Raw genomic sequence first — 72,089 nt, 5'->3', positions numbered from 1 at the left:
AAAAGGCACAGGCTAACATATTGGATATGAAAACAGAACCCATCATTCTTCTGCATACAAGAAACACATCTCAACCTTAAAGATAGACATTGTCTCCGAATAAAGGGTTGGAAAAAAATACCAATCAAATGGAGCCAAGCAACAAGCAGGTGTAACCATCCTAATATCTAACAAAATAGACTTGAAGCTAAAATCGGTCAAAAGAGACAAAGAAGGTCATTTCATATTAGTCACAGGAAAAATCCATCAAGACAAAATCTCAATACTGAACATCTATGCCTCATATACAGGGGCAACCTCATATGTAAAAGAAAAATTTCTAAAGCTTAAATCATACATTAATCCCCACACACTAATAGTGGAAGACTTCAATACTCCACTCTTACCACTGGAAAGCTCAGTCAGACAAAAAAAATGAACAGAAAAATAAGAGAACTAACAGATGTTGTGACTAAAATGGACTTAACAGACATTTACAGAATATTCCATCCAAACAGAAAAGAATATACCTTCTTCTCAGCACCTCATTGAACCATCTCAACAACTGAATAAATACTCAGTAACAAAACAAACCTCAACAAATACAAAAAAAAAGTGTAATAACCTTATCAGATCACCATGGTTTAAAACTAGAAGTCAACAGCAATACTAATTCCAGAAAGCCCACAAACACATGGAAATAAAACAATTATCACCTGAATCATCAATGGGTCAATGGAGAAATAAAGGGAGAAATTAAAGACTTCCTAAAATTCAATGACAATGACCACACAACATACCCAAATTTATGGGACACAATGAAAGCAGTGTTAAGAGGAAAGTTCATAGCACTAAAGGCCTACATAAAGAAGCTGAAAAAAATCCCACACTAGTAGATTAACAGAACATTTGAAAACTTTAGAGCAAAAAGAAACAAACTCACCTAAAAGAATTAGATGGCAAGAAACAATCAAATTGAGATCTGAAATCAACAAAATAGAAACAAATAAAACAATACAAAGAATCAATGAGATGAAGAGTTGGTTTTTTGAGAAAATCAACAACATAGACAAACTTTTATCCAAACTAACCAAAAGACAGGGAGAGAATATCCAAATTAACAAAATCAGAAATGAAAAGGGGGATGTATCAACAGACATGGAGGAAATCCAGAGAATCATCAGGTCATATTTCAAAAATCAGTACTCCACAAAATTGGAAATCTTAAAGGAAATGGACAACTTTCTGGATAAATATCTCTTACCAAAATAAAATCAAGACCAGATAAGCAAATTAAATACACCTCTAACTGCTAATGAAAGAGAAATGATCATCAAAAGTCTCCCAACCAAAAGACAAAAAATAAATAAAAAATAAAAAACAGCCCAGGACCAGATGGTTTCAACTCAGAATCCTATAAGATTTTCAAAGAAGAATTCATACAAATATTCCTAAAATTGTTCTATATAATAGAAACAGAATGAACATTGTCAAACACTTTTTATGAGGCTACATTTACCCTGATACCCAAACCACATAAAGACATTACTAAGAAAGAGAATTACAGAACAACCTCACTCATGAACATTGATGCAAAAATACTAAATAAAATACTGGCAAATCAAATTCAAGAGCACATCAGAACCATCATCCACCATGATCAAGTCGGCTTCATCCCAGAGATACAGAGATGGTTCTACATGTGAAAATCTTTCAAGATAATCCACCATATAAACAAACTGAAAAATAAAAACCACATGATCATCTCATTAGATGCCAAAAAACTTCTGACAAAATAAAACATCCCTTCATGATAAATGTCTTGAAGAGAGCAGGGATACAAGAAACATACCTAAACATAATAAAGGCAATATACAGCAAGCCAATAGCCAACATCTAAATGGAGATAAACTTACAGTTTCTCTGAAACTGAAATAAGGAACAAAACAAGGTTGTCTACTCTCTATGTATCTATTCAATATAGTTCTTGAGGTTCTAGCTAGAGCAATAAGATGTCAAGAGGAGATCAAGGAGACACAAATCAGAAAAGAAGTCAAACTCTTACTGTTGGCAATGATATCTATGACACTTTACATATGCTATCCCAAAAATTCTACTAAAAAACTTTTACAACTCATAAACACTTTCCGTAATGTAGCAAGATACAAGACTTTAATTAAAAAAATCAGTAGCCCTCCTTTACACAGATGATAAAAAGCCTGGGAAAGAAATCTGAGAAAAAACACCCTTCACAATAACCACAAATAATATCAAATATTATATTGTATAACTCTAACCAAACAAGTAGAAGACTTTTATGACAAGACCTTTAAATCTCTGAAGAAAGAAATTGAAGAAGTTACCAGAAAATGGAAAGTTCTCCCATGCTCTTGGGTAGGCAGAATTGACATTGTGAGGCAGGCGGATCTCTGTGAGTTCGAGGCCAGCCTGGTCTACAAGAGCTAGTTCCAGGACAGGCTCTAAAAAAAAAAAAAAAAGCTGCAGAGAAACCCTGTCTCAAAAAACCAAAAAAAAAAAAAAAAATGTCAATCTTATCGAAAGCAATCTACAAATTCAATGCAATTCCCAGCAAATTCTCAGCAAAATTCTTCAAAGGCTTTGAAAGAAAGGTACTCAACTTCATATGGCAAAACAAAAAATGCAAGATAGCCAAAATAATCCTGTACAATAAAGGAACTTCTGGAGGCATTACAATCCCTGACTTCAAACTCTACTACAGAGCTACAGTACTAAAATCAGTCTGATATTGGCATAAGAACAGACAGTTGGACCAATGGAACTAAATAGAAGACCCGATATACACTCAATATATAATAATATACACTCATTCGAACACCTGATTTTTTACAAAGAAGCAAAAAATATCAAATGGAAAAAGAAAAGCATATTTAACAAATGGTGCTGTCATAACTGGATATCAGCATGTAGAAGAATGAAAATAGACACATATCTATCATCATGCACAAAACTCAAGTTCAAATGGATCAAAGACCTCAACATAAAACCAGCCACACTGCACTTTATAAAAGAGAAAGTGGGAGGTACACTTGAACGCATTGGCACAGAAGACCACTTCCTAAATATAACTCCAGCAGTACAGACACTAAGAGAAACAATTAATAAATGGGACATTCTGAAACTGAAAAGCTTTCTGTAAAACAAAGGGCATGGTCAACAAGACAAAAAGGCAGTCTACAGAATGTAAAAAGATCTTCACCAACCACACATCAGACAGGTCTGATTTCCAAAATATACAAAGAACTCAAGAAATTGGTCATCAAACGAACAAATAATCCAATTTTTAAAAGATGGTACAGACCTAAACAGAGAAATCTCAACAAAAAAATCTAAAGTGGCTGAAAGACACTTATGGAAATACTCAAAACCCTTAGTCATCAGAGAAATGCAAATCAAAATAATTCTGAGATTCCATCTTACACCTGTAAGAATAGTCAAGATCAAAAACACTGATGACAACTTACGCTGGAGAGATTGTGGGGAAAAAGGAACACTTTTGCATTGCTGGTTGGAATGCAAACCTGTACAACCCCTTTAAATGTCAGTGTAGTGATTTCTCAAAAAATTAGGAAACAACCTCCCTCAAGACCCAGTAATACCACTTTTCAGTATACATCCAAAGAATGCTCAATTGTGCCAGAAGGAGATGTGCTCAACTATGTTCATAGCAGCATTGTTTGTCATAGCCAGAACCTGGAAATAACCTACATGCCTCTGACCAAAGAATAGATGAAAGAAAATGTGGTTCATTTACACAGTAGAGTACTACATAGCAGAAAAATAATAAAATCTTGAATTTTGCAGGAAAATGGATGTAGCTAGAAAACATTATTTTAAGTAAGGTAACTCAGACACAGAAAGACAGTTTTCACATGTACTCACTCATAGGTGGTTTTTAAACATATAGCTGAGAAAATCAGCCTAAAAACCACAATCCCAGAGATCTTAGACAACAATGATGACACTAAGAGAGACTTACATAGACATAATCTACATGGGAAGTAGAAAAAGACAAGATCTCCTCAATAAATTGGGAGCATGGGGATCTTGGGGAGGGCGTAAGGGTGAGGGGAGAGGCAGGGAGGGGAGCAGAGAAAAATGTAGAGCTCAATAAAAATCAATGAAAAAGAAAAACCAATATTTATAATTATATCAATAGATATAGATAGATAGATAGATAGATAGATAGATAGATAGATAGATAGATAGATATCTGGCAGCATGCATAATGGTTTGATCAGAATTTATCTGAAATAATAACAGTGATTGGTTCATACTTTGAAACTAAAATTAATTTTCTCTGTATTACATGGTCATTAAAGCTCCATGTGTAATCATTCAGCTAAGTAGCATAGAATTTTACATGTTCTTCAGGCTTTGTCTCTTACATTAACTAACATTAAGAATTTTGGTTTTTTAAAATAAATTAATGTTTTCTGTATTCTAAGATTTTGTGGCACTTGATTCCAGTATTTTGAGGTATTTTTCAAGAAATTAATTATACAAGAAATACACACTCATTTCCAAAAGAAAAACTGAGCCATCTTGAATTGAAATTTTTGTTTCATTTTGCCATTACTCACAAAACCTAATCTTTATATAGAATTTGCTAAAATCAATAAAAATTACTTCTGCTGATTATTTTTTGAGAACTTCCTTTCCTATTTGGCTTTTGTATTTTTTTAGTAAATTTTGGTTCTTAATAAATGCACTGTTTTATATTACAATTTAAAGAAACCCTTTTTTTATATTTTCTTGTGTCCCACACATAGTTCCCCCTCCCTCCTCTTCTTTCAGTCCCTCTACCCATCTCACTACTTTATCTCCCCTGACCCATCCACTCCTCCATTTCTATGCAGAAAAGGGCAGGATGGATACCATAGATGTCAACAAAACATGGCAAATCAAGTTGTAGTAAGACTAAGCACATCTCCATGTATTAAGGCTGGACTATGCAACATCATATAAGGAATAGTGTCCCAAAAATCAGCAAAAGAATCAAAGACAGCTGCCCAAGGAACTAACTGGGGGCGTCTCCCTGGAAACCTGGGAACCCCTCTAGGGTCAAGTCTCTTGACAACCCTCAGGTAGCTCCTTAAATTAAGATATATGCTTCCCTGCTCCCATATCCACCCTTCCTATATCCCAAGCACCCCATTCCTCCGAGCTCCCCCCGTTCTCCCCTTCACACTTTTCTCTCCCCATCTTCCCTTGGCCCAGTCTTGCCCAACCCTCAAGTTCCCAATTTTGCCTGGCGATCGTGTCTACTTCAGCTGAGGAGAGGGAGCCTGAAAAGGCCAGTTCCTATAGCCATACTGATGAATTTCTTGCATATCACCATAGAACCTCCACCTGACGATAGATGAAGAAAATGACTGAGCCCCACATTGGAGCACCGGACTGAGCTCCCAAGGTCCTGATGAGGAGCAGAAGGAGAGAGAACATGAGAAAGAAAGTCAGGACCGTGAGGGAACCTCCAGCTGGCGACAGATGGGGAAGGTGACTGAGCCCCACATTGGAGCACTGGACTGAGCTCCCAAGGTCCTGATGAGGAGCAGAAGGAGCGAGAACTTGAGGGAGAAAGTCAGGAACGAGAGGGGTGCGTTCACTCATGGAGACGGTGGGACAGAACTAATGGGAGATCACCAACTCCAGTTGGAATGGGACTGATGGATCATGCGACCAAACCCGTCTCTCTGAATGTGGCCAACAGCGGGGCTGACTGAGAAGCAAAGGACAATGGCTCTGGGCTCTGATTCTTCTGCATGGACGGGCTCTGTGGGAGCCTTCTCAGCTTGGTCGATCACCTTCCTGGACCTGGGGGGAGTTGGGAGGACATTGGTCTTAGCATAGAGTGGGGAACCCTGATGGCTCCTTGGCCTTGAGAGGGAGGGAGGGGAGGTATGGGTGGAGGGGAGGGGAGGGAAGGGGGAGAAGGAGGGGAGGGAAGGGGGAGGAGGAGGGGAGGGAGGGGGGAGGAGGAGGGAAGGAGATGGAAATTTTTAAATATAAAAAAAAATAAACCATGAAAAAAAAATAAAAAAATAAATGTATTATACCAGAAAAAAAAAAAAGAATCAAAGACAGCTCCTTCTCCCTCTACTAGGGGTCACACAAGAAGAATAAGCAACACAACTATACCATATAAGTCATGCAGGGTTCCTAGTTGTTGATTCAGTCTTTCTGGGCCTCTCTGTGCCCAGGTTCATTGATTCTGTGTGTTTTCATGTGGTGTTCTTGACACATCTGGCTCTCACAATCTATCCTCTCCCTCTTCTTCAAGATTCCCTTAGCTCTGCTTAATGGTAGACTGTAGGTCTCAGCATGTTTCCATCCATTGCTGAATGAACCTCTCTGATGACAATTGTGCTAGGCACCAATCCCAGCACATCCTGTATGCGGGACTGATTGTAGGTCAAAGGATATGTGACTGGGTTAGTTTCCCAGTCCTTCTACTGGAAGTCTTGCCTGGTCACAGGAGATGGCCAGCTCAGGCTCCATAACACGTATTGTTAGAAATCTTAGCTGTGGTTATCATTATAGATTCCTAGCAGTTTCCCTTGCACTGACTAGGTTCCTATCTAACCTTAAAATGCCCCCCTTTTTCTCAGTAACCTCTCCCTCCATCTGTTCCCATCTGATTCCTATCTCTACCAGTACACCAAGATTAACTAAAGCAAAATCAGTGGCTCTCCTATACACAAACACCAAATGGGCAGAGAAAGAAAGGATAAAAATACCCTTCACAATAGCTACAAATAATATAAAATATCTTGGGGTAACTCTGACCAGGCAAGTGAAAGACCTGTATTAAAAGAACTTCAGAGCCGGGCGGTGGTGGCGCACGCCTTTAATCCCAGCACTCAGAAGGCAGAGACAGGCGGATCTCTGTGAGTTCGAGGCCAGCCTGGTCTACAAGAGCTAGTTCCAGGACAGGCTCTAAAAAAAAAAAGCTGCAGAGAAACCCTGTCTCGAAAAACCAAAAAAAAAAAATAAAATAAAATAAAAAAGAAGAAAAAAAAGAACTTCAGGTCTTTGAAGAAAGAAATTGAAGAAATTATCAGAAAATGGAAAGATCTCCCATGCTCATGGATTGGTAGGATTAACATAGTAAAAAAATGACAATTTTACCAAAAGTAATCTACAGATTCAATGCAATCCCCATCAAAAGTCCAACATAATTCTTTACAGACCTTGAAGGAACAATACTCAACTTCTCATGGAGAAACAAAAATCCCAGGATAGTTAAAACATCCTGTACAATAAAATAACTTCTGTAGAGGCTGCTTTGTAGATCAATGTGGCAGTTCCTCCCAAAATTGGGAGTCAATCTACCTCAAGAACAAGCTATATGATTCTTGGTCATATACTCAAATGATCATCAGCTCATTCATGCCACAGGAACACTTGCTCAACTACATTCATAACAGCTTTATTTGTAATAGCCAGAAACTAGGAACAACCTGGATGATCTTCAATTAAAGAATGAATTTAAAAATGTACATTTGTATAATGGGGTATTACTCAACTGTTAAAAACAATGATATCAGGAAATTTGAAGGCAAATGGTTGAAACTAGAAAAAAATCATCCTCAATGAGGTAACCCAGACCCAGAAAGAAAACATGATATGTACTCACTCACAACTGGATATTAACTGTAAAGAATAACAGAAGTGGCATTTCATTTTAATTTTACTAAATAAAGCTTGCCTGAAGATCAGAAAAGTAAAACAGCCACACTGACCAGCCTAACAGGCCAGTCAACAATGGCACCCACCTTTAACCGTAGTAGCCACAATGATATACACCCTTAATCCCAGTAGCCACACTAGTTTGCAAGAAAAATCAGGTGGTAGTGGCTGTAATCCCAGAACTAGAGAGGATTATGATGGTGTAGGAGGTCCTTCTGTTTATGTGTTGCTTTAATTGGCTGAATAAAGAAACTGCCTTGGCCTAATTGATAGGACAGAACTTAGGTAGGCAAAGTAGATAGAATTGAATGCTGGGAAGAAGGGAAGAGTGGCAGATGCCATGGATCTCCTGCCTGAGATGCATGCTGGGTAGAATCTTGCCTGTAAGCCACGGTCATGTGGCTATACACAGATTAATAAAAATGGGTTAAATTTAGATGTAAAAATTAGTCAATAAGAAATTAGAAATAATGGACCAGGCTGTGTTTAAATGAATGCAGTTTCTGTGTGGTTATTTTGGGTGTAAGATAGCTGGGTGGTAGGGATGGAACAAAAGGGTCCATTCTCCATGCAACATTATAAAATGGATGGATACAGTTCTCAGTCTTGGTCTCATTCTGAGGTTTGTTGGAGACAGAATCACAATTTTCAGACTGAGGTTGAGATAAGAGCCAATGACTGGCTGCTTTGCTTTTCTGGTCTTCAGGTTGAACCCCAATATTTATCTCTGGGATTTTATCAATCATGCTTCAGATAAATATGATACAATCCACAGATCCAGAGTCTAGGTAAAAAGAAAGGCCCAAGTCGAGGGGGCGGGGGCTCATGGAACTCCCTGGGAAGGAGAAATAAAGAAAATCTACTACGTGGACAAGGGGCAGTTAGGCACGGGAGCTTGAGGGATCAGGTTGGGAGTGAGTAGATGGGGAAAGTGCTGAGAGAGATGCCAGTAAAGGGAGTCCTTTCAGGATCAGGTACAACACTGATGCAAAGGAAACTTTCAGGAGTCTACAAGGATGGCCCCATCTAAGACTTCTGGCAGTAGTGGATACAATGCCTGAAGTGACCATCCCCTGTAATTGGACTGGTCACTACCCTGGTTGTCATTAAAGAGCCTTCATCTACTGATTGATGGAGACAGATTCAGAGACTCGGGGCAAAACAATGGACAGAACTTGGGGATTACTGCTAAGGAGAAGGAGGAGGAATTGAAGGAACCAGGGGCATCAGGGGCATAGCAGGAAAACCCCACAAATGGCTAGCCTCTCTCATGGAAACTCACAGAGTGAATCCACAACTAAGGATGCTACATGGAATAAACCTAGGCCCTCTGAAGATAGGTGACAGTTGTGAAACTCCCGGAAAATGGAAGCAGGGTCTGTCCCTGGTGCTTTGGCTGGCTCATTTCTTCCTCAGGCTGGATTGCCTTCACAGCCTGAATAAAGGGAGAGGTGCTTGGTCTTGTAGCATGTTGATATACCATGCTTTCCTGATGCCCACAAAAGGGGTGGCTCCTTTTTGAGTGGATAGGAAGGAGTAGTGGTTTAGGGGATAGAGGGGAGGTTTGGGGAGGGAGTGGGAGGAGATGAGAAAGGGGAAGCTGGGATCAAGATGTAAAATAAATTAATTAAATAAAAATCCATGAAAAAGAAGAGGCAATGATATTAGACAATTTCTTCAAGTTTTATAATAATATTTCCTTTTGCTAATGAGTTTGTTTTGTAGAAGATGTAAATAAAATTCTGCTGAGACAATTCAGAAATCTTAGATTTCTAGTATGTCAGCCATGGCTGTGTTATACATATTGACTAATGTATCTTACCTGACAGTTTTGTCACCTCAGGAAATTACCTCTTCAGGTATGTAAGTATAATCTCTTTCTGTCTCTCTCTGTTTCTCTCTGTCTCTGTCTCTGTCTCTGTCTCTCTCTCTCTCTCACACACACACACATACATACATACACATGTATACACACATGTTCACACATGCATGAATACACACACATGCCCACATACACAAAGCAGCATTTGTGCATGCAAACACAAGCCTGCACACACGCATTCACATACTCCTATATAAATTGTACATACACACATGTACTTACCTATACACACATTCATGAATGAACCTATGTACAGACACATACTCATGATGAATGCATAAATATACACACATGTGCACATGCAACCATGCACAAACAATCATGCACACAATCATGATGCACATGCAATCATGCACAAACAAATGAAATAATACAAATACACACATGCATTCATGCATACACACAGATAAATGTGTATGTACATACACAGGCACAATGGAAACTGTGGTCTTACTATGCAGAATGCACTTTGCATTCATCTGCTCACAAACATATCAGGCTCTAAAGAATTTGCCTTGGAGTGAGTGGCTGCATGGCCAGATGGTCCCGGAGATCTGAGTTCAGGCCCCCTCCAATTCCCTAAATTGTTCTGGCCATCCAGTGGGGGCATGTTCCCGGCTACTGGCTTTCTTTACCCCATTCCATCTTGCCCCCAAGCACTCCTTTTCATGGGCAGGGTCCTTGAATCCCCCAACTGAGCCTACTTTGGGGATAGGAGTCTAGGGAGCCAGAGGAGAATGGTCCTGCTGCTGGGGCTTCTTTTTACTATACCAGCTTGCACCCCAAGCTACCTTTTTCTCTTTGAGGTCCTTGGAGCCCAGCAGAAGACCCTGCTCCCATGCTGAGGAGATCCAGAGTGGTAAGTGAGTGCCCTCAAAGCCACATGATCCTGGGAATTGAATCCAGATCCCTTCAAATTGCCTAAGATTTTCTGGCCATTTAGCGGGGTGTGTTCCCTGCTGTTGGATTTCTTTACCCCATTCCAACTTGCCCCAAAGCAACCCTCTTCATATGTAGGGTCCTTAGATCCCCTACCACAGCCTGCTTCCGGGCAGAGGGAATCTGAGAGCCCACTCAATTGCTGAGGGGACCAAGAAAAACTCCCAAGTACACAGATAGCCATGGAAAGATTGAACCAAAACACCAAGACTCTGCTGGCCTCAACTGAAGGAAGAGATGGGCAGGTGCCAATGCAAGAATTCCTCCAACAACCTGAAAATCAACATGATAACACAAGAATTCGGCAAACACTCAACAGGAAGACTTGAACACACTAACCCAAAAGAAGTAGAAGAAGTCGACTTTAAACATAACCTAATGAAAATGATAAAGACACTTAAATAGTAAGTGAAAAACTCCCTTAAAGAAATTGGAAAGGGAAGACAAACAAAAGTTAGAAGAAATTAATAATTCCCTCAAAGATACCCGAGAAAACCAAGAAAAAGCAATCACACAGGTAAAGGAAACATTTCAAGACTTGAAGACCAAAATGGAGGTAATAAAGAAAACAAACAGCAAGGGATGGCTGGATATAGAAAATCTGGGTAAACAAACAGGAAGTACAGAGACAAGTATAACCAATAGAATACAATAGATAGAAGAAAGAATGTCAGGTGCTGAAGATACTATAGAGGAAATAGACTCATTGATCAAAGAAAACATCAAATCCAACAATTTTTTAACACAAAACATCCAGAAAATCTGGGACACCATGAAAAGACCAAACCTGAGAATAATAGGGGTAGAAGAAGGGAGAAGAATTACAGCTCAAAGGCCCAGAAAATATATTCAACAAAATTATAGAAGAAAACTTTCCCAACCTAAAGAAGGATATTGCTATGAATGTACAAGAAGCATACAAAACACCAAATAGACTGGATAAAAAAAATCCCCTCACCATATAATAATCAAAACACAAAATATACAGACTAAAGAAAGAATATTAAGAGCTGCAACAGAAAATGGTCAAGTAACATATAAAGGTAAACCTATCAAAATTACACCTGACTTCTCTATGGAAACCACGAAAGTCAGAAAGTATTGGATAGCTGTGCTGCAGACACTAAGAGACCATGGATGCAAGCCCAGATGACTATATGCAGCAAAGCTTTCTTTCACCATCGATGGAGAAAACAAGATATTCTATGACAAAAACAAATTTAAACAATATGTATCCACAAACCCAGGCTTACAGAAAGTACTAGAAGGAAAACCTCAACCCAAGGAAGCGAACAACATCCACAACAGCACAGACATTTGACAACCCCCCACTAATACAACTCAATGAAGGAAAACACACAAAGTCTACCACCAAAACAATAACTGGAGATATCAGCCACTGGTCATTAATATCGCTTAATATCAGTGGACTCAATTCACCTACAAAAAGGAACAGGTTAAGAGAATGGATACAGAAACAGGATCCAACATTCTGCTGTTTATAAGAAATGTACCTCAACCTCAAAGACAGACACTACCTCAGAGTAAAGAGTTGGGAAAAGGTTTTTCAATCAAATGGACCTAAGAAACAAGTGGGTGTGGCTATCCTAATATCTAACAAAATTGATTTCAAACTAAAATCAATCAGAAGAGATGGAGAAGGACACTTTATACTCATAACAGGAACAATTCATCAAGATGAAGTCTCAATCCTGAATATCTATGTCCCTAATATAAAATCACCCACATATGTAAAAGTAATTTTACTAGAACACAAATCACACACCAAACCCCATACACTAATAGGAGGAGATTTTAACATTCCTCTATCACCAATGGACAGGTCAACCAGACAGAAACTTAAGAGAGCAATAAGAGAACTAACAGATGTAATGAATCAAATGGACTTAACAGACATCTATACAATGTTCCACCCAAACAGGAAAGAATATACTTTCTTCTCAGCATCTCATGGAACCTTCTCGAAAATTGATCATATAATCAGTAACAAAGCAAACATCCACAGATACAAAAAAATTGGAGTAACCACCTGTGTCTTATCAGATCACCATGGAGTAAAGTTAGGATTTAACAAAAATTCCACCACAGAAAGCCTACAAACTCATGGAAACTGAACAACCAACTACTAAACCACCCCTGGGTTAAGGAAGAAATAAAGAAAGAAATTAAAGTGTTCCTTGATTTCAATGAAAATGTGTAACATGAGGGTCCTGCTTATTGGGTTTTCTGTCCTGCCCAGTATCCCACAGCCAGAAAACCCCAAAGAAAATCACACAGAGGACTCCATAAGATTATAAACTGATTGGCCCATTAGCTCAGGCTTCTTATTAGCTCTTATCACTTATATTAACCTATTATTCTGATCTATGTTAGCCATGTGGCTCAGTAACTTTTTCAGCCGGGCAGATTACATACTGCTTTTTTAGTGGTCTAGCCAGGAGTTCAAAGGGAGTTTCCTGCTTCCCAGAATACTCCTGTTCTAATTGTCCCACATCTACTTCCTGTCTGGTTGACCCACCTATATTTCCAGCCTGGCCAATCAGCATTTATTTAAAACATGATTGACAGAATACAGACAATTCTCCTGTACCAAAAATGAAGACACAACATACTCAAACCTATGGGACACTATAAAAATGGTGCTAAGAGGAAAGTTCATAGCACTAAATACCCACATAAAAAAATGGAGAAAGCTAACATTAGAAACTTAACAGCACTACTGAAAGCTCTAGAAAAAGAAGAAGCAGACTCACCTAGGAGGAGTAGAAGACTGTACATAATCAAACTCAGGACTGAAATCAACAAAATAAAAACACAGAAAACAATCCAAAGAATCAATGAAACAAAGAGCTGCTTCTTGAGAAAATCAACAGGATTGACAAACCCCTATCCAAACTAATCAAAATACAGAGAGAGAACACTCAAATTAGCAAGATCAGAAATGGAAGGGGGACATAACAACAGACACAGAGAAAATTTAGAGAATCATTAGGTCTTACAACAAAAGCCTGTACTCTACAAAATTGGAAAAATGTAAAAGAAATGGACATTTTTAGATAAATACCACATACCAAAATTAAATCAAGACCAGGTAAACAGTTTAAATAGACCTACAAGTTCTAAGGAAATAGAAGTTGTCATCAAAAAGCTCCCAACAAAAAAAGTCCAGGGCCAGATGGTTTTAGTGCAGAATTCTACCAGAACTTCCAAGAAGAGCTAATACCTATACTCCTTAATGTGTTTCACTTAATAAAAACAGAAAAATAATTGCCAAACTCTTTTTATGAAGCTACAGTTATCCTGATACCAAAACCACACACAGACTCAACCAAGAAAGAGAATTACAGACCAATCTCACTCATGAACATCGATGCAAAAATTCTCAATAAAATGGTGGCAAACTGGATCCAAGAACACATCAAAAAAATCATCCATTATGATCAAGTAGGCTTCATCCCAGAGATGTAGGCCTAGTTCAACACATGAAAATCTATCAATGTAATCCATCATATAAATAAACTGAAAGAAAAAACCATATGATCATTTCATTAGATGCCAAAAAAGCATTTGACAAAAATTAACAGCCCTTTATGATAAAATTCTTGGAGAGAACTTTTAACTTTTGTCTTTTTGAGACAGGTTCTCTGTGTATCTTTGTCCTGGAACTCCATCTGTAAACCAGTCTGTCCTTGAACTCATAGAGATCCACTTGCCTCTGCCTCCCAAGTGCTGGGATTAAAGTTGTGTGCCATCACACCCAACTACTCTCTTTCTTTTTTACTTTAAGAACTTTTTTTTTAGTTTTTTCAAGACAGGGTTTCTCTGCAGCTTTAGAGCCTGTCCTGGAGCTAGGCTTTGTAGACCAGGCTGGTCTCGAACTCACAGAGATCCGCCTGCCTCTGCCTCCTGAGCGCTGGGATTAAAGGCGTGCGCCACCACCGCTCAGCTTACTTTAAGAACTTTAACCTTTTTCTTTTCTTTCCCAAACCAGTATAAATTTTAACACACTGTAAACCATTTAGAGGTTTTCTTCATCTTTGAATCTCTCTTTACTGTATATATCTCTTTTTCTGACTACAGGAGTACTTTAATTTACCAAGCAATATGGTTGGGATTAAAGCCGTAGCTTTGACGGCTGGATCCAGCCCATTTCTTAGCTTTATGAGATTTCAGCCTCATGGCTGAGGTACCAGCAGGAGGCACATTTATTGCCACAACTCTATGGCATTTTAATATCCTTGTAAGCAAGCAAGCTGTAGCAGTATGCTCACAAGTCACACTCAAATGCTTCGTAGTCGGATTGCCTGCATGAAAGAGTCAGAGTTTGCCCTGGCAGGATGGCCCAGAAAGCCAGCATTTTAAAATGGTGCAGCTTTTTTCCTGCTGCTGCTGAAAACTGAAAAGCATGTCATCAGCTTTTCATCAACACGATTTAAGTGTTTTGTGGCAGGACCGCTTAAAGAGCGGCAGGGTTTTGCAGCTAAAGCTGAGTGAGGAAGCCTCTCTTAAATGAGAGTGCTTTCTTGTCTCTAGCAAGCAGAGCAGACCCAAGAAATTGCTACTATCAAGAAACCATGCATAATGCTGTTATCTTGTTCTAGAATTACTTCCCAAGCTGTCTCAGGTTTTATGTGGATGCAATTGTCCACACATTGGTGCCATTCTGTAACACTAGACTATTTAGATGTATACATTTCTAAGCCTGGATGGAAGGGGGAGGGCCTTGGACTTCCCATAGGTCAGGGTATCCTGCCCTCTTTTAGGGCTGGAGAGGGATGGAGGTAGGGTGAGTGGGGGAGTTGGAGGGAAGTGGGAGGAGGGGAGGAAGTGGAAATTATGAATAGTATTATTTATTATTTTATAAAGTAATAAAAAATAAAGAATTTGCCTTTTCCATAATGAATTCTCTCCGCTATGCCTGTTAATTATGTCACCTGGACAGCCTCAGCCTCAACTACAAGCCTGTCTGCTACCTGTAGTAATAGTGAATCTACTGTTCTGTGAATAACAAAACCACCTCATCCTAGAGATCTTTACATGTAGATTAAAATCTTGAACTAGAATAAAGTGACTGCATTCAAAACTTGCTAGTTATGATCCCTCTGACAATCTCTCTTTGAGGTTTAGACTAGAAATGTCCAGTAGAAAAAAAAAACTTAACACTTAACATTTCAATACACAGAAGAAAATGCTAGGTGTTTAAATATTGTGTTGGAAATAAGGAAATAGTAATCAAATGGTTAGTTTATCAAAGGGGTCATGCAAAAATACTAGCCTGAAATAAATTAACTTTACCATTTAACTCCAGTTTATAACCAATATTTAATGTACATAGTTTGTGTTAATTTTACAGTGTTTTTGGAAATTTTTGAATCCCTTATGCAAGGAATATTATCTAAGAATATATTTATCAATACTGAAAAATCTTTCCACCATTATTTTATGTCAGAAGCATTTTAACATATGTTTCACTTACGTGTTCCTGACAGACCTCCAGGTATTTCCAGGAAAAAACTATTGATAGATGAGCAAAACAAAGATAGACATCAATTTTTATTTGCCACTAAAGTGAGTTCACAAGGGTGAGATAAAGTATGGAAGCAATTGAATGTCTCTGAATTAAGCTCTTTATTTTTTTCATTATGGTTGTTTTTATTGAGCTATATTTTTTTCTGTTTCCCTACTTTGCCTCCCCTACTCTTCTACACTCTCCCATTATCCCTATGCTCCCAATTTAACCAGGAGATCTTGTCTTTTTCTACTTCCCATGTAGATTAGATCCATGTATGTCCGTCCCTCTTAGGTTCCTCTTTGTTGTTCAGGTTCTCTGGGATTGTGAATTGGCAGGTTTTTCTTTGCTTTATGTTTAAGACCCACTTATGAGTGAGTACATGTGATAATTGTCTTTCTGGGTCTGGGGTACCTCACCCAATATGATGTTTTCTAGATGCATTCATTTGCCCGCAAATTTCAAGATGATATTTTTTTTAATATTGTGTTAATTTACCACATCTTCTTTAACCGTTATTCAGTTAAGGGGCTTTTAGATTGTTTCCAGGTTGTGGCTATGACAAATAGTGATGCTATAAACAGAGCTGAGCACATGTCCTTTTGGTGTGATTGAGCATCCTTTGGGTATATACCCAAAAGTGGTATTGCTGGGTCTTGAGGAAGGTTGTTTCCTAATATTCTGAGAAATTTCTATACTTATTTCCAAAGCACCTGTACAAGTTTTCACTCACATCAGCAATGAAGGAGTGTTCCCTTTATCCCACATCCTTTCCAGCACAAACGGTCATCAGTGTTTTTGATCTTGGCCATTCTTCCAGGTGTAAGATGGAATCTCCAAGTCATTTTGATTTGCATTTCTCTGATGGCTAAGGATGTTGAGCATTTCCTTAATGTCTTTGAGCCATTTTAGATTCTTATGTTCAGAGTTCTCTGTTTATGTCTGCACTGCATTTTTTATTTCATTATTTGTTCTGTTGATTACCAATTTCTTGAGTTCTTGATATAAATTGGAGTTCAGTCCTCTGTCCAATGTGGGGTTGGTGAAGATCTTTTCCCATTCTGTAAACTGGTGTTTTGTCTTATTGACCACGTCTCTTGCTTTACAAAATTCTCTCAGTTTCAGGATATCCCGTTTATTAATTGCTTCAGTGTGCTACTAGGGTTATATTTAGAAAGTGGTCTCCTATACCAATGCCTTCAAGTATACTTCCCACTTTCTCATCTATGAGGTTCAGTGTGATTGGTTTTATGCTGAGGTCTTTGATTCATTTGGATTTGAGTTTTGTGCATGGTGATAGATAAGGATTATTTTTAGTCTTCTACATGTTGATATTCAGTTATGCCATAACAATTGGTTGAATATGCTTTTTTCATTTTATATTTTTTGCTTTTTGTCATAAATAAGGTGCTTGTAGGTATATGGATTAATGATTCCATTTGTTCTCTTGTCTATTTTTATGCCAATACCAGGCTATTTTTAGTACTGTACCTCTATAGGAGAGTTTAAAGTCAGAGATTGGATTGTCTCCAGAAGTTCCTTTATTGTACAGAATTGTTTTGCCTATCCTGGATTTTTTGTTATTGTTTTTGTTTTTTCTTATGAAGTTGAATATTGTTCTTTCGAGGCCTGTGAAGAATTTTGATGGGATTTTGATGGGCATTGCATTGAGTCTGTAGATTGTTTTTGGTGAGATTGCATTTTTACTGTGTTATTTCTACCTACTCAAGAGCATGGAAGATCTTTCCTTTTTTTTTTTTTTTTTTTTTTTTTTTTTTTTTTTTTTTTTTTTTTTTTTTTTTTTTTTTTTTGGTGTCTTCCTCAGTTTCTTTCTTCAAAGATTTAAAGTTCTTGCCATACAGGTCTTCCACTTATTTAGTTAGAGTTACTCCGAGATTTTTTTTTCCAAGCCAAACCATATCCAGCTTTATTAAAGACACTTTCCATAAACAATCATGGTTTTCCAGGCAGAACATGGGCAGACAATCAGTAACAGTATACAAGAACTTCCAAACTCCCTTCTTGTATCGACTACCAAAATCAGAAAGCCACTATAAAACCCGGTGAGTCTTCATTGGATGCTCTCAAAAGGGGGAGGAGTTTAGAGTGAGGGCTGACATTTCACATTGAGGATGTTGTTTCACAACTTTTCACAAGCCAACCCTGACTTTCAGGAAATGAAATGAAAATGGCAGAATTATCAATCTGCAGATCCACAATCTTCTATAAAAGGAACCGCTGCGCTTTTGAGGACACTCAATGATATCACTGCAAAGTCCAGATTGCCCAACAGACTGGCAAAACAAATTTGGGGGTCAGGTTCCAACAGGGCTCTGGTCTTAAGGGAGTTAAGTCTATGTTGATGGTACAGGGGGAGGAGGATATAAAAATGAACATAGTTTTCCCACACAAGGCATGTGTGCCATAGTGGCCACGTATGTCAACATGTCCCCACAACGTCTCTCCTGGGAGCCAAGAGTAGACTTTCAAAATTATCAGGGAAAGATGTTTTCCATCATCAGCTTGGGAGACACTGCCAGTGACACATGTTCCCCCCTACCCTGACTGAAACAATGAAGGGTTCTGTGTGCTAACAACATAGCTTTAAAAAAAAAAGGTAAAACAAACTTCTCCATTTTTATAAAACTTGATAAAAAAAATAGTATTTCAAACTGTACAAGCACCTTCAGCTTTTTGTGCCTGGTCTGTTTTGGTGTCTCCATTCTCTGCAGGATTATTGGCATCCTTACCAGCATTGGCCTTGCCCTTCTTCCCCTTGGGTACCTTCTCTCCCTTCTTTGCAGGGACCTTTTTAGGGTTGGGCTCTGGCTTTGGAGGAGCAGGTTTAGCAGACAACCTTGCCGATCTTCTCTGTGGCTCATCCTTCACCTTGGCTTTATCTCCTTTAGTTTCCCCTTCAGCCTTTCTTTTGGGCATGGCAGTGGCGGGGGTGGGGGTGGGCGGGGAAAACATTGGCGCTGATCGCGGGGCTGCAGCGGTGCCCGGTTCATCCAGGGGTTGTTCTCGCTGTTTCTTCCTACTCCGAGATATTTTACATTATTTGTGGCTATCGTGAAAGGTGATATTTCTCTGATTTCTTTCACAGCCCATTTAGCATCTGTGTAAAGGAGGGCTACTGATTTTTTTTTTTTTTTTTTTTAGTTAATCTTGTTTTCTACTACATTATTGAAGGTGTTAATGAGTTGTTGAAGTTTCTTAGTAAATGTTTTGGGGTCATTATGTATACTATCTTATCATCAGCAAATAGTGAGAGTTTGACTTCTTCTTTTCTGATTTGTATCCCCTTGACCTCCTTTTGTTGTTTTATGGTTCTAGCTGGAACTTGAAGTACTATATTAAATAGATATGTAGAAATTGGACAACCTTATCTTATTCCTGATTTCAGTGGGATCACTTCGAGTTTCTCTCCATTTATTTTGGTGTTGGCTGTTCACTTGCTATATATTGCCTTTATTATGTTTAGGTATGTTCCTTGTATCCCTGCTCTATCTAACACCTTTATCATGAAGAAATATGGTATTTTGTCAAAGGCTTTTTCAGCATCTAATAAGATGTTCACTTTTTTTCAGTTTGTTTATACAGTGCATTTATACAGTACATTGCCAGATTTTCTTATGTAGAATCATCCCTGCGTTGCTGGGATGAAGCTAACTTGGTCATGGTGGATGATTTTTCTTATGTGTTCTTGGATTCAGTTTGCTGGTATTTTATTGAGTATTTTTGCATCGATGTTCATGAGTGAGATTGGTCTGAAACTCTCTTTTGTATTAATGTCTTTGTGGTTTGATAATTGTAGCCTCATAAAAAGAGTTTAGCAATGTTTCCTCTGTGTTTCTATTGTGTGGAGCAATTTGAGGAATAATGGTATTAGTTCTTTGATGTGGGATTCACCTCTTATGGTGTGATTACCATTGGTTAATAAAGAAGTGGTTTGGGGCATATTGCAGCACAGAATAGGGCAAGGTGGGCATTCCACACAGATAGAGGATGAAAGAGTAGGTAGAGTCAGGGAAACACCATGTAGCTGCTGGAGGAGACAGATTCTGGAACCTTACTGGTAGTCCAGAACTTTGTGGCCATGCTCAGATTAAAAGAGATGGGTTAATTTAAGATACGAGAGTTAGCTAGAAAAGACACCTAAGCTATTGATCAAGCAGTGATGTAATTAATATAGTTTCTGTGTAATTATTTTGGGTCTGAGTGGCCGGAAAACAAACAAGCAGCCTGCAACTACAATTCTTCTTGGAAAATCTTGTATAATTCTGTACTGAAACCATCTGGTCCTAGGCTTTATTGTTTTGGTTGGGAGACTTTTGATGACTGTTTCTATTTCTTTAGCAGTTATAGGTCTATTTAATTTGCTTATCTGGTCTTGATTTAATTTTGGTAAGTGATATTTGTCCAGAAAGTTGTCCATTTTCTTTAAGTTTTCCAATTTTGTAGAGTACTGATTTTTACATATGACCTGATGATTCTCTGGAATTCCTTGGTGTCTGTTGTTATGTTCCCCTTTTTGTTTCTGATTTTGTTAATTTGGACATTCTTTCTCTGCTTTTGGTTAATTTTGATAAAGGTTTGTCTGTTTAGTTGATTTTCTCAAAGAATGAAGTCTGTGTCTAATTGATTATTTGTATTGTTTTCTTTATTTCTATTTTGTAAATTTCAGCTCTCAACTTGATTATTTTCTGACATTTGGTTCTCCTGGGTGAGTTTGCTTCCTTTTGTTCTAGAGTTTTCAGGTATCTTATTTACTGACTAGTGTGGGATTTTTCCATCTTATTTATGTAGGCATTTAGTGCTATGAACTGTCCTCTAAGTACTGCTTTCATTGTGTCCCATGAATTTGGGTATGTTGTGTGGTCATTTTCATTGAATTTTAAGAAATCTTTTATTTATTTATTTATTTATTTATTTATTTATTATGTATACAATATTCTGTCTGTGTTATGCCTGAAGGCCAGAAGAGGACACCACACCCCATTACAGATGGTTGTGAGCCACCATGTGGTTGCTGGGAATTGAACTCAGGACCTTTGGAAGACCAGGCAATGCTCTTAACCTCTGAGCCATCTTTCCAGTCCCCAAGAAGTCTTTAATTTCTTTCTTTATTTCTTTTTTAACCCAATGGTGATTCAGGTGAACATTGTATAATCTCCATGTGTTTGTGGGCTTTCTGGAATTAGTGTTGCTGTTGAATTCTAATTTTAATCCATGGTGATCTGATAAGATACATGGGGTTATTACAATTCTTTGGATCCATTGAGGTTTGTTTTGTTACTGAGTATGTGGTCACTCTTTTTGAGAACCTTCCATGAGGTGCTAAGAAGAAGGTATATTCTTTCATGTTTGGATAGAACATTCTATAGATTTTTGTTAAGTCCATTTGAGTCAGAACATCTGTCAGTTCACTTATTCCTCTGTTAGGTTTCTGTATGGCAGACTTGTCCAGTGGTGAGAGTGGGGTGTTGAAGTCTCCCACTATTAGTGTTTGTGGTTTATAGTGTGATTTAAGCTTTAGAAATGTTTCTATAATATAAGAGGGTGCCCTAGTATTTGGGGCATAGATGTTCAGTATTGAGACTTCCTCTTGATGTGACTTCCTTTTTACTGTGACTAATATGAAATGTCCTTCTTTGTCTCTTGATTGATTTTAGCTTGAAGTCTATTTTGATAGATATTAGGATAGCTATACCAGCTTGTTTCTTAGAAACCTTTGATTAGAACATTTTTTCCCAATCCTTTACTCTGAGGTGATATCTGTCTTTGGTTGAAGTGTTTCTTCTATGCCACAGAAGGATGGATTCTGTCTTCATATTTAAACTGTTAGCTTGTGTCTTTTTATAGGTGAGTTGAGTCAATTTATATTAAGGGATATTTATGACCAATAATTGCTAGTTCCTGTTATTTTAGTTTACATTGTTGGTGATGTTATTGAGTGTGTTTTTCCCTTCTTTGAGATTTGCTGCTGTAAAATCATCTGTTGCCAGTGTTTTTGTGGATGTAGCTAGCTTCCTTGGTTTGGAGTTATCTTTTTAGTACTTTGTGTACGGCTAGGTTTTAGCTAAATCTGGTTCTGTCATGGAATATCTTATTTTGTCCATGTATCGTGATTGAAAGTTTTGCTGGGTACAGTAGTCTGGATTGGCATCTGTAGTCTCTTAATGTCTGCATAACACTTGACCAGAACCTTCTGGCTCTCATTTCTTCCATTGAGAAGTCAGGTATAATTCTGATAGGTCTGTCTTTATATGGTGCTTGACCTTTTCCCTTTGCAGCTCTTAATATTTTTTATTTATTTATGTATGTGTAATGTTTTAATTATTATGTGATGAGGGGACTTTTTTTAATCCAGTTTATTTGGTGGTCTGTAACCTTCTTGTATCTTCAGATGTATATCTTTCTTTAGGTTGGGAAAGTTTTCTTCTATGATTTTGTTTAATATATTTTCTGTGCTTTTAAATTGTACTTTTCTCCTTCTTCCATCCCTATTATTCTTGGTTTTGGTCTTTTCATAGTGTGCCATATTTTCTGTATATTTTTGGTTAAGCTTTTGTTAGATTTAACATTTTCTTTGACTAGTGAGGCTATTTCCTCTATTGTATCCTCAGTGCTTGAGATTCTTTCTTCTATCTCTTGTATTCTGCTATTTATGCTTACATTTGTGGTTCCTGATCATTTTTCCATGTTTTCCACTTCCAGAATTCCTTCATTTTGTGTTTTCTTTATTGTCTCTATTTTGGTTTTCAAGTCTTGAATCATCTTTTACCTGTTTGATTGCTTTTTCTTGAGGGATTTGTTGATTTATTACAATTTTTATTTGTCTTTTCCTCCATTTCTTTGAGGAAATTTTTCATTTCTTCTTTAAGGGCCTAAAACATCCTCCTCAAGTTATTTTTTTAGGTTATTTTCTTCTGCTTCATCTATATTGGAGTGTTCAAGTCTTTCCATTTTACAGTCAACAGTTTTTGTCGGTATTGTGTTGAACTTTGTGGTGTTGAGTATCTTCTTGCCTTGTCTATTGATCTGTTCCTCTGATTGGTGTAGTTGGAGGTGATGACTCTTCCAAGTACCAATGGATCCAAAGCTCAGATGGGTGCTCCTCGTGGTGGAGTTGGGACCACAGTCCATTCACCCTAGAGGTCACTCAGAAATTCCAGAGGCCATTGGCATTCCCACGGGTTGCTCTGCAATCCCAGAGATGGCTTGGGCCTGTTTCCAACAGAGGTGGCTTGCTTGGATGTGCTCTCATGGAGGTTGCTGCCTCAGTTCTGCTCCTGCAGAGGTTGCTGGCTCAGACCTGGTCCCACAGAGGTGGTTGGCTCAGCTTTGCTATCATGGAGATTGCTGGCTTGGGCCTGCTCTGGAGGAGGTTGCTCCCTCAGGTTTGCTCCAGGGGGGTCACTGGCTCTGAGGGAGTTTGCTGGCTTGGGTCTGGTCCTGCAGAGGTTGCTCTTTTGCTTAAGCACTATCTAAAATTGGTGATCCTGCCTCCAGGAAACCACAGAATGAGACTGAGCTAAGCTCTTACTTTCAAAGACTCTGCTGACAACAGAGTATCCCATAAACAAGAAGCAGACAAGAACTGATGCAGCCCAAAGAGTTGGCATGTGTTCTTTAATAACCCTCCATACAAAATAATTGTAGGTCTAATACTAAGCTCACTACAAAAGGGTACAGCAAACATATTTTTCTATCCTAACATGATGAATATGTTATTTTTAAATAACACATTGTGGAAGTTTCATCTGATCTTTACATAGAGATACTTTGGCTTCTACATTACCTCATTGTATCAGCTTTCAGAATTCATGGACAGTTTGGTTTCATGCATTTTTGTGGATCATCTGTATTTCTTTATTTCCTTCATCTCCCTTTTTTCTTTTCACAAATTTATCCTTGTATAATATAAGCCATACAGTGTTATAATATGAATATTTTGAGTTCTGATAGACATTATGACTTAACCATGTTATAAGCATATTTAAGATGAAGTGATTTAAGTGGATGATCTGATATTTCTTGTCAGTCACTTTAATAGTCATTTGAGTTTTCTTATTGAAATCTAAATTTACAGACTGACACATGGATATACAGATTTATTTTTTTCTCTATAGGACTACATATTAATTATTATGGGATTTTTGTACAGACTTTTATACTAGGTATACTTTTACAGTGGTTCTCAACCTTCCAAATGCTACAACCCTTTAATACAGCAATCCTTGTATTGTGATAGCCTCAACCATAAAAATATTTCCTTGTTACTTCATAACTATAAGTTTTCTACTGTTATGAATCATACTGCAAATATCTGATATGCTGGATACCTGATATACAACGAGGTCACAATCCACAGGTTGAGAACCATTGCTTAATAAGATATGACTCTACTCAATCTTTCACACTTTTCCTCCTAAAATAGTGCCCTTTCTAAACTAGTACCCATTTTGAAAATGTTGAATGATGGTATATTTAATTTGAATCACCTATTTATCACAAAATACATAATGAGTGCCTCATTTTTTCAGGCATCCATCTGAGTGACTCAGAGAAATGAGGATCAATTTTACATCACAATCTTAATGATCTCATAGTAGATTGACAAGTAAAATACAAAAATATTGTATAATACACTGTCCTGAATAAATAATAAATGTGGTCCTCATGATGACTTTAGAGAGCAACATTATGAGGTTCAGATTCCCTTGTTGGACTCTAGCGTCCAAACACTGAGGAGGAGTCACCCCCAGAGACCACCTCTCACACCACAGCCAATGCAAAAGCATGAGGATTTTATTAATTCTGTCATGACAGGGTCCCTCAGTATTCAGGAAGCTGAGAGACCTCGAATAGCTGGTACAGGCTACTTTTAAAGGAGAAGGCCATAGAAGCAAGGGGGGTTGTGATTGGCTTATTCGAAAGGACTATTACCAATAATTGCCTAGAGAGATGTTGCCAGATCAGATTAGGTAAGAGGTCATTTTGACCCCATTCCCAAGGGGACTGAATCAAAACATACATATATGGGTAATTGTTCAAGAACTGAGTACATGCATTGTAACACCTGATTCTGTGTTACCCCCTCAGTACAGTTCGCGTGCCACTGTACCATACGCAAGTCGGGCAAGGGCCTGGAGATTGAAAAAACACACAAAGAGACCTGGGTCATTCGAAAGGAGATCAGCCGAATGCTGTTTATTTAACTTTGGGGAAATCCTTATATACCTCGCTGCTGCACAAGGATTTCCGTCCAGGCAGGTGGGAAATTACCATACCAACGATGGAGTCAACAGCTAATCACCAGGTGGGGCAGAGCGAGCACAGGAACAAGATGCTTAGTTAGCTGACCAGAAACTGTCCTCAAGATGAACCCAAGGAACAAGGGTAGACCCGGGCCCTACAGCGCAAGTGTAGCTGTTAGGTTCTTGGTTCCCAGGGGAGGAGGGGAAGCACTAAGGCATGGAGGCTGAGAGGGTTTAGAATTGGCAGAAATGGCTTCAGAATTGTCTTAAAGTCTTACACCCTAAGTGGCTAAGGTATAAACTTGAACAATGATGTTTAAATTTCTTGATAGGACCCTTCTTTATCTGTCTTCTCAGTTTCTACTTGTCATACCAATGATTAAAACTCCCACAATAGTTTTTGACTGCAGAGAGACATTTGATTCTGAGGTCTGCTAAGTTATACCAACATAAAGGTATCTTAACTTCAAAAGTTGGGTCTAAGAATATGTTGCTTTAGAAAAAGAGTTCTGCTTTTGTTTCCAGTTTCCTTCCAGACTATTGTGGTTTGATGGAACAAGACCTCCTGAAAGGTCTCCTCAAAACCCCAAATACTTCACCCACAGAAAACAAAGAGCAGTTTGGAGAAAACTATGCCCAAATTCCCAATCATTGTTTATAAATTTTTGTTTTTATTTAAAGGGAGATATGACATAGAGATAAATACATTGCATTGGCATAGATCTTGATCTATTGATTCAAATTTAAGGTCAATTTTGTTATATGTATATTTCTGCTCTTAATTAAGATATTGTGTTTGTGCAGCTCATTTAAAACTGTAATGTATAATTTAAAAATACAGATTAAGCAGGGCATTGGTGGCACCCGCCTTTAATCCCAGCACTCGGGAGACCTAGGCAGGCAGATTTCTGTGAGTTCAAGGCCAGCCTGGTCTACAGAAGCTAGTTCCAGAACAGGCTCCAAAGCTATAGAGAAACTCCAAAATCCAAAAAAAAAAAAAAAATCCAAAAAAGAAAAAAAATACAGGTTAATAGATAGTCATCTATAATAGTCAAACTTGTTAATTAGGTTTCCTAGATGTACAGAGGTATATTTCAGATGGATATGTATTTTTCAAATCTTTCAAAGACTAACAGAATATGGCATTTAAATGTTTTAAGAACTTAGGACTTTTTATGACAACGAGACACATCTGCTCCTGGTAGCACCAATCTACTTCAAGAAAATGATGAGCATCAAAGAGGCTCCTTATAGAATTGGTTAGCCATCTGGGCAAGAAACTGCTTTTGCCTGGACTGCTTGATGGTGTGCTGTATAAACTGGACACGCAGGACCCACAGACAAATGACTGCTGAAGTTGCCTAAAGAAGGTGAGAAAGTCCTTCATGGAAGAGTCTACCAGACATTCTGTAGGATACAGAAGAACGTGACTGACAAATTGCCAATAGAAGCGAAACTGCCTTTGAAATTTCCTGCATAATGGAAAAGTCCTCCAGATGCTATGGGCCTGGAGGTTGAAGATGTTACAGAAAAACTTTGGGTGACTGTCCAGGCAGCAAGATGTCTCTGTCAATTCTAGAATTTTGAAGTTGCTTACAATGCACTTCCTGTTTACTTAGGTAATATTATATCCTTTTGGAGTCTTTTATGGAGTTTAAGGTGTAATGTTATTTAATAAGAAGTCTAAGCTAATAGGCCAAGCAGTGTTGTAATTAATATTGTTTCTGTGTGATTATTTCAGGTCTGGGTGGCCAGAAACTGTTTTTCCCACAGTAATGATGGAGGAGAGTTATCTGTCTATGTTACTTTTATTGGTTAATTAATAAAGAAAACTGCCTTGGCCCTTTAAGAGAACAGAAAATTAGGTAGGCGGAGTAGACAGAACAGAATGCTGGGTAGCAGGAGTGGGGAGACGCTTCAGGCAGTCGCCATAGTGAGTCTCCATGCTTCTCCTCTCCAAGATGGACGCAGGTTAAGATCTCTCCTGGTAAGCCACACCTCGTGGTGCTACACAGATTACTAAATATGGGTTAAAGGAAGATGTGAGAATTAGCCAATAAGAGGCTGAAACTATGGGCCAGGCAGTGTTTTAAAAGAATACAGTTTCCGTGTAATTATTTTGGGTAAAGCTAGCCAGGTGGCAGGACACAGCCCGCCGCTCCTTCTACACAGTAAAATTTGTTTTCACCTACTGATCTCCAGAAATGGAAAAATCAATGTGCAGTGCTCAAAACCCTCAAGTTGGTGAGATTCATTACAACCACCTCAGAAAACTAACAGACAAACTGGTTACCAAAATACTCTTAGAATCTCAGTGATTAGATTGAAAAGAATATGAAATGAGAATTTTCATTTTGTTCTTTGCTTGTTTGCTTGTTTGTTTGTTTGTTTTAGTACACAGATGATGGGAATCTGGATTTTTGAAGAGTTTTATTTGCTGACAGGTTTAGAGGCTAAAAGATCAAGAGTCAGTGGCACCACGTAGTTAATCGCAGAGTCATTGTCCTAATTTGTCCTGTTGCTGAGATAAAACACAGAGGGAGGAAAGGGCTTTTTTTCCCTTCCGATTATAACGATAAGAGAAACCAAGACAGCAGCAACTCAAAGCAGGAACCTGGTCGTAGGAACTGAAACAGAGACCATGGAGGGATGCTGTTTACTGGCTTGCTTGCTTCAGGTTCCTGTTCAGCTACCTTTCTTATTTATATAAGATAAGGCCCACTTGCCTAGGGATGGTTACAGAGGGGTACTGTTCATTGGTTTGCTCTTCATGGCTCTCTCTCTCTCTCTCTCTCTCTCTCTCTCTCTCTCTCTTTCTTTTCTTCTTTCTTTTCTTTTCTTTTCTTTTCTTTTCTTTCATTTTCTTTAAACACAGGGTTTCTCTGTGTAACAGTGCTAGCTGTCTTGAAACTAGCTCTGTAGACCAGGATGGCCTGGAACTCACAGAGATCCACCTGCCTCTGCCTCTCAAGTGAGTGCTAGGATTAAAGGTGTGCACCACCACCTCCCAGCACCTGCTTTCTTTTAGAACCCAGGACAATCAGCCCGGGGATGGAACCATCCATCACTAATTTTTTTTTTTTCCTCATGGTTTATTTTTTTTTATATTTAAAAATTTCCATCTCCTTCCCTCCTCCTCCCCCCTCCCTCCCCTCCTTCTCCCCTTTCTCTCCCCTCCTTCTCCCCCTTCCCTCCCCTCCCCTCCACCCATACCTCCCCTCCCTCCCTCTCAAGGCCAAGGAGCCATCAGGGTTCCCCACTCTATGCTAAGACCAAGGTCCTCCCCACTCCCCCCAGGTCCAGGAAGGTGATCGACCAAGCTGAGAAGGCTCCCACAGAGCCCGTCCATGAAGAACAATCAGAGCCCAGAGCCATTGTCCTTTGCTTCTCAGTCAGCCCCCGCTGTTGGCCACACTCAGAGAGACGGGTTTGGTCGCATGATCCATCAGTCCCATTCCAACTGGAGTTGGTGATCTCCCATTAGTTCTGTCCCACCGTCTCCATGAGTGAACGCACCCCTCTCGTTCCTGACTTTCTCCCTCATGTTCTCGCTCCTTCTGCTCCTCATCGGGACCTTGGGAGCTCAGTCCAGTGCTCCAATGTGGGGCTCAGTCACCTTCCCCATCTGTCGCCAGCTGGAGGTTCCCTCACGGTCCTGACTTTCTTTCTCATGTTCTCTCTCCTTCTGCTCCTCATCAGGACCTTGGGAGCTCAGTCCGGTGCTCCAAGGTGGGGCTCTGTCATTTTCTTCATCTATCGTCAGGTGGAGGTTCTTCTTATTATCTTCTCAAGGATCCCAAACTTATAGGCTCGATGTCCTTTAATCATGGCTAGAAACCGAATATGAGTGAGTACATCCCATGTTCATCTTTATGGGTCTGGGTTACCTCACTCAGAATAGTGTTTTCTATTTCCATCCATTTGCCTGCAAAATTCAAGATGTCATTGTTTTTTACCGCTGAGTAGTATTCTAGCATGTATATATTCCACAGTTTCTTCATCCATTCTTCCACTGAAGGGCATCTAGGCTGTCTCCAGGATCTGGCTATTACAAATAATGCTGCTATGAACATAGATGAGCATATGCTTTTGTTGTATGATTGGGCATCTCTTGGGTAGATTCCCAATAGTGGAATTGCTGGGTCCTGGGGTAGGTTGATCCCGAATTTCCTGAGAAACCGCCACACTGCTTTCCAAAGTGGTTGCACAAGTTTGCATTCCCACCAGCAATGGATGAGTGTGCCCCTTACCCCACAACCTCTCCAGCAAAGGTTATTATTGGTGTTTTGGATTTTAGCCAATCTGACAGGTGTAAGATGATATCTCAAAGTTGTTTTGATTTTCATTTCCCTGATAGCTAGGGAGGTTGAGCATGACCTTAAGTGTCTTTTGGCCATTCGAACTTCTTCTGTTGAGAATTCTCTGTTCAGTTCATCGCCCCATTTTTTAATTGGGTTAATTGGCATTTTACCGTCTAGTCTCTTGAGTTCCTTATATATTTTAGAGATCAGACCTTTGTCAGTTGCAGGGTTGGTGAAGATCTTTTCCCAGTCAGTAGGCTGCCTTTGTGTCTTAGTGACAATGTCCTTTGCTTTACAGAAGCTGCTCAACTTCAGGAGGTCCCATTTATTCAATGTTGCCCTTAAAGTCTGTGCAGCTGGGGTTATGCATAGGAAACGGTTCCCTGTGCCCATTTGTTGTAGAGTACTTCCCACTTTCTCCTCTATCAATCTCAATGTGCTCAAATTAATATTGAGGTCTTTAATCCATTTGGACTTGAGTTTTGTGCATGGTGATAGATATGGATCTACTTTCATTCTTCTACAGGTTGACATCCAGTTATGCCAGCACCATTTGTTGAAGATGCCCTCTTTTTTCCATTGTGTACTTTTGGCTCCTTTATCAAAAATCAGGTGTTCATAGGTTTGTGGTTTAAGATCCGGGTCTTCTATACGATTCCATTGGTCAACTTCTCTGTTCTTATGCCAATACCAAGCCGTTTTCAATACTGTAGCTCTGTAATAGAGTTTGAAGTCAGGGATGGTAATGCCTCCAGAAGTACCTTTATTGTATAAGATTTTTTTGGCTATCCTGGGTTTCTTGTTTTTCCATATAAAGTTGATTATTGTCCTCTCAATCTATGTGAAGAATTTTAATGGGACCTTGATTGGGATTGCATTGAATCTATAGATTGCTTTTGGTAGAATTGCCATTTTTACTATGTTGATCCTCCCAATCCACGAGCAGGGGAGATCCTTCCATTTTCTGGTATCCTCTTCAATTTCTTTCTTCAAAGACTTAAAGTTCTTGTCAAATAAATCCTTCACTTCCTTGGTTAGCGATACTCCCAGATATCTTATGCTATTTGTGGCTATTGTGAAAGGTGATACTTCTCTGATTTCCCTCTCTGCTTCCTTATCCTTTGTGTATAGGAGGGCGACTGATTTTTTGGAGTTGATCTTGTATCCTGCCACGTTACTGAAGGAGTTTATCAACTGTAGGAGTTCTTTGGTGGAGTTTTTGGGGTCGCTTATGTATACTATCATATCATCTGCAAATAATGAAAGTTTAACTTCTTCCTTTCCAAATTGAATCCCCTTGATTCCCTTATGTTGTCTTATTGCTATTGCTAGAACTTCAAGCACTATATTGAAGAGATAAGGAGAGAGTGGACAGCCTTGTCGTGTTCCTGAATTTAGTGGGATAGCCTTGAGTTTCTCTCCGTTTAATTTGATGTTAGCTGTCGGCTTGCTGTAAATAGCTTTTATTATATTTAGGAATGACCCTTGTATCCCTAATCTCTCCAAGACCTTTATCATAAAAGGGTGCTGAATTTTGTCAAATGCTTTTTCAGCATCTAATGAGATGACCATATGGTTTTTTTCCTTCAGTTTGTTTATATGATGGATTACATTAATAGATTTTCGTATGTTGAACCAGCCCTGCATCTCTGGGATGAAGCCTACTTGATCGTAATGGATAATTTTTCTAATGTGTTCTTGGATTCGGTTTGCCAGTATTTTATTGAGAATTTTTGCGTCCATGTTCATGAGTGAGATTGGCCTGTAATTCTCTTTCTTGGTTGAGTCTTTGTGTGGTTTAGGTATCAGGGTAACTGTAGCTTCATAGAAGGAATTTGGCAGTGACTCTTGTGTTTCTATATTATGAAATACCTTAAGGAGTATAGGTATTAGGTCTTCTTGGAAGTTCTGGTAGAATTCCGCATTGAAACCATCTGGTCCTGGGCTCTTTTTGGTAGGGAGGTTTCTGATAACAGTTTCTAATTCTTCGCGACTAACAGGACGATTTAGAGCATTTACCTGGTCCTGGTTTAACTTTGGTATATGGTATTTATCTAAAAAACTGTCCATTTCTTTTACATTTTCCAATTTTGTGGCATACAGGCTTTTGTAGTAAGATCTAATGATTTTCTGAATTTCCTCTGTGTCTGTGGTTATGTCCCCCTTTTCATTTCTGATCTTGTTAATTTGCGTGTTCTCCCTCTGCCGTTTGATTAGTTTGGCTAAGGGTTTGTCAATCTTGTTGATTTTCTCCAAGAACCAGCTTCTTGTTTCATTGATTCTTTGGATTGTTTTCTGTGTTTCTATTTTGTTGATTTCTGCCCTCAGTTTGATTATTTCCAGTCTTCTACTTCTCCTAGGTGAGTCTGCTTCTTTTTTTTCCAGAGCTTTCAGGTGTGCTGTTAAGTCACCAATGAGTGCTTTCTCCGTTTTCTTTAAGTGGGCACTTAGTGCTATGAACTTTCCTCTTAGCACTGCTTTCATTGTGTCCCATAGGTTTGAGTATGTTGTGTCTTTGTTTTCATTAAATTCAAGAAAGACTTTAATTTCTTTCTTTATTTCTTCCTTGACCCAGGTGTGGGTCAGTAGTTGACTGTTCAGTTTCCATGAGTTTGTGGGCCTTCTGGGGGTAGCATTGTTGTTGAATTCTAATTTTAATCCATGGTGATCCGATAAGACACAGGTGGTTACTAATATTTTTTTGTAACTGTGGAAGTTTGCTTTGTTACCAAGTATATGGTCAATTTTCGAAAAGGTTCCATGAGCCGCAGAGAAGAAGGTATATTCTTTCCTATTTGGGTGGAATGTTCTATAGATGTCTGTTAAGTCCATTTGGTTCATTACCTCCATTAAGTCTTTCAATTCTCTGTTAGGTTTCTGTCTGATTGACCTGTCCATTGGTGAGAGAGGAGTGTTGAAGTCTCCAACTATTAGTGTGTGTGGTTTGATGGCTGCCTTGAGTTCTAGAAGTGTTTCTTTTACATAAGTGGGAGCTTTTATATTAGGGGCATAGATATTCAGGATTGAGACTTCATTCTGAAGGATTTTTCCTGTTATGAGTATAAAGTGTCCCTTTCCATCTCTTCTGATTGATTTTAGTTTGAAGTCAACTTTGTTGGAAATTAGTATGGCCACACCCGCTTGTTTCTTAGGGCCATTTGCTTGATAAACCTTTTCCCAACCCTTTACTCTGAGTAGGTGCCTGTCTTTGTGGTTGAGGTGTGTTTCTTGTAAACAGCAAAATGTTGGATTCTGTTTTCGTATCCAGTCTCTTAGCCTGTGCCTTTTTATAGGTGAATTGAGTCCATTGATATTAAGTGATATTAATGACCAGTGGTTGTTAACTTCAGTCATTTTTAGTAGTAGAGTTTGTGTGTTTCCCTTCTTCTAGTTGTGCTGGTGAAGGGTCGCTAGATGCCTGAGTTATTGTCGGCGTTGTTGGACTCCTTGGTTTGTGATTTTCCTTCTATTACTTTCTGCAAGGCTGGATTTGTGGCTGCGTATTGTTTAAATCTGTTTTTGTCCTGGAATATCTTGTTTTCTCCATCAATGGTGAATGCAAGCTTTGCTGGGTATAATAGTCTAGGCTTGCATCCATGTTCCCTAAGTGTCTGTAGCACATCTATCCAAGCTCTTCTGGCTTTCATGGTTTCCATTGAGAAATCAGGTGTAATTCTGATAGGTTTCCCTTTATATGTTACTTGACCTTTTTCCTTTGCAGCTCTTAATATCTGTTCTTTATTCTGTATGTTTTGTGTTTTGATTATTATATGGCGTGGGGATGCTTTCTTTTGATCCAGTCTATTTGGTGTTCTGTAGGCTTCTTGTACCTTCATAGGAACATCCTTCTTTAGGTTGGGGAAGTTTTCTTCTATAATTTTGTTGAATATGTTTTCTGGGCCTTTGAGTTGTAATTCTTCTCCTTCTTCTACCCCAATTATTCTTAGGTTTGGTCTTTTCATGGTGTCCCAGATTTCCTGAATGTTTTGTGTTAAGAATTTGTTAGATTTGTTTAGATCTTTAATCTGTGAGTTTATTTCCTCTATAGTATCTTCAGAGTCCGAGATTCTTTCTTCCATCTCTTGTATTCGGTTGGAAATACTTGTCTCTGAAGTTTCTGTTCGTTTACTCAGAGTTTCCATTTCCAGTCGTCCCTCAGATTGTGTTTTCTTCAATACCTCCATTTCATTTATCAGGTCTTGTACTGTTTCCCTTACCTGTTTGATTGCTTTTTCTTGTTTTTCTTGTTTTTCTTGGGTATCTTTGAGAGATTTATTTATTTCGTCTACCTTTTTGTTTGTCATCTCCATTTCTTTATGGCAGTTTTTTACCTCCTGTTTAAGGTCCTCTATTATTTTTATAAAGTACTGTTTAATGTCGGTTTCTTCTATATCTTCTGGGGTAGGGTGTTCAATTCTTGTTGTTTCGGGATGTCTGGCTTGTGGTGATGTCATGTTGCCTTTCATGTTGTTGGAGGAGCTCCTGCATTGGCGCCTGCCCATCTCTTCCTTCAAAAGGAGCGCGGAGGTGTTTGGTGTCCCCAAAGAATGATGGATCCTCCTTGCTCCGGGCAGTCAAATGAAGGAGGGGACCTCCCACCGGCCTGGGTGCACTCAACTCCAGGTCCCCAGAGCCCAAACAGGCTGAGCTGTGGGATTTTGTGGCCCCAAAGACGGGAGGATGAGGCAGGGGGAGGGGGGGAGGATTCTGGGTGCAAGCTGGGAAGGGACAGGGAGAGAGAGGCGGTATCCGGGGAGAATAACCCCTGCAGGAAGAGCAGGAAGTGTGCTGGTGGCAGGGGGAGTTGTGGAGAGTCGGTGGTCCCTCTCCGGGCAGCTGCCGCGGTTCGGGCACTCACTCCTCACTCACCCCAAAGAACGATGGATCCTCCTGCAGACTTTCAGGTCCCGTTGCAGGCCAAGCAGCTCTCAGACAAAGGCCTACCTTGCTCCGGGCAGTCAAATGAAGGAGGGGACCTCCCACCGGCCTGGGTGCACTCAATTCCGGGTCCCCAGAGCCCAAACAGGCTGAGCTGTGGGATTTTGTGGCCCCAAAGACGGGAGGATGAGGAAGGGGGAGGGGGGGAGGATTCTGGGTGCAAGCTGGGAAGGGACAGGGAGAGAGAGGCGGTATCCGGGGAGAATAACCCCTGCAGGAAGAGCAGGAAGTGTGCTGGTGGCAGGGGGAGTTGTGGAGAATCGGTGGTCCCTCTCCGGGCAGCTGCCGCGGTTCGGGCACTCACTCCTCACTCACCCCAAAGAATGATGGATCCTTCTGCAGACTGTGAGGTCCCCTTGCAGGCCAAGCAGCTCTCAGACAAAGGCCTACCTTGCTCCCGGCAGTCAAATGAAGGAGGGGACCTCCCACCGGCCTGGGTGCACTCAATTCCGGGTCCCCAGAGCCCAAACAGGCTGAGCTGTGGGATTTTGTGGCCCCAAAGACGGGAGGATGAGGCAGGGGGAGGGGGGGAGGATTCTGGGTGCAAGCTGGGAAGGGACAGGGAGAGAGAGGCGGTATCCGGGGAGAATAACCCCTGCAGGAAGAGCAGGAAGTGTGCTGGTGGCAGGGGGAGTTGTGGAGAGTCGGTGGTCCCTCTCCGGGCAGCTGCCGCGGTTCGGGCACTCACTCCTCACTCACCCCAAAGAACGATGGATCCTCCTGCAGACTTTCAGGTCCCCTTGCAGGCCAAGCAGCTCTCAGACAAAGGCCTATCTTGCTCCGGGCAGTCAAATGAAGGAGGGGACCTCCCACCGGCCTGGGTGCACTCAATTCCAGGTCCCCCCATCCATCACTAATTAAGAAAATGGAAAAAAAAAGAAAATGGAAAATACATACAGGCTTGCGTATAGCCCAATTTTATGGAGGCATTTTTGCCTTGATTCATGTTCCCTCCTCTCAAGTGACTTAAGCTTATGTCAAGTTGACATAAAACTATTCAGCACACTTAGGCTTAGCAACATCCTTGCCAAAATATCACGAGTTATCTCTAAGCCACTTACTAATATTCCTTCTGCTCTGATACTTCTTCAGCTGCATCCAAAGTTCAAATCAGGCTCAGAACTGTTTCCGAGCTCCTACCAGTATGGTCCATTCAGACCTGCTTAAAGTGTTCTATCATTTTTCTACTCCAAAGTCCCAAAGTCTTTCATATTCCTCTAACAAAGATAGTATGGTTAGGCCTGTTACACCAATGCCCAGTCCCTGGTACCAATTTGTCTTAGTCATTGTTCTATTGCTGTGAAGAGACACCATGACTAAGGTAATTCTTATGATTTTTTTAAAAGGATTTAATTGGGGGCTTACTAACAGTTTCAGAGATTTAGTTTATTACCATGGTTTTTGAAACCTCAAAGCCCACCACAAGTGATACATTTCTACCAGCAAGGGCACACTTACACTAAGACCATACCTCCTAATCTTTTTAATCTGTTCAAATGGTGCCATTCTCTGGTGACTAAGCATTCAAATATATGAGTCTATGTGGGACAGTCTTATTCAAACCATGACACACATGTGATCAAATACAGACCATATTTGTCTTTCTGGACTTGGGTTGTTACCTCACTCTGGCATTTGCAAATAAAGACTGTTCATTTAGTCGAGAGTTGTTCAGTTTCCATGACATTAAGCTTTCTGTTGTTGATGATATCCAGCTGTACTCTGTGGTGTCAGATAGGACGAAGTGTTATCTCAATATTCTTATATCTGTTGAGACTTGCTTAGTTTCAGAACATCTCATCAGTTTTGGAGAAAGTGCCATGAGGTGCTGAGCAAAAGATATATTCTTTTGCATTTTGGCTAAATGTTCTGTAAATATCTGTTATGTCTATTTGGTTTATAACATCTGTTAGTTCCAGTGTTTCTGTTCAGTTTTTTGTCTAGATCACCTATCTGTTGGTGAGAGGGATATTGAAGTCTCCCAAGGTCAATGTGTGAGGCTATTTTTCTGACAAGTAGGAATTGGTTTTAGGGTGTTGGATAACATGATGAATGAGGAAGAAGTTTGGGGGAAAGGTCTATGTGAACCACTGTGGATGGAAGCAGAGAGAAGGCAGAGGACAAAGCTGTTTGGGGATGAGACTTAGGGGTTTGTGTTTGGAGGAGAGGAAGGAGTGGTGAAGAACTGCAGTTAGTCTACCTGTATAGCTGACCAAATGACCAGGGTATGGATCATTGTGGTTTTAAATGCATCGTTGGCACTTTCAGTGCCTTAAGTATAGCTGAATGAAGAAAGTCCTACAGGCAGCCTAAGTACTATTTCATGTTGTACAGCCTATCAATCTACTGCAGAACTTTACCTTGTGTCAATAAAATCCTCAATTTTTAAATTTTCTTTCTCTGTGTGAACTTATATGTATGTGTAAAAAATCTGAGCTTTGTGCATGTGTGTGTGTATGCATGACCTGTGCAGATATATTTACACATATGATCCTGAGATGACTTTGGGTGTCATACTCTACCACTGTTTGTCTTATGTCCCTGAGAAAGTGTCTCTTACTGAACCTAGAGTCCTAGAAACTATCCTGTTTCAGTCTTCCAACAGTGCTTGAGTTACAAGCCATGCCTAACTAGGATCCAATTTTTATCTGTGTTCTGGGATTTTTAATTCAAGTTCAGTTGTTTCCATAGCAAATATCATTAACTACTGTGCCATCTCTACAGCCTCAAAACTTCTGTTTTAAAAATAACAAAATATTTTAATGAACAACTGTCATGAAATCAATCACTGCCTTGAGCAGTCTCAAAATGTGTTACATGTGTGATAACCAAGAAAACTGTATTTTGGTGGCTGTCCTCTTATCTTTGCCATGCCCCTTTGTGGTAGGTAGGTAGGTTTTCCCCACTGTACCAAAAGCTATCAATCAGGTCACTTACCCATAACTGTGCACTAACAAAGGTATACAAATGCCTTGCTTCTATTAAAATATCATTTTCATCATACTCTCAACATCCCCTCCCATTTAGTGTGCTTTTCTGAAGGACTGTGGAAATAAAGACCTAGAAAGGAGACCAGTCCACGATATGTGTATGGTAAAAAACATCATCCCAGCTCCCTAACACTTCTTTATATAAAAAGTCGAGGTTGTTTTGCTGTGGGGCTTCATTCCAGCTCAGCTCCTGGAATAAGACCCCTCCCCAGGGAGGGCCAAGACCACTCCCACAGACTGTTTAAACTGCCCCCCCCAGAAAATGAGAACATGGTCTCCGGGTTCAGGGCGCTCTCCCCTTTCCTCTCTTCCCTTCTCCATGCTTTCCGAGCATTGCATTAAACATGGGTGTCTTTTAATTCAGTTTAATTTGGTCTGATTGAAATTATTTGCGTGGGCAGAGAGGATCGTCTAAGAGAAATATATTCCTAACAATATGGAAGGGGAGGAGTCAATTTATTCCATGATTTTAAATTTTAAATCCGCAATGCAAACTCATTGCATTGCCAATTGTACAGTTAGTAACAGTTCTGCTAAGTATCTTTGGAGCGCTTGCTTTGCAGAGGCGTAAAGGATGTCTCATAAGTAAATTTTTTATTAAGAAAAACTAAGCACTTGGGGGGTGGGGGGCATGGGGACCAACATACATAAAGGAACTACAGAAATATTTAACGAATTACCAGAAGAGGCGGTGACCAAAAGGGGAAAAGGTATGTTTGTAAGATTATATCACAAAGTATAAAACCAGAATGTCAAGAAAAAGCCGTCATAAGACAGCAGACCATAAGTAAAGCCTCTGCAGGGACCTGGGAGGGAACCACTTATTCCCAAACCCAGAGCAGGTAACGTTGAGCTTTAAAGGCGGATGCCGTAAAAGTCGAAGCCTCCAGGCAGCCGGAGTGTCCTGCTTTGCGGCAGCTCCAGGCGGGAAAGCGAGGCGGGCGGGCGGTTGAAGAGTCCTCGCCCCGCCCCCGCCCGCTTTCCAGCGCTCCGAAGGAGGCTGAGCAGGCTGGGAGCCAGCGCTGGGCGCCGCTTAACACCCACTCCCCGTCGCCGGCGTCATGGAGGCGGCGGTGGGTGCCGAAGTCGAACCTGAGGATGGCGACAGCAGCTGCGCGGACGTGTGCTTCATGGACAAAGGCCTGCAGAGGTAGCTGCGGCCACCCGATGGGATCCCGGGTCGGCTGGCAGAGATGGCGGAGCTCCTCCCTGTCCTCCCAGCACAGCCCTGGTCCTCCCTGTCCTCCCAGCACAGCCCCGGGTCCTCCCTATCCTCCCAGCACAGCCCCGGGTCCTCCCTGTCCTCCCAGCACAGCCCCGGGACCTCCCTATCCTCCCAGCACAGCCCTGGTCCTCCCTGTCCTCCCAGCACAGCCCCGGGTCCTCCCTATTCTCCCAGCACAGCCCAAGGTCCTCCCTGCCCTCCCAGCACAGCCCGGGTTCTCCCTGTCCTCCCAGCACAGCCCAGGGTCCTCCCTATCCTCCAAGCACAGCCCAGGGTCCTCCCAGCACAGCCCCGGGTCCTCCCTGTCCTCCCAGCTCAGCCCTGATCCTCCCTGTCCTCCCAGCACAGCCCCTGATCATCCCTGTCCTCCCAACACAGCCCCGGGTCCTTCCTTCCCTCCCAGCACAGCCCCGGGTCCTCCCTGTCCTCCCAGCACAGCCCTGGTCCTCCCTGTCCTCCCAGCACAGCCATGGTCCTCCCTGTCCTCCCAGCACAGTCCCGGGTCCTCCCTGCTCTCCCAGCACAGCCCTGGTCCTCCCTGTCCTCCCAGCACAGCCGTGGTCCTCCCAGCACAGCCCTGGTCCTTCCTGTCCTCCCAAGCACAGCCCTGGGTCCTCCCTGTCCTCCCAGCACAGCCCTGGTCCTCCCTGTCCTCCCAGCACAGCCTGGGATCCTCCCTGTCCTCCCAGCACAGCCTGGGATCCTCCCTGTTCTGACCGGTTTTTAATTTCTTATGCACGAGGCACCATTAGACACACATCCATATACTTGTTGGATGTACCACACAACTCCTCTAGCTGACCCTGTTTTATGGTACCCAGACCATTTAGTGTTTTTGTAAGGATCCTAGATTTTCCTTTTTTTTCTTAATTTCTTTTTGTTTATTCAGTGTCCCTTTCACGTCATACATTTTGATCCCATTCATTTCTCCATTCTTTAGCATCCACCCTGTCCCTGCAGCCCCCCAAAATAAAAAAAAAAAAAAAACTGTAGAGGAAAAAAAAAGGAAAAAACTAAAAATCTCGTCATGGAAGTTGTAGTGTGACATAGTGAGTCACCCATTGAATCTCTTTGTCCATGTCTTGCTTACAAGTATTCCTTTCAAAGAGCCATTGGACTGATTCGAGGCCTTTGGTTTTTACTACACCATCAATGCTGGGTCCTCACCGAGACTCTTTTTTGGATATCTTGTATTGGTATTTCCACTGCAGGAGTCTCCCTGTCTTTGTGGGGGTGCCCTACTCTGTCCACGAACCTTGGCATTTATAATGTAATAAAACAGCTTAGTCTTGGCTAAATCTGCAGTTTGTCAAGGAAGAGATTTTTCAAAGGAATGCTTGTATTTATATTTAACAATGGTTATCATTTCCAGGATGTTGTCTGTGTGAATGTTATATGCATCATTACTAATGCCCACTGCAAGGTCACTTTTCTAATAAGCAATGGATATGGAATTTTCTATTTTAGATACATTATATAATTTCTGACACTGCAACCAGTGAACAATTCAGCAGTATTCATTTCTGATGTGTCAGAAAACGATGGTTATTAAGAGCATATGGTACTTGCACAAGATCTGGCCCTGAATAATTCTGTAAATGATAGAAGCTAGATAACTGGCAAATATGTCAAACAGGCATCTTTAGAAATTGGTGGTTTGAGGTCTGAAAATGTTTGCTTGCTGTCAGTTAGTAGGTTCCCTGCAACTTCATAGTAGCCAGCACAACTACAACTGTTGCGTGTGCTGTTCCTGCGTGCATTCATCTAGCACATCTGCCCTGTGCGCTGTAGTCTGTGGAACAATTACTGTGTTCTACTATGCCAGTTTCACTTATAAGTGGTAATTGAGGGAGTAGAAAGATGATTTCTGTTTAGAGAAAATGTGTTCTAACTTGCAGTTAGAGCAGACAAGAGTCTTCCCACCAGGAAGAGCAATAATTAGTGATTTTCTTAGATATCAACTAAATTCTAGACTAGCTTTCACAGACCTTAAAGTAATTAAAGTTAGAAGCTCATGCATATAATCTTGATTTATGTCAGGTTGATTTTTGTCTGTTGGTCTGTTTAATTGCCATAAACTGCTTAAGAGTTGTGAAAATTAAATATGAAAAGGGAACAGCTTTAAAGGTTGCAGTTGCTCATCCTTAGCTATGAAAAGAGGAAGGGTCAATTTTCTCTAAGAATGCCACCACCCCTAATAAGTCTACCGATGATGTGGGATGTCTTTCTGTATATGTGTTGCTTTTCTTGGTTAATGAATAAAGCTGTTTTGGCTAATGACTTAGCAGACTATAGTGAGGTGGGAAATCAGAACAGAGATGGAGAAAGTAGGCAGAGTCAAGGCGATGTCATGTAGCTAGCTGCCAATGCCACCGGAACCTTTCCGGTAAGCCACAGCATGTGGTGATACACAGCTTAATAGAAATGGATTAATTTAAGATAGTTAGGTAAGAATATACATGAGTAATTGCCAAGCAGTGCTGGATATTTGGGTAGCTCAGATTGGCCTTGGTTGTGGAAACAAACCAAAATGGACAAATTTGAGTAGGAAAGGAAGAGAGAATGGATTAGGAAGAGGTGAGAGAGAGTAAATATGATCAAAATACATATGTATGAAGTACTTGAATGAAGTTCTTAAAATCTCTCTCTCTCTCTCTCTTCTCTCTCTCTCTCTCTCTCTCTATATATATATATATATATATATATATATATATACACACACACACACACACACACACACACACACACACACACAAAAGAAGCAAAGCAGAGGTATGCTAACATTCAGGAGCCTTTCTACTTACTAACTGGAAATCTCCCTTTACTCTATATGACAGTGACTTTGCATATGCAAACTCAAAGTACCTAGAGTTACTCATCCTTCTTTGTTTGTATAAATGAACCAAAATGTTAGTATGCATGGTAAGTAATAAAATATTGCAAGGAAAAAAATAGGAAGGACTTTTTTCTAAAGTGAGTAGACAATGTATTCATTATAATCATGCTACTTGATTAATTTTAACTATTTGGTCATGCTTTTAAAATACGTTTTCATAACATTTTGTTTTATAGTATATCAGAGTTATCTTTAGATTCATCCCTTCATGCCATCAATCTGCATTGTAATAACATCTCCAAGATCACATCCATTGATCACATTTGGAACCTACGACATTTAGATCTGTCATCTAATCAAATAAGTCGAATTGAAGGACTGAACACACTGACAAAACTATGTACTTTAAACTTGTCCTGCAATTTGATCACAAGAGTAGAAGGTTTGTAAACTATTATATGTGGTATTTTGTGTAAATGAAAATGAAGAAAACTATGTGCATTTGTTTTCTTCCAATGAATGGAATTAATAGAATCATAAATTTTAAAAATTGACCATAAAAGCTACTATGAATTTTTTTTACTTTCCCATAAAACCGTCTTTTTGAAGCTAAATATACACAAACAAACAAAACAAAACCCAGCAGTTGATTTCACTGCTATCAATCTGAAATGGTGCTATGTTTCTTTATTTAAACCTTATAAAAGCTATGTTTTATCTCCCCCTCCCACCCCATTTTTAGGACTTGAAGCACTGGTTAATCTGACTAGACTGAATTTGTCTTATAATAATATAAATGATCTTAGTGGTAAGTAGATGTGCTTATATTTCTATAATGCTGAAGCTTTAGAGTGTGTTAGGACTTAGCTCAGTGTTGAGAAACTCCAAATAATAGTGATGTTTTGACCAAGGGTTTTATCCAAATGATGTACTTCTAGCAAAACCATTGTTGCTGCCAAAACCATACCCATGTCAAAAGTAGAGATAAAGAAGAGGATGATCAGTAGCAGAAAAAGCTAAAGTGAGGAAAACCTACTTTAGGAGGCTATGCTTAATCTTAAATAGTTAACCACTATAGTCACATAGAAAGAGGTAGTTACAGTAAAACCTCCGACAGTGATGGAAACTTTTCTATATCTGGTGCCTTCTCATGTGGCTGCCAGTAACCAGGTATGAATATTGACACGAAATATGACTGGTTGGGCAAGGGACTGAATATTTAATCAAATTTTAATTTAAATATAAAAGCAACTAATAACTACTACATTGCACAATATAGATATGAAGGATTGCAGGGACTTGTATCTTAAAAGTTAAAGTCATTTATTCAGGTGGTCAGCATGCCTAAGAAGGTTTTGAAATTGTTACCTGTTTTTTATTAAATGGATATAACTAATAGAGTTTCAAAATTCTTAGGATTACCAGTTAGAACTAACAAAATTTCACTAATTATTCTCATATGCTGTTGTCTTAAAAACTTTCCCCCCACTGTTGCAGGGTTGATGCCTCTTCATGGACTGAAGTATAAACTTAGATATATTGACCTACATAGTAACTGTATAGATAGTATCCATCATTTACTTCAGTGTACAGTAGGCTTGCACTTCCTAACCAATCTTATTCTAGAGAAAGATGGAGAAGGTAATCCTATCTGTCTTGTACCAGGTACGTAGTAGTTAATTTAATGTGATGCTTTTCTAACACTTAAATGTAAAATCATTTATTTCCTGAATTTGGTGTTCATGACCCACTTTCATTTCAGTCTTAATCTTTGCAGTTTTAGGTTTTTGCTTTTTGTTTGTCTGTTTTAGTATGTTTAGAAAAACATAATTATAAAGAATTTATTGGAAAATAACCCTAAATTGCTTCTTTGTTAAAAGTATAAAAAATAAACAGACTTCTCCTTCCTTCCTTCCTCCCTCCCTCCCTCCCTCCCTCCCTCCCTCCCTCCCTCCCTCCCTCCCTCCCTCCCTCCCTCCCTCTCCTCCTTCCTCCCTCTCCCCTCCTGAGACAGTATCTTTTTTAGTTCAGGTTGACTTCAAATTTGATGTGTAGTGGAGGGTAACCATGAACCCTCCCTTCACTCTCTAAGTGCTGGGATTGCAGTTATACACTGTATGAATTTATTACATTATTAATTGTGGCTTTTGAAAGCTTAAACTTATATGATCATTTCACAGCACCCATATGGTGGCCCACCAACTGTTCATAACTTGAATTTCAGGTCAATACCCTTTCTTCACCTCTATGATCACCAGGAGTGCATGTGGTACATGCATACATAAATGCAGTACTCAAATGCATAAAATAAATCTAAAAAAAGTTCAAGTACTGATTTGCTAGATCTCTCTCTCTTTTGAGGTCTTTCCAACCAATTAATTGAACCTTCTGAGAAATATTTAATATTGAAATTACTTGAGGGATTAGTTAGACGGTGTAGCTTGTCACCATCCTGATGACCTGAGTTCAGGTCCTAAAACTTACATGGTAAAGAAGAAAAATGACTCCCACAAGCTGTCTCTTGACCTATACATGTTAAAAAAAAAAAAAAGGTGGGCGGGGGGAGAGAAAGAGATATTGGTTGAGGAATTAGGTAGATGGCTCAGTGATTAAGAGCACTGGATACTTTTCGACAGGATCTGGGTTCAATTCCAGTACTTAGATGATGACTCACAACCGTCTGTAACTCCCATTTCTGACTTTCTTTAAGGTAGGAACCAGGCACACACATGAATAGACATACATGCAGCCCAAATGCCTTTGCATTTTTAATATTAAAAAAAAAGAAAGGGAAGAAATTACTTGAGTAAAATTTAATATTAGTTTCTGTTGGGTTGTATACCACTGTAATGCTAATTTGGCAGTTTTCTTATTTAATTCTTAGGAAAAGTGAATATTTTTGTCTTCAATAGTTGATTTTGCATATCCTAATATTATGTGTCATTAAGAAGAAAAGGTGGGATATTTCACTAATATCTCACTATGGAGAATACTGCCACTCCAATTGCCATTTTTTCTTATCATTTTATGATGGTCATATTAATATAAACAAAAGACTTGCTTATCTTCCTTCTCAGAGTAAAATGCTGTTGATTTCATACATTTATAATCTCAAGGTAATTTTTCAGACCAGATGGTTTCAATGATTTGACTTTGGGGTGGGTTGGGGATGCTTTGCCTCTCTTGTATTTACTGATTGCGTGTTACAGATGCTGAGTATGTAATGTTTATTCCTTGTCAGTGCTTTATCAGACTGACTTTCTTGTCAGGCATGTATACATACTAGGTTGCTTAGTTCTAGAAATCATCTCTTAGAGTATTTATGCTTTGGTTTTGAACTCTGTTTCCAAGGGTACCGAGCTATCATTCTCCAGACTTTGCCACAACTGAGGATCTTAGATTGCAAGAACATATTTGGTGAGCCAGTAAACTTGGAAGAAATAAACTCATCACGCCTACAGTGCTTCGAAGGACTTTTGGATAACTTAGTTTCTTCTGATTCCCCCCTGAATATAAGTGAGGATGAGGTAGAGTATTGGTGGTTTTTCTAAGAGAAAAGATACCTTCAAGTGTTAATGGATCAGAATATGAACTTAAAGGATTCGGGTTTGTTTCTGTGCCATAGGTCGTTGACAGTATGCCAATGGCACCACCCATGGACGTATTACCTCCTTTGGAGCAGTTCACCAGCACACCAGAAGAGAATGTTTTGACCTCGCTCTTATCTGTGTGTCCATCTTCTGAACCAGAAAAAATTAATCATGAAAACGATTTTCAGAATGAAATGAAACTTCAGAAATTAGATGATCAAATCTTACAGCTTCTCAATGAAGTAATTTTATTTTTATTTTTCTGGAGGCTATTATGTTTATTAAAGAAAAGGTAGTTAAGAAAGTATGAAGTAGAAATTTGACTAAACAAAAACATCATATTGCCTATATCTGTATTTTTGTTTTCTTTACAGAAATAGGATTACATATAGTAACAGTGGTAGAAAACAGTGAGATATGGGTTTTTTTTTTTCACTCATTTTCTTTGTTGCCTTCCTTCATGAGTATTGTATCAGTACTGGTATTGCCAATAATATTTTATTGTTTTATGTATGTAGCATCAGTTAATAGATACTTGACTATGATATATGATTATGAGCATTATAGTCAAGTTTTGATTTCTTTTTGCTGTGTACCTACATGTTGCTTATCCCTATCTTACCTTTTGGGTAGGAGTTGCTGGAACATTCCATGTCCCTAATAGCAGTTCATGAGAGTTCTAGTTTACTTTTTTTATGATGAGGTCTTAACTGTGTAATACAGACTGACCTTGATATCTTGCATCTGCTTCTGGAGCTCTGGGATTACAAGCATATACCAATATACCTTGATCTCATGTGCCTTTTTCATTATAAATCTTCCTTTTGACTCTTTTGGAATATATCCTGGACACTGAATGTTATGTGTCTTAGATTCTTCTAAAAAATGTTGGCATTCTTGTATTTGGCATTAATTTGATTTGACTTAAACTCTAATTTTGTCTAAAAAAGTATCAGTTCATATTTCATTTGTTTTTAGAAATTGCCTTTTATTACCTCTAGTTTTTAACTCAAAAGTCTTTACTTTTTATACTTGGCTATTATAGTTTCTCCATAGAAAACTGATAGTCTCTGATTGAAACATTGTCTATTCTGGTCCATTTTGCAGGTATCAGCTCCCATGTAGACTAGTCTTACCTTTTTATCACTTTGATGTCTTTAGTTTTAACTTCTATTTTTGTTTTGTTTCTTTTTCATTTTCCCAGAGTTTATAATTATCTGTAAAAGATTTGAGCTACTGAAAGCTCTTTTTTTCTTTCTGTGCCAGAACTGAATTTCTTGCCTTCAGTTTCAAAGAGATATCAATTTATAAATCTTTAGTCTTATAAAATGTCTTAATATTTAAGAAGACTTTAAATTTTAATTATACTGAGCAGAACTTTTAGCAGACTTTACATCTTTGTTTCTTTCTTTTTTTATGTTCTTAGACTTCTAATACTTTAATAGATAATGTTCCCGAGAAAGACCTCGGACCAAAAAGAGACACAGACATAACATCTGAAAGTGACTATGGGAACAGAAAAGAGTACAGTCGAAAAATTCCTAGAAGAGCAAAAATCCCATATTATGCCAGAACTATTCAAACTATTAAGCATCACAATAAAAACAACGTTGCATTTGTAAGGTACATGCTTGGTCTTAGTGAGCAAATGAGGTTACAAAGGCAGGAGTAACTAACTGACTTCTTATTGGCTCACGATGATAAACCTGTCAGTTTTATCATCAAATTTTAGGGCATAAACCTAACCCTTGCCCCAGTCCTACAGTTTCTGCATCCATGGATTTAACCCACTACTGAACAAATAAAATCAAATAAAAGAATTATATGTTTACTGACATGAACCATTTACTAGGTTTAAAATTAATTGCTTCTGATTGAACATTCACAAACTTTTTTGTCATTATTTCCTAAATAATGTAGTGTAATAAATAGATTATATTAGGTATTATGACAGGTATTGTATTGATAGAAAAATTAGTCTAGACAACTTAATATATACTCACATATGCATGTTATATATAAAAGTGCTATGCCATTTTATATAATGGACTTGAGCATTTAAATATTTTGTTATTTGAGGTTGGTTCTGGAACCAATCCCTGCAGAAAGTTAAGAATGGTGTATTCATATAAAAGATTGCTTTCTCTTTGTACTTACCAAAGTTGAGAAATTAATACAAATACCAAAATGCCACTGTATTACTTACAGTGGGAAGAAAGGCTAATACACTTGAGTTTTCCTTACAAGTTTCTGCTCTACATGGAGGCTCATCTAGCCGGAAGACCTGGCTAACCAGTGCCAACTAAGCAAGAGTCAGAGGCAAATGTAATGATTACGGTTTTTTTTTTTTTGAGAGATTTATGTAAAGTTTATTTATTTTTATTTTTTTTGGAAGGAAATTTTTTTTTTCTCTCTCTCATGGTTTATTTTTTTTTATATTTAAAAATTTCCATCTCCTTCCCTCCTCCTCCCCCTCCCTCCCCTCCTCCTCCCCCTTCCCTCCCCTCCTTCTCCCCCTTCCCTCCCCTCCCCTCCACCCATACCTCCCCTCCCTCCCTCTCAAGGCCAAGGAGCCATCAGGGTTCCCCACTCTATGCTAAGACCAAGGTCCTCCCAACTCCCCCCAGGTCCAGGAAGGTGATCGACATGAGGATTTAGAAATCTGATGTCTGTATTTCCATTGCAGGGACATCAACCATGATAGTTATTTTAAAAAGACTACACTTTTTGCCTGCATAATTCTTTTCTTAAATGTTTGTTATTCTTTATAGTGATCCAATTATACTTTCATGTATAAAACTCACTCAGTCCTCTTAATAGTAAGAATATACTTCTTAATACTCTGGTTACTGATAGAATCTGTTTATTATGCTATATTGTGTCAATTTTAACCTTTTAAGTACCATAGGGTATTTAAATCATGTTTTCAAATTTTTATATTAGAAATCATAGTCTGTTTCATCTTGAATATGTTGAAAGACTACACAAAAAAATCATAATCTTTTTTAAAATTCTTGACTCTAAATAGTGAGTCACCAAAGCACATCCATTGTGAAATTTATGAATTAGCTTGTCCAAGTAACTATTACCTTACTTAATACATTTTTTGTATAAAAAATTATTTACTGTTTATGTGTGGGTGTTTTACCTGCATGTATGTCTGTACCATGTCCTGGTGCCCACTAATGAACAGAAGAGGGCATCAGATCTCCTGGAACTGGGGTCACAAATTGTTGTGCCATGTGGGTACTGGAAATTGAAACCAGATCCTCTGGAACGGGAGCTAATGCTCTTAACCACTGACCCATCTCTTCAGCCCCTTACTTAACATGTTTTCTAAAAATATTACTTATATATGTAACTAGAGGTGTTTGTATTGGAAAACTGTGCTTTGGATTATTCTCTGCGTTTTATTCTTTGCAGTTGTAATCGCAAAATGAGACAGCCTTACCTTAAAGATTTATATGTAAGATCGTCTTTAGTTAACTGTAATGTTTTAAGAGACTTAGACGAGCAGAAGACTGACATAATTAAAGTAGACAAAAGTGTCTCGGACGACAACACTTACCGGGTACGGTTTAGAAAGTTAAGAAAAACTTAAATATAAAATCCTTTCTAGTTAACCATTCTTTATGAGCAATAAATGTTTGTAGTTTGTCACTGATGGGAATTGGCTTCTTTTATGCTTCTTGATTTCCAGACTTTGTGTAGTATTACTGCTTTTACATTTGCTAAAGATGAGATCAGTTGAAATGATGCTACATTCTTGTGGAGGAGAATCTATTAGGAATTTTCCAGCTCCTTTTTCTTAAATAAATAGTTCCTAGTTTAAGGGTGATACTGTATCATTTCAAATATAAAGATAAATCTTCGTGTTTTCTCAAAGAAGTATTCTGTATAACTGTCTTGTTGGTTGTCCTAAAACCCAGTTTTGGAAAAGGATTCAGAGATGCTTAAAATATTTTAAAAATTCAAGACTTGCTGATTGTATTAGATAACTTGCCCTTATTTTATATGTTTGAGTACTGGTTATTCCACTATGCTCTGTTAAAAAAAAAATGTGCTCTAATAGTTGGATTGCTTTCTATAATTGTCATGACCCTAGCATCTAACATTCATTTGATACGGTTGTGTACCCATCGCTATTCTGTGCTATTCTGTGTGCTTTGAGTTCATTAACTCTCATCGTAGCTTTTTACAGCAGGTACTGTTACTATAAAATAAATGAAAGACTGAGGCAGCGAGAAGTTGGGTAACTTTTTCAAATTCTTGAAGCATTGCTATTTTCTTTTAGTCCCTCTTGGAGCAGTTAGACCAAGAGAGAGAGATGAGGTGGAAAGCTGAGCAAGCTGAAAAGAAACTTATGGATTATATCGATGAGCTGCTTAAGCAAGCAAGTGAGAAAAAAGATGTTCACAGCCTGGCTCTCATTACTACAGACAGGTAAGACAAAATATGCCCTTAAAGATGTCCCTCAGAGCCTGAAGATTACTAGATGTGGAAACCGGAAAAAATTAGGGGGAATGAATACATTTGACTTTCACTTGATTTTAAGATTTAGTGCTTTTTTGTTACATAAATTGGGAATTTGGGGTACGTGTAGTTGACCACTTGTACTGGGAAGTGTCAGGTAGGTGAGTATTATAAATAACCAATGAGATAAGTAAGACTTTGTGGGGTGGGGTGACTTGCTTTGTAGAGTACCATATTTATAAAGAGCTGGCATTGGCCATTGGCAAATTTCTCCTTGAGGTTTATAAATCCTAGTCTCTTTTTATGTACTCACTTTCTGCTAGCTTTGGTAGTACCACATAACCCAAATTTCCTAATTCTTTTCTTATTTTTTTCTTGTCTAGTCTGTCTGCTATTTGTCTGAGGGTTTTTATTTTACCCCAGTACTTTCTTTAATGTTGCTCTATCTTATTTCATCATGTGAAAATACATTGATTTCTATAGTTAATTCTGACATGATCCCTTTTCTGAAATAGTTATTAAGTTTCTTCCCTAGAATTCCTTTAGGATTTTTTTTATTTGGTTGGTTGGTTGGTTTTTATTTTTTGTTTTGTTTGTTTTTCTTATCCCTGAAAGAACACTAGGTCTCCAGACTTGCTATTGGCCATAAGTGGATTGGGACGTTGCTAGTAGTTCAGTTTTGTGTCTGTAGCATGGATAATTCCTCCTATAAAATCTCTTCTGAAAGCTGGGCAGTGGTGGCGCACGCCTTTAATCCCAGCACTCAGGGGGCAGAGGCAGGTGGATCTCTGTGAGTTCGAGGCCAGCCTGGTCTACGAGAACTAGTTCCAGGACTGGCTCCAAAGCCAAAGAGAAGCCCTGTCTTCAAAAACAAAAAGACAAAAAAAAAAAAAAAACAAAAAACAAAAAAACAAAAAAAAATCTCTTCTGAATATTAAATTGAGGTACACTGTTTCCAACATGATCCCTAATTTGTTTTAGACATTTGATTTTATAATACTAATACTTAAAAAACAAAATCCTGTCCTACCTGCTTGTTTTATATGTTGTACCTGTGTGATATAAAAAAAGAAACCACGTTAAACATGTACAGTGCGAATCTTTGTAGCTGCACATTTTTGGCACTCTTATGTGAGTGCTTCTGTCAGTTTCCTGCCTTATTTGTGTTTGCGGCATCACTTTACTGAATATATGGAAGAAAATCTACTGGGGGCCTAGAGTTCCAGCCTCCTCACCCCTCACGGCTCAGAATAGGATGTTTAAGGCAAGTGAAAATCTGAGAGTTAAAAAAAAATTAACTCAAGTACATTACTGCTACATGTTCTTTATTCCTTTGCATGAAGAAGCAACAAGAAGAAAAAGAAGGGGTGGTCTTCATAAGGTTTCTGTAGCAGGAAAATTCCATAGGGAAGGACAATGATAATATACATATCAAAATCACAAAAAGGGTAGGTAGATCCCGATAAATCGGTAATACTCCACAGGTGACAACACCCAGGAAAGAACCAGCATCCAAGGGGAAATACCTGACATTCCAAAGCATTAGATAAAGTTACTAAATATCCTGAACCTGGATTTCACCCACACCCAGAGCTGTCTGTCTGGAAAGGGTGGGGCATCCCACCTTCCTGAGCAGTGCCTGTCTTCTATAGAAATTTCTATGTGGTCTGTTAGCAAGCAGTTTTGTGGTAAATTTAACTGTTGGAACAAAGAATGAATGTTGTCGCTCTAAGGCCTCATGGTATGGGGGAATGGAAAGGTCATTCTGTTGCTTGTATGGTGCTGAGATATTTTTGGGTGAATACTGTTTTTGAAACCATGATTTCACAAGATTTTAGAGAATTGGCAGTGGCATATCCAAAAGACAAGTGTCCCCACAGGCTCTGCAAAACAGATGCCCCATAAGTTGTACTCTTGTGGGTCTGCCTTTATGAACCTGTCAGCTGTACATTTACTGTGTAATACTTGTGGCCTCCGATAAAAATCCCAGTCAGGAAATGAGTGACTGGCATAGGGAAGGGAATAAGGTTCAGACACCCTCAGGAGCAGAGCCCTGTTACGTGACAAGTTTATAGAGATCCAGGATGAGTCACAGGGATACTATAGAGGACAGGATTTCTCTTCAGGATAAAACCAAGCTGTTTTAGGGGTTGTTTATTACATTTTATTTCCTTTGCATTATAGTTGAAATTCCTTTTAGTGTTGGCTTTTTTTTTTTTTGGTTTGGTTGTGTTGTGTTGTGTTGAGTTTTTGAGGCAGCATCTCACTACATAGCTCTGGCTGGACTGGAAATCACTAAGTAGTCTGCACTTGAACTCAAAAGAGCTTTACCTGTCTCTTCCTCCCAGGTGCTTGGAATACAGGTGTGGCCCTCCAGGCCTGGTTTGGCATACTTTGTCTCTTGTTTGGGGCTATATGTGAATAATTTTTGTTTTACTTCGTAGTATGGATATTAATTAAATACACTTATTAGAAGCTAATCTCAAATGCTCACCAGATTTCATTGAATTTGGGATGTTTGGAACACACTTCCTTTCTAGCTCTATACATTCTCTCATTTGTACCTGATGTCAATGGTCCATATTCTTTGCTCTCTTGAGAAGTCAGTCTCAGTTGTTCTGATTCCGCTTTTATCTACACCCATGTTTGTTTGGTATCTTGAGATTAATGCCTCACAGCTCTTGATGTTCTTGTGTGTACCTCGTATCCATCACCTAGTCTGAAGGCTAGGGGGTCATACTATAAATAATGTTATGTCAACAAAGTAAATCTCATTTATTATAGTATCTTAATTGTTCCAACTTCCTTGGACAATAGACTTGTTGATCTAATGAGTTAGCAAAAGTGCCTTTCCTATATTTTGTGTGTTTTCAGGTTAGCCCATCCTGAGAAAGGAGCATCTTGCTTCTTACTCTGTATTCTTTACTTAGTAAATGGTGTGCCATTAATATCCTGTCACCTTCCAAAACTAGAAATAATTGTTCTACCACCTTTTTCTCAAAGCCAGTTGGTATCAATATCTTCTTGATTCTGAATCTTACAATATATATCTCCCTTAAGGGCGGTGACTATACCTTATTTATACTGAATGCTTTTAAAAACTTTACATCTAGCCCAAAGTTGAGACACACGGGGTAGAGTACTGCTGTGAAGTAATAACATTTATCTGAGTTTCTCTAACTTAGGACCAATGCTTTCCTGTTACAGCAAAACGTTAGTTTCAGAGTCGGGACAAATGCATATATTATTTCAGATACTGATCACTATTTTAAGCCTTAACATTGATTACAATTTTCATACATGTAACATTCTTACGATCGCATATATAATTTATGCTTCAGGCTAAAGGATGTTATTCTTAAAGAGAGACATTCCAAGGCTCAACTTGAAATTATAGTTCACAGACTTCAAAATGAAGTTAAAAAGCTAACTGTTGAACTAATGAAAGCACAAGATCAACAGGAAGATCACATCAAACACTTGAGAACCCTGGAAAAAGCATTGGAAAAAATGGAGAAGCAGAAAGCACAGCAACAGCAGGCACAGGTATCTGAATGGATCCATGATGTGGATTCATGGCTTCCTCCCAGAACCTAATTGTATATTATAGTAAACTCAAAAGATACCAGGCTCTATGCAGAAATTAAGTCACTGTTGTTTTTAATATAGCATTCACACAGCCTGTGGATTGTGTCTTTATTCTACCAGTACTTACATAAAGCAATTATAAGAGTTGACAGAAATATTGCAGGTACGTAGGCTCATATTTTTGAGAGATAGCTTTCAAGTCTTTATGGTACTTGAAAGAGTTTTCACTTTCATGCTTTTGTCATGGAACCTGTCCAAACATGTGATGTGATACAAATCAATAATAATTGATGTCAGTATATTTGATGTTTCAACTTTGTCTGACAATATCATTCTTAATTCAGTAAAGTTTGAAAACAGCTCAGTTATCAAGTCATGCCATTTAATCAACATTTAGAGGAGCTGCCATAAAATACAAGCTGGTAGGTAGTTACAGAGTTGGCCATGAAGCTCCTTGCTAGCTCACGAAGCTCTTAGGTCTGCCAGCTTTTCTGTATAAGGACTTTCCCTTTTCTCTCAGATACTGATCTTAGTCATGTTCTCCCTAACATGCTGAACGTCAGCACACCTCAGAGCACTCTCACTCACCATGTGTCTGGCAGTCTGCTTGTTTGACCTCTGTACCTAACTCCAAAAGGCATGACTTTCTCCCCTTCTCCATCTTCCCCCTCCAGGTAGCTGCCAAGGTCTACAGCTTGCCTGCCCTGTGTCTTTTCTTTTAAACTAATGAAACTGCCCTTGGCCTTTAAACAAACTGACCAAATATAAAGTAGAAGCAGAGCAGTGACTGTAAGTGCTGTCACCATGTGTACAACACACAAATGAGACTACAACTAACTTTAGACCTAGAGACAGGGGGATAATTGTGGGACTGTTGTAATCATTTGTACCTCATTCAGATGAGACTTATCCAAGAGGTGGAGCTCAAAGCCTCGGCTGCTGATCGAGAAATAAACTTACTTCGAACTTCTCTTCACCAAGAAAAGGAGCAAGTGCAACAACTTCATGAACTTCTGGCATTGAAAGAAGAGGAACACAGGTGAATGAAACGTATCAAGACAATATTGATATTCATAAGTATAAAAGGAAATCTCTGGTTCTGTCCACCCTCTTTCCTACCCAGCAATTGACCATTTAGTGACGTCTGACAGAATTAACTCATGGAGGGCTGGCAACATGGGTTAACACCAAAGCCTGACAAGTATGGTTCCTGGGACCCTTGTGACACAAGGAAAACCAGCTCTTGCAGGTTGTCCTATGACATCTATGTATGACATAACACGTAATCTATCAACCAGTCAATGTAGTGAAAAAAGATTAAAATCAGAATTAACTTATGAAAAAAATGTATTTACGCCTCTATTAAATACAGTCCTTTAGAAATAGCAGCTGAAAAACAAATGTGTGGCTTTGGTGTCAGCATGAAAAGAAGATTCTTATAAATAATGCACCTTATTTCCGCATTTCTTCAAGCTTAACAAAAATTGCCCATCCTGTAGAGAGGTAGCTGTTAACTTCCAAATAACTATTGTAAGACTACTCAGTATGTATTCTTTAAAGCAGTAGACTATGAACTTCCTCTGTCTATACATTCTTGTGTTTTAAAGCAAAGAAGCGATCTTCCATTAATCTTAGGTGATGCAAAATGTTAAAGGCTATTTAAAGACCTTTGAATTTTTATTTCATGAACTTCATTGCTTTGGTTTCCATTCCAGGAAAGAAATTGAAACTAGGGAGTTTTTCAGTGATGCAGAGTTTCAGGATGCATTAGCTAAAGAAATGTCCAAAGAAGAAAGAAAGCATGAGCAAGAAGTAAAAGAATACCAAGAAAAAATTGATATATTAAACCAGCAGTATTTGGATTTAGAAAATGAATTCCGTATTGCTTTAACTGTTGAAGCCAGAAGATTTAAAGATGTAAGAATTGATGTGTAGCTTTATTGATAAGAGAACCACATTTTAGAATCTTACAGTCTTTCCATATCTGTTAATGCTATTCCCAGTCTTCTAAGTGCTTATGCCAAAAACTAATGCCAACATTGACTCCTTTTTCTCTGATACTCCATAATGAGTACCTTACAAGCTTTTTGTAGTGTTATTTTTAGAATATAGTCTTTCTTACCAACTTTGTATTAACATGTAAGTTAGATGTTATGCCACTCCTCAACTAATTTGCCCTTCCATTTTATTGAGAACAATAATCAGAACTCTGTTGTAGCTGACTTCATGTTCTTGCCATTTTTCCTTTACTCATGCTACTCCCATCACATGTATTATACTTTTCCTCGAAGCACCTTCCTGCCCAGAACACCTTCCCTACATACATTTACATCCTTGTTGTCTGCTGGTAACCTCTCAATAACAATGTCATTTAAAATTGAACATTCCTCTTACAGTACTTTACATCCCTCTAAGTTTATGCTTTCTATATAGTTTCATGATGCATCGTTTCTTCCTGTTGGTATACTGCTAGTCCCTAACTACTACAAGACAATTTAGTCTGTTTTCTCCATTAGTACACTGCAGTACCCAACAGTGGCTGACCTGTAGCAATTGCTCAGCGAATATATGTTATACAAATGAATCTTGGTTCTTACATACATTCACTACTTAGTTTCTTGGGTAACTAAACAAATGAGGAGCTAACTAAATAAATGTGTTTTATCTGCTGGGAATTAGTAGATGGAAACAAACTACCTCTGATTTTTGTTTTGCTAAAATGCAAGGTTTTTAAACGAAAATTGTAAACTGTTTCTAAATGCAATATTTTCTATTTGGGAAGCTGATGTTTATAATATTTTGAAATATAGGTTCAAGATGGTTTTGAAGATGTTGCAACTGAGTTAGCCAAGAGCAAACATGCTCTTATTTGGGCTCAACGCAAAGAAAATGAATCATCATCTTTAATTAAAGATCTGACCTGTATGGTGAAGGAACAAAAGACAAAACTCTCAGAAGTCTCCAAATTGAAACAGGAAGCAGCCGCGAATTTACAGGCAAGAGTCTGGAGTGTCATTTCCTTGGAGCTTTTGCATCACCGCAAGTGTGAGCTGTGCAGTTCGGGGTGCTCAGGATTAATTTGGAGATGTTCTTAATGAAAGTATATCCCATGAAATTGATTTCATAGATGATATTGCTTTTATCAAAATATCTAAGTGTGTCAGGTATAGTAATACACACTTTGAGCCCAGCTCTTAGGAGGCAGAATCAGTCAGAGGGATCTCTGAATTAGAGTTCATCCTGCTCTACATTTTGAGTTCTAGACCCCTTGGGTAAACATAATGATACTCTATCTCAAAAAATAAATAAAATATGTAAATAAATTACTTAAGTAAATTTACTTTTATGAAGGTGTTACCAGTTGCACATGATACTCAAAAGGTGTTAAGGTTTGAGAAGTGCCACTTGTGTTAATGGTATTAATTAGCCTTTAAATTCATGTCTATTAATATTTGTATTCTTTCATCTGAGAACATAACTTTTGTAAAGTTATAGATAATTTAAATATTTCATGAGAAATTTTGACAATTGTAGGTTCAGTTTTTCTCTTTGACAATTATAGAGTAAAAGCTTTAGAAAATAGCTTTTTAGATGTTGGCATTTGCGCATGTGTCTTAAAACTTGGTGTAAATTTTGGTAATATTTACTTTTTAATTGCTTAAAGAGCTCTTTTTCAAAGATGTAAATAAAGAAGTGTACTTTAATAAAAATTTATAGTGTATATAATTTTAATGTTTATAATTAAGTGAAATAATTGGTGATTTTGTGTTTTGTGGGTGTATAGAATCAAATCAACACTCTGGAAATTTTGATTGAAGATGACAAGCAGAAGAGCATTCAAATAGAAATTCTTAAGCATGAAAAAACGCAGCTTATTTCTGAGCTAGCAGCCAAGGAGTCCCTGATCTATGGTTTAAGGACAGAACGAAAAGTATGGGGACATGAACTAGCACATCAGGGTAAGTCTCAAGTTTTTAGATGGAAAATAGCCATTGTGAGAAAGCAATACATGTCGATATTGAAGTAAAAAGTTGTTTCCCTGCCTATGAAATATAAGGTAAAAGCAGTGCTTTATCTGGTAGGATAAATACGCATTTACCAGCCAGAGAGGAACACACACCTCTCAGGAAGTAAGAAATCATTTCAGCAGTTAAGTTGTTGAAGTGCCAGGTATGGCAGTACATGCCTGTAGCTGCTGCTGCCCTGGAAGCTGAGAAATAAAATCACTCAAGAGCAGATGAGGGAATGGTAGCTTTGATACCTTTATTTGAATTTATTTTTCACTGATATATAAAAACAGTAAAATTGTATATTTTCACGGGATATTGTGGTGATACTGCTCTATATTAATAGTAACATCTAAAATGAGTATTCATATTTGTGACATAGTATTTTGCATGGACAGAAGTAAAATTTTGTATGAATGAAAACCTATATACATTGTAGGTAAATTCTTAGTCTTGTTCCTTTTCTGATTGTTACATAGCAAATGAAAATTAAAAATCATGTCTCAACATTTACAAATAGCTTGGAAATTTTGAATTGTTAGGTACTGTTTAAAACAAAGTATTATTTATTTATTCTATAGTAATTTCTAATGTGATTGTGTTTGCTCCATCTTACCTATATAGGGTTTATAATAGCTGAAATATTTAGAATGCTTTCTTTCCTGTTGACTTACATTATTGTATGCTTTGGGTTTTAAATACATTTTTTCTGTTTTTCTCCTTATTAGGCTAGGTTTTCATAAAGTACAAAAATTCCCAAGGTGTGTTGTTTCTAACTGGCATTTGTTTCTTAGGATCGTCACTAGCTCAGAGTCGTGGGAAATTAGAAGCCCAGATTGAAAGTTTATGCAGAGAGAATGAGTCTCTGAGAAAAAGCCATGAGAGTGACTGTGATGCCTTGAGAATAAAGTGTAAAATCATCGAGGACCAAACTGAAACCATCAGAAAATTAAAAGATGTAAGCTTAATATTTTCTTTTGGGAAAAAGGCTGATGTCAGATTTAAAAGTAATAATTTATATTTTTAATCTTCAATTGTTGTAGTTTTTTGTTTGGTTGGTTTTGGGCTTTGGGTTTTTTTTTAATTTTTATTTTTATTAAAAATTTCCGCCTCCTCCCCGCCTCCCATTTACACCCTCCCCCTCCACTCCCCCTCCCTCCCCTGTCCAGAGAGCAGTAAGGGTTCCCTGCCCTGTGGGAAGTCCAAGTTCCTCCCCCTCCATCCAGGTCTAGGAAGGTGAGCATCCAGACAGGCCAGGCCCTCCCAAAGCCAGTATGCGTAGTAGGATCCAAATCCAGTGTCATTGTCCTTGGCTTCTCAGCAGCCCTCATTGTCTGCCATGTTCAGGGAGTCCGGTTTTATCCCATGCTTTTTCAGTCCCAGTCCAGCTGGGCTTGGTAAGCTCCGAATAGATTAGCCCCACCATCTCAGTGGATGGGAGCACTCCTCACAGTCCAGACTTCCTTGCTCATGTTTTCCCTCCTTCTGCTCCTCGTCAGGACCTTGGGAGCTCAGTCCAGTGCACCAATGTGTGGCTCTGTCTCTCTCCATCCATCGCCAGATGAAGGTTCCCTCACGGTCCTGACTTCCTTGCTCATGTTCTCCCTCCTTCTGCTCCTCGTCAGGACCTTGGGAGCTCAGTCTGGTGCTCCAGTGTGGGGCTCTGTCTCTATCTCCATCCATCGCCAGATGAAGGTTCTATGGTGATATGCAAGATAATCATCAGTATGGCTATAGGATCTGGCCTTTTCCGACTCCCTCTCCTCAGCTACCCACGGAACAGCTGGGGGCATCTTACTGGATACCTGGGAACCCCTCTAGAATCAAGTCTCTTAATAATCCTAAGATGGCTCCCTTAATTAGGATACATGCTTCCTTGCTCCCATATCCACCCTTCCTATATCCCAAGCATCCCATTCCCCCAAGCTCTCTCCCTATCCTCCCCTTCACGCTTTTCTCTCCCCATCTTCCCTTACCCCCAACCCACCCCACCCCCAAGTTCCCAATTTTTGCCCGGCAAACTTGTTTTGTTTTTCAAGACAGTGTTTCTCTGTAGCTTTGGAGCCTGTTTTGGAACTCTATCTGTAGGCCAGACTGGCCTCGAGCTCACATAAATCCGCCTGTCTCTGCGTCCTGAGTGCTGAGACTAAAGGCATGCACCACCACCAACCATCTAACTATTGTAGATTTTAAAGAGAGATAGAATATCATGTTTCCAATTAAAGTTTTTCACCTTGCACTCAGAAGTACTATGTGGTACTTATTAAATTGAATCTTAATTTGAATTTTTGTTGTTGTTGTTTTTACTGTTTTTTGAGACAGGGTCTATGTATCTATGTATTTCTGGGTGGCAAGGAAACAAACTAGCCTGAAACTCACAGAAATCTGCCGCCACTGCCTTGAATGCCGGGATCAAAGGCATGTGGCACAATGCCTGGCTTATTATTGCCTTTGAAATAACAGAACATGAGGCATCTGTAAAAGATTAGCCATGACAAGAAAATTTGATATTATATATAATGTTATGTTCAATATCCTTTTAGGTCTTAACTTTTACCATATGCAACATCTAAAATAAATTACTGATTTTTTTAAGTGCTTACAAGAAAAAGATGACCAAATCAAATTATTACAAGAAAAGATCACTTTCGTAGAGAAATGTACTCAAGAGCAACTTAATGAAAAATGTTCACAACTAGATAATGTGATTGAAAAATTAGAAAGACACAATGAGAGAAAGGAAAAACTAAAACAACAGTTGAAAACAAAGGAATTAGAACTTGAAGAAATCAGAAAAGCTTACAGGTATTGTATAATACTTGCCACTGAGAAAGTTTTAGATTAATGATTTCATGTTCTTCGCTTTTAAAGTTATTTCCTGTCTTTTTAGCACATTAAATCAAAAATGGCATGATAAAGGAGAACTACTCTGTCATCTTGAAACACAAGTAAAAGAAGTCAAAGAAAAATTTGAAAACAAGGAAAAGAAACTTAAAGCAGAGAGAGACAAAAGCCTTGAGCTACAAAAGTAAGCATTAAGTCATGAAGGATGTGGGGTCCCTTTAAACATACATACTGCACGGGCTTGGTAAAACACATGTAAAGAAAAAAAAAGATGCCAAAGTAATGGTGGACATAATTAATTTGCTAAGAAAATTATTTTCATGTCATCTATAAAATAGAAAGTAATAGATCCCTCCTGATAACTTGATAAATATGTAATTCTCCATATAGCATAGTCCCTGAAACATAGTAATTATTATATGTACATTTTATTACTAACATTGCTGTCACTATCTGAATAAAATCTTGCTTGGTGTAAATGGAATTCAGATAGTCACTTGACTGCCAAGAGCAGTGTAGATTTAAATAGCAATTAGCCTGCATAAACTGAGGAAGAGAAATGATTTTAAAAGAGATCAAAAAAACTACGTAGCTAACTGCAATTTTTTAGTTTTGTTCTAAAAAAAAAACACTCAGTAGGAAATAAGGATTTACCTTTAATATATAAATCTATTTTTAAAATAATTTGTAAGATAGAAGTTTCTGTGGAAAATGGGTATTACAATTTAATGGCTGGTTCTGATTTCAAGATGCAGAGTGTTATTAATAACAGTCTGCAGATGACTTCTCACTCCACCTAAGAAGAAGCCCACTTAATCTGTGTACCCATATGCATAGGGGTATTTTCTCCTTTTTTTTTTTAAAGGGATGCACTAGAAAAGCTTCAAAGCATGGATGATGCTTTTAAGAAACAAGTTGATGCAATTGTTGAAGCTCATCAAGCTGAAATAGTACAACTAACAAATGAGAAGCAGAAATATATTGATTGTGCGAATTTAAAGGTACTGTGAGTTAAGATTTACTTTAAAAATCAATATTAAATGATTATAGTTAAAAAAATTTGATTTTTGAAAATTAGAAGAAACTACACATTTTAATGCTATAACTACTGAAGAACACATTGTCAAAGTTGTCCTGCATCCAGGCACCACTTGGGTCATTTCTCGATAATAACTCCAATGAACTAAGTCCTAAGTTAGATCCCAGTTGAACTTGTCCACGATCTTGGCAGTCTTCTGTGAATTTCCCTTTGGTTGTGGCAAGGAAAAAGTATAAATGCAGTCTATCACTGCCTTGAGAAAGTTCTCAGCTATCGCTTCCCTATTCATTGAGTCTTAAATCAGTCAGCTTTGTCATCTTGATGAGAATGAGTTCCTGGTGCTGCCAAATCAGACATCAGGTACTTTACCTCAGAAGGAAAATGGTCAAACCAAGGTATTCTAACAATCACACAAATATTCCAATATGGCCACTCTGTTGAGATCCACAAGATTCAAAAATATGTAAGAACTTTTCATTAATTTTCAAGTAGTAATGGAAAAAAGCAAACAGAAGGAGGGTGTGTAAGATTCAGAAATGAGCAGCCAAAAAGCGTCCAAGGGCAGAAAGCACAGTAGTGTATGCTTATCTTGTAATCTTAGTATTTAGGATGAGGGAGGAAGATGAAATGTTCCTGCCAGATTGGTCTAAATAGAAAGATATCTATCCAAAAGAAGGGGGAGAGCTGGAAAGATGGCTCAGCTGTTAAGAGCACTGAACAATCATGAGGCTCAGAGTTCAGATACTGTTATCCATATAGCAAAAGCCAGGTTACCACACCCTATAAATGCCAGCAACTCCAGCTCTGAGGGATCCACTGACCTCATCTGACATTCACATACTCATGTAGAAACATACCAACTCATGCACACATAAATAAGTCTTAAAGACACAAAGTCATTCTTAATTAGAATGTGGTTTAAGTAAAGTTACCCTTAGGACTCTAAAGAGAGAAAACGGTCTTATATAAATAATAGTTCATGGGAATAATGACTAAGTTATTTCACTTGAAGTCAGTGGTGATTTCAGGTATTTTATTTAATATGATATAAAAATGCTATGGGCAATAAAACAGGAGTTAGGCTTTTGGCTGAAAATAGTGAGGATGATGTTGGACCTAATACCAACATGATTTGGTAAAGAGTTGAAGAAATGCTTTCTTTTTTTAATTACTTTATAAATAACACAAGTTGAAATTCCCACTTGCTCCCCTCCTCCCACTTCTCTTCCGCTCCCCTACTCACCCTCCCCAGCTTCCTCTCCAGTCCAAAGAGAGGGCAGGGTATCCTGCCCTGTGGGAAGTCCAAGGCCCTCTCCCCTCCATCCAGGCTCAGGAAGTTGTGCATCCAAATAGACTAGGATCCCAAAAAGCCAGTACATGCAGTAGAGACAAATCCCAGTGCCATTATCATTGGCTTCTCAATCTGCTCCAATTGTCAGCCACATTCAGAAGGTCCAGTTTGATCCCATGCTCATTCAGTCCCAGTCTACCTGGCTTTGGTGAGCTCACATTATTTCAAGCACACTGTCTCAGTGGGTGGATCAACCCCCCGTGGTCCTGACTTCTTTGGACATATTCTCCCTCCTTCTGCTCTTCAACTGGACCTTGGGAGCTCAGTCTAGTACTCCCATGTGAGTCTCTGTCTCCATCTGTCGCCAGTCGAAGGTTCTATGGTGGTATTCAAGATAGTCATCAGTCTGACTACAGGACAAAGCCAGTTCAGGAACCCTCTCCTTCACTGCCCAGGGTCCCAGCTGGGGACATCCCTGTAGACTCCTGGGAACTGCTCTAGAGTCAAGCCTCTTGCCAACCCCACAATGCCTCCCTAAATTAAGATATCTTCTTCTCTGCTACCATATCTGTCCTTCCTCCATCTCAACCATCCCATTCCCCCAAGCTCTCCCCAACCCTCCCCTTCTTCCTTCTCTCTCCCTCTCACCCCCTCCCCCAACCTTCATCCCTATGCTCTCAACTTTTGCCTGGTAATCTTGTCTGCTTCCAATTTCCAGGAGGATCCATATATGTTTTTCTTTGGGTTCACCTTATTACTTAGGTACTCTAGGATCACAAACTATAGGCTCAATGTCCTTTATTTATGGCTAGAATCCACTAATGAGTGAGTACATATCATATTCGTATTTTTGGGTCTGGGTTATCTCAGGATAGTGTTTTCTACTTCCATCCATTTGCATGCAAAATTCAAGATGTCGTTTTTTACCACTGGGTAGTACTCTAATGTGTAGATGTGCCACACTTTCTTTATCCATTTTTCCATTGAGGGGTAGGTATCTAGGTTGTATCCAGGTTCTGGCTATTACAGATAATGCTGCTATCAACATAGTTGAACAAATGCTTTTGTAGTATGTAGTGTGGGGCTGCGGGCTGCATTCCCGACTGGCTCCCAGCCGCCGGCTAGCTTTACGTCTGAAATAACAACACACAAATTGTATTCTTTTAAACACTGCCTGGCACATTATTTTCAGCCTCTTACTCACATCTTGACTAACCTATATCGAATAATCTGTGTAACACCACAAAGTGGTGTCTTACCAGGAAAGATTCAGCATGTCTGACCTGGCGGCTGGCTTCATCGCATCTGTCTTCCTGAGCAGAGGCACGGCGGTCTGGCTCAGAGAGCAGAGGCATGGCGATTTATCTCACTTAGGAGAGGCGTGGCATCTGACTGAGCCATCTACCTCACTTCCTTCTTCCTGTTCTGTCAACTCCACCCACCTAAGGGCTGGCCAAGGCAGTTTGTTTATTAATGAATGAACTCAACACAAACAGAAGACTTTCCCAAATCAGTAGTATGATTGGGCATCTTTTGAGTATATTCCCAAGAGTGGTATTGCTGGATCCTGAGGTAGGTTGACTCCCAATTTTCTGAGAAACCGCACACTGAATACCAAAGTGTTTGTACAAGTTTGCATTTCCACCAGCAATGGATGAGTGTTCCCCTTACTCCACATTCTCTCCAGCATAGGTTATCATAGGTGTTTTTGATTTTAGCCATTCTGACAGGTGTAAGATGGTAACTCAAAGTTGTTTTGATTTGCATTTCCCTGATAGCTAAGGAAGTTGAACATGTCCTTAAGTATCTTTTGGCCATTTGAAATTCTTCTGTTGACAATTCAATGTTCAGTTCAGTACCCAATTTTTAATTGGGTTATTTAGAGTTTTAATGTCTAGTTTCTTGAGTTCTTTATATATTTTGGAAATCAGACCTTTGTTTGATGTGGGGTTGGTGAAAATCTTCTCCCATTCAGTGGGTTGCCTTTTTGTCTTAATGACAGTGTCCTTTACTTTACTGAAGCTTCTTGGTTTCAGGCAGTCCCATGTATTCATTGTGGCTCTTATTGTCTGTGCTACTGGGGTTTTATACATAGAAAGTGGTCTCCTGTGCCCATGTATTGCAGGCTACTCCCCACTTTCTCTTCTATCAGGTTCAGTGTGGTCAGATTTATATTGAGGTCTTTAATCCATTTGGACTTGAGTTTTATGCATGGTAACAGACATCTATTTTCATTCTTCTACAGATTGATATCCAGTTATGCCAGCATCATTTGTCAAAGATGCTTTCTTTCTTCCATTGTGTGCTTTTAGCTCCTTTGTCGAAAATCAGGTGTTCATAGGTTTGTGGATTAATATCCGGGTCTTCTATTCGATTCCATTGGTCAACGTCTCTGTTTTTATGCCAATACCAAGCTGTTTTCATTACTATGGCTCTGTAATAGAGTTTTATGTCAGGGATGGTAATGCCTCCAGAAGTTCCTTTATTGTATAGGATTGTTTTGGCTATCCTGGTTTTTTTTATTTTTCCATATAAAGTTGATTATTGTTCTCTTAAGGTCTGTGAATAATTTTATTGGAATTTTGGTGGGGATTGCATTGAATGTATAGATTGCTTTTGGTAGGATTGCCATTTTTACTATGTTGATCTTCCTATCCAAGAGCATGGGAGATCTTTCCATTTTCTGGTATCTTTTTCAATTTCTTTCTTCAAAGACATAGTTATTGTCAAATAGGTCTTTCACTTCCTTGGTTAGTGTTACCCCAAGATATTTTATGCCATTTGTTGTGGCTATTGTGAAAGGTGAAGTTTCTCTGATTTCCCTCTTAGCTTCTTTATCCTTTGTGTATAGTAGGGTTACTGATTTTTTTTTTTTTTGAGTTGATCTTGTATCCTGCAACATCACTGAAGGTATTTATCAGCTGTAACAGTTCTCTGGTAGAATTTTTGGGGTCACTTATATACACTATCATATCATCTGCAAATAATGATAGTTTGACTTCCTTCTTTCCAGTTAAAATCCCCTTTATCTTCTTACGTTGTCTTATTGCTATTGCTAGAACTTCAAGCACTATATCGAAGAGGTATGGAGAGAGTGGACAGCCTTGTCTTGTTCCTAATTTTAGTGGAATCACTTTGAGTTTCTCTCTATGTAATTTGATGTTAGCTGTCAGCTTGCTGTATATTGCTTTTATTATATGTAGATACGATCTTTGTATCCCTAATCTCTCCAAGACCTTTATCATAAAGGGGTATTGAATTTCGTCAAATGCTTTTTTGGCATCTAATGAAATGATCATATGGTTTTTTCTCTCAGTTTATTTATATGATGGATTACATTGATAGATTTTTGTGTGCTGGACCAGCCCTGCATCTCTGGGTTGAAGCCTACTTGATCATAATGGATGATTTTTTTGTTTTTGATGTGTTCTTGGATTCGGGTTTGCTAGCATTTTTGAGAATTTTTGCATTGATTTTCATGAGTGAGATTAGTGTGTAGTTCTCTGTCTTGGTTGAGTCTTTGTGTGGTTTTGGTATCAGAGTAACTGTAGCTTCATAAAAAGAGTTTGGCAGGGGGCTGGAGAGATGGCTCAGTGGTTAAGAGCATTGCCTGCTCTTCCAAAGGTTCTGAGTTCAATTCCCAGCAACCACATGGTGGCTCACAACCATCTGTAATGGGGTCTGGTGCCCTCTTCTGGCCTGCAGACATATACATAATAAACAAACAAATAAATATTTTTTAAAAAAAGAGTTTGGCAATGACTCTTTTTGTTTCTATTATGTGGAATACATTAAGGAGTATAGGTATTAGCTCTTCTTGGAAGTTCTGGTAGAATTCTGCACTAAAACTATCTGGCCCTGGGCTTCTTTTGTTGGAAGGTTTTTGATGACAGCTTCTATTTTCTTGCCAGTTATAGGTCTATTTAAATTGCTCACCTGGTCTTGATTTGCTTTTGGTACATGGTATTTATCTAAAAAATTGTGCATTTTGTTTACATTCTTTTTCATTTACAAGCTTTTGTAATAAGAACAAATGATTCTCTGAATTTCCTCAATGTCTGTTGTTATGTGCACCTTTTCATTTCTGATCTTGTTAATTCTAGTGTTCTCTCTCCGCCTTTTGATTAGTTTGGATGGGGTTATGTCAATCTTGTTGATTTCCTCAAAGAACCAGCTCTTTGTTTCATTGGTTCTTTGGATTGTTTTCTGTATTTCTATTTTGTTGATTTCAGCCCTCAGTTTGATTATTTTCAGTCTTTTACTCCTCCTGGGTGAGTCTACTTTTTTTTTCTAGAGCTTTCAGGTGTGCTGTTAAGTCTCTAATATGAGCTTTCTCTGTTTTCTTTATGTGGGCATTTAGTGCTATGAACTTTCCTCTTAGCGCTGCTTTCATTGTGTCCCATAGGTTTGAGTATGTTGTGTCTTCGTTTTCGTTGAATTCAAGGAAGACTTTAATTTCTTGCTTTATTTCTTCCTTGACCCAGGGGTGATTCAGTAGTTTACTGTTCAGTTCCCATGAGTTCATATTCTTTCTGTGGGTAATATTGTTGTTGAATTCTTTACTCCATGGTGATCCGATAAGACACAGGTGGTTACTAAAATTTTTTGTGTGTGTCTGTGGATGTTTGCTTTGTTACCGAGTATGTGATCAGTTTTTGAGAAGGTTCCATGAGGTGCTGAGAAGAAGTTATATTCTTTCCTATTTGGGTGGAATGTTTTATAGATGTCTGTTAAGTCCATTTGATTTATTACCTCTGTTAAGTCTCTTATTTCTCTGTTAAGTTTCTGTTGACCTGTCCATTGGTGAGAGAGGAGTGTTGAAATCTCCTGCTATTAGTTTGTGCAGTTTGATGTGTGATTTGAGTTCTAGTAATGTCTCTTTTACATATGTGGGTGCTTTTATATTAGGGGCATATTCATGATTGAGACTTCATTTTGATGAATTGTTCCTGTTATGAGTATAAGGTGTCCTTCTCAATCTCTTCTGACTGATTTTAGTTTGAAATCAATTTTGTTAGATATTAGGATAGCCACAGCCACTTGTTTCTTAGGTCCATTTGATTGGAAAACATTTTCCCAACCCTTTACTCTGAGGTAGTGTCTGTCTTTGAGGTTGAAGTGTGTTTCTTGTAAACAACAGAATGTTGGATCCTGTTTTCATATCCATTCTCTTAACCTGTGTCCTTTTATAGGTGAATTGAGTTCATTGATATTAAGCGATATTAATGAGCAGTGGTTGTTAACTCTGTTTTTTTTTTTTTAGTTGTAGTGTTTGTGTGTTTCCCTTTTTTGAGTTGTGTTGGTGGAGGATTATCAGATGTCTGTGCTATTGTGGGTGTTGTTGGCTTCCTTGGTTTGTGGCTTTGTATTTTCTTTAAGGCTGGGTTTGTGGCTATGTATTGTTTAAATCTGTTTTTGTCATAGAAAATCTTGTTTTCTCCATCGATGGTGAAAGAAAGCTTTGCTGCGTATAGTAGTCTGGACTTGAATCCACAGTCTCTTAGAGTCTGCAACACATCTATCCAAGACTTTCTGGCTTTTCATAGGTTTACCTTTATATGTTACTTGACCTTTTTCCTTTGCAGCTCTTAAAATTCTTTCTTTAATTCTGTATGTTTTGTGTTTTGATTATTGTATGACAAGAGGATGGGTTGTTTTTGTTTGTTTGTTTGTTTGTTTGATCCAGTCTATTTGGTGTTCTGTAAGCTTCTTGTACCTTCGTAGGGATATCCTTTTTTAGGTTGGGAAAGTTTTCTTCTATAATTTTGTTGAATATATTTTTCTGGGCCTTTGAGCTGGAGTTTTCTCCTTCTTCTACCCCTATTATTCTTATGTTTGGTCTTTTTATGGTGTCCCAGATTTCTGCGATGTTTTGTGTTAAAAATTTGTTGGGTTTGATGTTTTCTTTGATCAATGAGTCTATTTACTCACTAGTATCTTCAGCGCCTGATATTCTTTCTTCTCTCTTGTATTTTGTTGGTTATACTTGTCTCTGTAGTTCCTGTACGTTTACCCAGATTTTCCATATCCAGCCATCCCTCTGTTTGTTTTTTCTTTATTACCTTCATTTCAGTCTTCAAGTCTTGAACTGTTTCCTTTACCTGTTTGATTGCTTTTTCTTGATTTTCTTGGGTATCTTTTAGGGATTTATTCATTTCTTCTAACTTTTTTTGTCATCTCTTCCATTTCTTTAAGGAAGTTTTTCACTTAGGTCTCCATCATTTTCATAAGGTTACATTTAAAGTATATTTCTTCTACTTCTTCTGGGCTAGGATGTTCAAGTCCTCCTGTTCGCTGGATTCTGGTGTTACCATGTTGCTTTTCAGAATGTTGGAGTAATTCTTGCACTGGCACCTACCCATTTCTTCCTTCAAATGAGACCAGCAGAGTCTTAGTTTCTTGGTCCAATCCTTGCTTGGCTGACTGAGTACTGTCTTGGTCTGCCCTCTAATAGGTCCCCTCAGCACTGCTGCAGGCTCTCAGATCCCCTCAGCCCTGAAGCCGGCTGTGTTGGGGGTTTTAAGGACCTCACAGATGAAAAGGTGGGTTTGCGACAAGGTGGGATGGGGTAAAGAAAGCAGCAGGAACACTCCCCGCTGGATGGCCAGAAATGCTTAGAGAATTGGAGGTGGCCTGGATTCCGTGCCCCAGGACTGTCCCAGAGAGAGGCATTTCATGCTGTCCGGCCGTGTGGCCCGTTACTCACCTCTCCATTTCCCCTCAGCACGGGATCAGGGTCTCTTGCAGAGTTCCAAGGACCTCGCAGACAAAAATCAAGAAATGCTTTCTTATGTTGGTTTTTAACAGACAAACTCCGGGGAGTCCTGCTGCCTGAGGTTTATTACACGGTTAAGTTTGTGTTGTGTTAGAAGTTACAAGCTTCTTTTTTCAGGATGGTCCTGAGGGACTTCCTGGTGCTGCATGGTTTATTTCATGATGTAATGAGTTCTTGAGAATTCTTAAGTCCAAAGGCCTTGCTCCTGATCATCCTGAAGATCTCTACCATTTAACTAAGAAAGCAGTTCCTGTTCTCAAGCCTCTGAAATGAACAGAAAGGACATGGATGCTAAATTCAACCTGATTCTGATAGAGTCGGATACACCAATTGGCTCCTTAATATATGATTAAGTGGGTCCTTCCATCCAGCTGGAATTAAGAGTCATCCACAGTCTCTGATCTTAATGGCGTAAATTTGTCTTGTGTACTAAAGCAACAAAATTACTTTAAATTAAAAAAACTAGAAAAATAGAATCAGAGCTTAAAATAATCAGACACAGGAAGTATATAGATCCTGAGGCATCACAGACCATGGTAACAATTTAAATTAGGAAAAGTTGGAACTGGAGAGTTGGTTTTAAGGTTGAGAAAACTAGGCTCTTGGGGAGCACCCAAGCTTGGTCCCCAGCACCCACATGATGGCTCACAATCAACTGTAACTCTGGTCCCAAGGACTCAATGCCCTTTTCTGACCTCCAATAGCACTAAGCATGATTGTGGTCATCGTATATGTATGCAGGCAAAACACACATGCACATAAAATAATAAAAATGAATCTTAAAAAATAAATTAGGAAAAGTTATTTTCTTAAGGAAATGAAATTAGGAGATCTGTATTAAGAAGGTGAGGAATGAAGTGATAGAAAAAAGTGGTCACAGTTAGCTGTGTCAGACATGGTGAGCTACATAGAAGAATCAAGCAGAAGTCTGTAGTGTGTCATACAGGAGTCTTAGGGGAATGTGAGCTACGAATGGATGGTAAAATTATATTTCAAAGGTGAAAGACAGACCTTTAGAAATGGAAGATGGGCCGAATTGAAGAGAGATTGCTTTGGGAGGGAAGTTGTGTGAGTTGGAAATCTTTAAGGGGTGAATGTTTTAAGTTGAACTCAGCATTGGCAGGCAGCTCAGAGCAGTGGAATGTTGGAATCAGAAAACTGGGTTTCTGTTCTCTCTATAAAACAGGGATTTCACATTTTCTAAGGTCAAAATGCAGGTAAACACTTTGCTTTATTTTCTTCAGGAGACTCTTCAGACTAAATAGGTAATACACTTGAAAGTACTTTATATAGTTTTCAGTTTTATCATTTGAAAAAAGTTACATCTTGCTAACTTCATTTAATGAATCACAAATTATAGAGTACATAAAATACATCATTGATTTTCAAAATGCACAATTTTTTTTAGAAAATTAAAATGTAAAATGTATACATTGGTTTAGGTTCAGCAAGTTGAAGAAGAAATGCGAGAACTTCTGGAAGAAACATGCAAGAACAAAAAAATAATGGAAGGAAAAATTAAGCAACTTGCTTGTGCTCTAAGTGAAATTCAGAAAGAAATGTGATGTTTGTGGGAACAAATTTAATTGAAATGGACCAACAGACCTATTGTACAAATAATTAAATACTGTAACCGTAGTAACTGCTATGACTTTGAAATGTCTCTTTCTACACATTTCATTATGAATTTTTAAGAGACTTGATGAAATAATTGTATGTGTAGAGTTTTTATAATAAACTATTGATAATTATATATATTAGAATGACCTATCATGATAACTAGACTTCAAGCACTTTTTCTTGTCTTTGTCCTGTATGTACCTTGTTGGTAATTACACGTTTATTTGCAGGTTTGTAAAGGAAGGTTAGAATTTGAGTAAAGGAGAGAGGAGAGAAAGTAATCATTGTTGTTAACTTGTGCTAGTGCAGAACTAATTATATTTATAGGTTATCCTTTAGTTGATGTAGCTCTGTTCTTTCAAAGCATCTATAACATGTAGCCAAAAATTTAACATCTATATGATTAAAAAAATATATATATGTTGTCATTCAGAAAGCAGGTGTAGCTATCTCCACATGGTCAGTTTCCTCTTTTCTGGTATTTTTGTTTCATTAAAGATGACATTTATACTTTTATAAATATTGTCTGATCTAGAAGAGCACTGCATTCCTACCATCATCCACACTTTCAGTCACTGCATGAAGAGACTTCTGACTTTGCAACTGGAAGCACTTCATCTCCTAGCATGTCCTGAGCTGCTGTGTCACTGCCGTCACCTCTCACACTGGAAAATATACCCTGTGTCATTTCTGAGAGGAAGAAAATGTAACACATTTGAAAACTAGTACCATTAGTAAACTAAATTTTAAAAAGTAACTAAAACCCAAATAATAAGTGTTCTTAAAGGAAAGGGTCTTGTGTGCTCTTAGAGCTGAGCAACATACTGCAGTCTGGGCTATTTTCAGAGAAACCAACATGTAATAGGCATTTTGGAAGCAAGAAAAAGAATAGCTGCAAACCTACTAAATTTGGTTTTAAATAATTAACCAAGATAATTTTTGTATGTTTGTGTTTCTTTTATTTTTTGAGACAGGGTTTCTTTGTAGCTTTGGAGCCTGTCCTGGAACTAGCTCTTAGAGAGCAGACTGTCCTCCAACTGAGTGCTAGGATTAACGGTGTGCACCACCACTGCCTGACCCAACAGATAATTAAAAAAAAAATCATTATAAAAAGATTTCACCCTTACAGTGTCAGCTACAGTTCGAGAAATTTGGAAGGGAACAGAGAATTCTTACCATAATACAGGTTGGGAAGAATTCAAAATAGTAGAAAGACATTCACACATTAATGAAGACTTACAAAATACA

The 72,089-nt window shown here is 38.7% G+C and overlaps 2 protein-coding genes across 2 annotated transcripts; one reads left to right on the top strand and one right to left on the bottom strand.

The window, feature by feature from the left end:
• Window positions 1–10,311: 10,311 nt before the first annotated feature.
• Window positions 10,312–18,998, bottom strand: LOC119826108 (non-histone chromosomal protein HMG-17-like). Its single transcript, XM_038347123.2, has 2 exons — window positions 18,746–18,998; window positions 10,312–10,481 (listed from the first exon to the last, which is right to left on the bottom strand). Exons 1-2 carry the CDS (start codon window positions 18,996–18,998, stop codon window positions 10,312–10,314), a joined length of 423 nt encoding a protein of 140 aa, XP_038203051.2.
• A 19,583-nt stretch (window positions 18,999–38,581) lies between these two features.
• On the top strand, window positions 38,582–71,485 carry Lrrcc1 (leucine rich repeat and coiled-coil centrosomal protein 1). The gene is made up of 17 exons (XM_038347833.1): window positions 38,582–38,703; window positions 41,851–42,056; window positions 42,357–42,422; window positions 43,112–43,279; window positions 44,966–45,141; window positions 45,240–45,446; window positions 49,499–49,647; window positions 53,019–53,223; window positions 54,165–54,304; window positions 54,981–55,182; window positions 56,076–56,261; window positions 57,050–57,224; window positions 58,067–58,230; window positions 59,869–60,077; window positions 60,163–60,300; window positions 60,982–61,117; window positions 70,664–71,485. The coding sequence occupies exons 1-17, from the start codon at window positions 38,615–38,617 to the stop codon at window positions 70,784–70,786; spliced, it is 2,739 nt and encodes a 912-aa protein (XP_038203761.1). The 5' UTR covers window positions 38,582–38,614; the 3' UTR covers window positions 70,787–71,485.
• The last annotated feature ends 604 nt before the right edge of the window (window positions 71,486–72,089 follow it).

This window comes from Arvicola amphibius, chromosome 11 (assembly GCF_903992535.2).
Source record: "Arvicola amphibius chromosome 11, mArvAmp1.2, whole genome shotgun sequence".
Classification (NCBI taxonomy): domain Eukaryota; kingdom Metazoa; phylum Chordata; class Mammalia; order Rodentia; family Cricetidae; genus Arvicola; species Arvicola amphibius.
The sequence above is the reverse complement of the archived record's forward strand: the minus strand, read 5'-3'. Positions and strand labels throughout refer to the sequence as shown.

Bases quoted from the DNA above. Each gene is read 5' to 3' on its own strand.
- LOC119826108 (XM_038347123.2), bottom strand. From the start codon at position 18,998: ATGCCCAAAAGAAAGGCTGAAGGGGAAACTAAAGGAGATAAAGCCAAG. The intron at 10,482-18,745 runs GTGCTTGTACAG...TTCAATTCCCAG, and splicing joins CCAGGCACAAAAAGCTGAAG to GATCATGTGGCTTTGAGGGC.
- Lrrcc1 (XM_038347833.1), top strand. From the start codon at position 38,615: ATGGAGGCGGCGGTGGGTGCCGAAGTCGAACCTGAGGATGGCGACAGC. The intron at 57,225-58,066 runs GTAAGTCTCAAG...TTTGTTTCTTAG, and splicing joins ACATGAACTAGCACATCAGG to GATCGTCACTAGCTCAGAGT. The intron at 61,118-70,663 runs GTACTGTGAGTT...ACATTGGTTTAG, and splicing joins TTGATTGTGCGAATTTAAAG to GTTCAGCAAGTTGAAGAAGA.